Below are 72,089 nucleotides of genomic sequence, written 5' to 3'. Positions count from 1 at the left end.
TATGTTATGTACCATCATACATGTCAACACAATGGTATTGTCAGTGGCAGGTATGGAAGGATGTCAGCGCATAGACTAAACATTGGTGGAAGTGTGAGAGATAACTGTGGAAGTGGTAGAGCAATGTTTGACCTGGGGGTGGGTGAACTCTCTTGTGGCCGGCGGTACAGGCCCAGGGCCCCTCATGTTACAACAGTGTGTCTGACGTTGGGTGCGCACCACCACCGCCAGAGACACTTTATTGTACTATGAGGGACCCAGTACCAATGCCGTCGACCAAAAGCGAGCACACCCACCTCTTCAGGCAAACAGCTGTCTCACGGGTGCTTGCGCCAAGTCGCGATACCACGGCCCCGTGTGGGGAGTTTGGCCATTTAGGGAGGTGTAAACATGTCATATGCCGGACAATCAGCTGCAGAAAATTAGACATTAGAAAAGTAATTCACAGTAGTCCACAGGCAAGAGCTTTTCATAGGAAAGCTAGGTGTCGGCCGGGCAAGGTGGGGCAAAAGATTTTGAAATCCAGTTGTGGTTCATTTTAATGAATGTTAGATCGTCAACATTTTGGGTAGCCAGACGAGTCCTTTTTTCGGTTAATATTGAACCTGCAGCACTGAATACTCTTTCTGATAGGACACTTGCTGCCGGGCAAGCAAGCTCCTGCAATGCATATTCTGCCAATTCTGGCCAGGTGTCTAATTTTGAGGCCCAGTAATCAAATGGGAATGACGGTTGAGGGAGAACATCGATAAGGGATGAAAAATAGTTAGTAACCATACTGGACAAATGTTGTCTCCTGTCACTTTCAATTGATGCAGCAGTACCTGTCCTGTCTGCGGTCATAGCAAAATCACTCCACAACCTGGTCAGAAAACCCCTTTGTCCAACGCCACTTCTGATGTGTGCACCCCTAACACTACTAATCTGCTGCCCCCTGGAGCTCGTGTGATAACGATCACGTGCGCTGTGTGCTGGGAATGCCTGAAGCAAACGGTCAACAAGAGTTGATTGTTTGGTTGCTAATATTAGTTCCAAGTTCTCATGTGGCATAATATTTTGCAATTTGCCTTTATAGCGTGGATCAAGGAGGCAGGCCAACCAGTAATCGTCATCATTCATCATTTTCGTTATGCGTGTGTCCCTTTTTAGGATACGTAAGGCATAATCCGCCATGTGGGCCAAAGTTCCAGTTGTCAAATCTCCGGTTGTGATTGGTTGAGGGGCAGTTTCAGGCAAATCTACGTCACTTGTGTCCCTCAAAAAACCAGAACCCGGCCTTGCCACGCAACCAATTTCCAGTGCCCCCGGGAAAGCTTCCGCATTAAAAATATACTCATCCCCATCATCCTCCTCGTCCTCCACCTCCTCTTCGCCCGCTACCTCATCCTGTACACTGCCCTGACCAGACAATGGCTGACTGTCATCAAGGCTTTCCTCTTCCTCTGGTGCAGAGGCCTGCTCCTTTATGTGCGTCAAACTTTGCATCAGCAGACGCATTAGGGGGATGCTCATGCTTATTACGGCGTTGTCTGCACTAACCAGCCGTGTGCATTCCTCAAAACACTGAAGGACTTGACACATGTCTTGTATCTTGGACCACTGCACACCAGACAACTCCATGTCTGCCATCCTACTGCCTGCCCGTGTATGTGTATCCTCCCACAAAAACATAAGAGCCCGCCTCTGTTGGCACAGTCTCTGAAGCATGTGCAGTGTTGAGTTCCACCTTGTTGCAACGTCTATGATTAGGCGATGCTGGGGAAGGTTCAAAGACCACTGATAGGTCTGCATACGGCTGGAGTGTACAGGCGAATGTCGGATATGTGAGCAAAGTCCACGCACTTTGAGGAGCAGGTCGGAGAACCCAGGATAAGTTTTCAATAAGCACTGCACCACCAGGTTTAAGGTGTGAGCCAGGCAAGGAATGTGTTTCAGTTGGGAAAGGGAGATGGCAGCCATGAAATTCCTTCCGTTATCACTCACTACCTTGCCTGCCTCAAGATCTACTGTGCCCAGCCACGACTGCGTTTCTTGTTGCAAGAACTCGGACAGAACTTCCGCGGTGTGTCTGTTGTTGCCCAAACACTTCATAGCCAATACAGCCTGCTGACGCTTGGCAGTAGCTGGCCCATAATGGGACAACTGGTGTGCAACAGTGTCATCTGCCGATGGAGTGGTTGGCCGACTGTGGTCTGTGGAAGAGCTGTAGCTTCTGCAGGAGGACGAGGAGGAGGAGGAGGAGGTGGTGCGAACGCCTACAGCCAACTGTTTCCTAGACCGTGGGCTAGGCACAACTGTCCCAAAATTGATGTCCCCTGAGGACCCTGCATCCACCACATTCACCCAGTGTGCCGTGATGGACACATAACGTCCCTGGCCATGCCTACTGGTCCATGCATCTGTAGTCAGGTGCACCTTTGTACTCACAGATTGCCTGAGTGCATGGACGATGCGCTGTTTAACATGCTGGTGCAGGGCCGGGATGGCTTTTCTGGAAAAAAAGTGTCGACTGGGTAGCTCATATCGTGGTTCAGCGTACTCCATCAGGGCTTTGAAAGCTTCGCTTTCAACTAACCGGTAGGGCATCATCTCTAACGATATTAGTCTAGCTATGTGGGCGTTAAAACCCTGTGTACGCGGATGCGAGGATAAGTACTTCCTTTTTCTAACCAGAGTCTCATGTAGTGTGAGCTGAACTGGAGAGATGGAGATCGTGGAACTTGCGGGTGTGCCGGTGGACATGGCAGACTGCGAGACGGTTGGAGATGGTATTGTTTCCGCCGGTGACCTAGATGCAATATTTCCTCCTACAAAACTGGTGATTCCCTGACCCTGAGTCCTTTTGGCTGGCAAAGAAACCTGCACAGATACTGCCGGTGGTGCGGAAAATGGTGGCCTTACAGTGACGGAAGGGATGTTGCGTTGCTGACTAGCTTCATTGGCCGAGGGTGCTACAACCTTAAGGGACGTTTGGTAGTTAGTCCAGGCTTGAAAATGCATGGTGGTTAAGTGTCTATGCATGCAACTAGTATTTAGACTTTTCAGATTCTGACCTCTGCTTAAGCTAGTTGAACATTTTTGACAGATGACTTTGCGCTGATCAATTGGATGTTGTTTAAAAAAATGCCAGACTGCACTCTTCCTAGCATCGGATCCCTTTTCAGGGATTGCAGACTGAGCTTTAACCAGATGGCCACGCTGTCCTCCAACAGGTTTTGGCTTTGACACGCGTTTTGGGCCAGATACGGGCCCGGCAGATGGAACCTGTTGCGATGTTGATGCCTGCTGCGGCCCCTCCTCCACCTCCGCTTCTGAACTACTGCCGCCTGCACCCTGTTCCCCCAATGGCTGCCAATCGGGGTCAATAACTGGGTCATCTATTAACTCCTCTTCGAGCTCGTGTGCAACTTCGTCTGTGTCACTGTGTCGGTCGGTGGTATAGCGTTCGTGGCGGGGCAACATATTCTCATCAGGGTCTGATTGTGGATCAGTACCCTGAGAGGGCAATGTGGTGGTCTGAGTCAAAGGAGCAGCATAGTACTCTGGCTGTGGCTGTGCATCAGTGCACTCCATGTCAGAATCAACTTGTAATGGGCATGGCCTGTTAAGTGTTTCACTTTGTAAGCCAGGGACGGTATGTGTAAAGAGCTCCATGGAGTAACCCGTTGTGTCGCCTGCTGCATCCTTCTCTCTTGTTGTAGTTTTTGCTGAAGAGGACAAGGAAGCGACTTGTCCCTGACCGTGGACATCCACAAGCGACGCGCTGCTTTTACATTTACCAGTTTCAGAAGAGGAGGCAAAAGAGCTAGAGGCTGAGTCTGCAATGTAAGCCAAAACTTGCTGTTGCTGCTCCGCCTTTAAAAGCGGTTTTCCTACTCCCAGAAAAGAGAGCGTTCGAGGCCTTGTGTAGCCAGACGACGAAACTGGCTCCACAGCTCCAGACTTACGTGGAATATTTTTATCCCCACGACCACCTGATGCTCCACTACCACTACCATCATTACCAGCTGACAATGAACGCCCACGGCCACGACCTCTTGCACCAGACTTCCTCATTGTTTTAAAAACTTAACCAAAGTAACTTTATTTGTTGCTGTCAAACAACTTACACGGTAAGCTATAACTTCAGTATGATTTCAATATCCCTTAACAGGTTGGTGAGACCACAAGGAAAATCAGGCACAATGTTACACACTCTGTTTTCTGTGGCACAAAATCACAGAGATGCCACACACGCAGGACTGTCACTCAAGCACAAATGTCAATATTAATCTCCCACTTATTTTTTTTTTTTTTTTTTCCCTCAGGGGACTTTAGAAACCAAATAAGATAAATTGTTTTTTTCAGGGACAATTTAGAAACCAAATAATAATAATAATAAAAAAAGCTTTCTATGGCCCAGTGCCCACTGAGTGAGAGATGGCACACACAGGAGTCAGGATAAGGAGTGGCACACACGCCCTGAGGACAGTATTAATCTCCCACTGATGGATGTAGTGTTTTTTTTTTCAGGTAGATTTTAGAACCCAAATCAAGCAAAAAAATAAATAGGCTTTCTATGGCCCACTGAGTGAGAGATGGCGCTCACAGGAGTCAGGATCAGGAGTGGCACACAAGCCCTGAGGACAGTATTAATCTCCCACTGATCGATGTAGTGATTTTTTTTTCAGTTAGATTTTAGAACCCAAATCAAGCAAAAAAATAAATAGGCTTTCTATGGCCCACTGAGTGAGAGATGGCACACACAGGAGTCAGGAGTGGCACACAAGCCCTGAGGACAGTATTAATCTCCCACTGATGGATGTAGTGTTTTTTTTTTCAGGTAGATTTTAGAACCCAAATCAAGCAAAAAAATAAATAGGCTTTCTATGGCCCACTGAGTGAGAGATGGCGCGCACAGGAGTCAGGATCAGGAGTGGCACACAAGCCCTGAGGACAGTATTAATCTCCAACTGATGGATGTAGTGTTTTTTTTTTCAGGTAGATTTTAGAACCCAAATCAAGCAAAAAAATAAATAGGCTTTCTATGGCCCACTGAGTGAGAGATGGCGCTCACAGGAGTCAGGATCAGGAGTGGCACACAAGCCCTGAGGACAGTATTAATCTCCCACTGATGGATGTAGTGTTTTTTTTTTTCAGGTAGATTTTAGAACCCGAATCAAGCAAAAAAATAAATAGGCTTTCTATGGCCCACTGAGTGAGAGATGGCACACACAGGAGTCAGGAGTGGCACACAAGCCCTGAGGACAGTATTAATCTCCCACTGATGGATGTAGTGTTTTTTTTTTCAGGTAGATTTTAGAACCCAAATCAAGCAAAAAAATAAATAGGCTTTCTATGGCCCACAGAGTGAGAGATGGCGCTCACAGGAGTCAGGATCAGGAGTGGCACACAAGCCCTGAGGACAGTATTAATCTCCCACTGATGGATGTAGTGATTTTTTTTCAGTTAGATTTTAGAACCCAAATCAAGCAAAAAAATAAAAAGGCTTTCTATGGCCCACTGAGTGAGAGATGGCGCGCACAGGAGTCAGGATCAGGAGTGGCACACAAGCCCTGAGGACAGTATTAATCTCCTACTGATGGATGTAGTGTTTTTTTTTTCAGGTAGATTTTAGAACCCAAATCAAGCAAAAAAATAGATAGGCTTTCTATGGCCCACTGAGTGAGAGATGGCGCTCACAGGAGTCAGGATCAGGAGTGGCACACAAGCCCTGAGGACAGTATTAATCTCCCACTGATGGATGTAGTGTTTTTTTTTTCAGGTAGATTTTAGAACCCAAATCAAGCAAAAAAATAAATAGGCTTTCTATGGCCCATTGAGTGAGAGATGGCACACACAGGAGTCAGGAGTGGCACACAAGCCCTGAGGACAGTATTAATCTCCCACTGATGGATGTAGTGTTTTTTTTTTTCAGGTAGATTTTAGAACCCAAATCAAGCAAAAAAATAAATAGGCTTTCTATGGCCCACTGAGTGAGAGATGGCGCTCACAGGAGTCAGGATCAGGAGTGGCACACAAACCCTGAGGACAGTATTAATCTCCCACTGATGGATGTAGTGTTTTTTTTTTCAGGTAGATTTTAGAACCCAAATCAAGCAAAAAAATAAATAGGCTTTCTATGGCCCACAGAGTGAGAGATGGCGCTCACAGGAGTCAGGATCAGGAGTGGCACACAAGCCCTGAGGACAGTATTAATCTCCCACTGATGGATGTAGTGATTTTTTTTTCAGTTAGATTTTAGAACCCAAATCAAGCAAAAAAATAAATAGGCTTTCTATGGCCCACTGAGTGAGAGATGGCGCGCGCAGGAGTCAGGATCAGGAGTGGCACACAAGCCCTGAGGACAGTATTAATCTCCTACTGATGGATGTAGTGTTTTTTTTTTCAGGTAGATTTTAGAACCCAAATCAAGCAAAAAAATAGATAGGCTTTCTATGGCCCACTGAGTGAGAGATGGCGCTCACAGGAGTCAGGATCAGGAGTGGCACACAAGCCCTGAGGACAGTATTAATCTCCCACTGATGGATGTAGTGTTTTTTTTTTCAGGTAGATTTTAGAACCCAAATCAAGCAAAAAAATAAATAGGCTTTCTATGGCCCATTGAGTGAGAGATGGCACACACAGGAGTCAGGAGTGGCACACAAGCCCTGAGGACAGTATTAATCTCCCACTGATGGATGTAGTGTTTTTTTTTTTCAGGTAGATTTTAGAACCCAAATCAAGCAAAAAAATAAATAGGCTTTCTATGGCCCACTGAGTGAGAGATGGCGCTCACAGGAGTCAGGATCAGGAGTGGCACACAAACCCTGAGGACAATATTAATCTCCCACTGATGGATGTAGTGTTTTTTTTTCAGGTAGATTTTAGAACCCAAATCAAGCAAAAAAATAAATAGGCTTTCTATGGCCCACTGAGTGAGAGATGGCGCTCACAGGAGCCAGGATCAGGAGTGGCACACAAGCCCTGAGGACAATATTAATCTCCCACTGATGGATGTAGTGTTTTTTTTTCAGGTAGATTTTAGAACCCAAATCAAGCAAAAAATAAATAGGCTTTCTATGGCCCACAGAGTGAGAGATGGCGCTCACAGGAGTCAGGATCAGGAGTGGCACACAAGCCCTGAGGACAGTATTAATCTCCCACTGATGGATGTAGTGTTTTTTTTTTCAGGTAGATTTTAGAACCCAAATCAAGCAAAAAAATAAATAGGCTTTCTATGGCCCACTGAGTGAGAGATGGCGCTCACAGGAGTCAGGATCAGGAGTGGCACACAAGCCCTGAGGACAGTATTAATCTCCCACTGATCGATGTAGTGATTTTTTTTTCAGTTAGATTTTAGAACCCAAATCAAGCAAAAAAATAAATAGGCTTTCTATGGCCCACTGAGTGAGAGATGGCACACACAGGAGTCAGGAGTGGCACACAAGCCCTGAGGACAGTATTAATCTCCCACTGATGGATGTAGTGTTTTTTTTTTCAGGTAGATTTTAGAACCCAAATCAAGCAAAAAAATAAATAGGCTTTCTATGGCCCACTGAGTGAGAGATGGCGCGCACAGGAGTCAGGATCAGGAGTGGCACACAAGCCCTGAGGACAGTATTAATCTCCAACTGATGGATGTAGTGTTTTTTTTTTCAGGTAGATTTTAGAACCCAAATCAAGCAAAAAAATAAATAGGCTTTCTATGGCCCACTGAGTGAGAGATGGCGCTCACAGGAGTCAGGATCAGGAGTGGCACACAAGCCCTGAGGACAGTATTAATCTCCCACTGATGGATGTAGTGTTTTTTTTTTTCAGGTAGATTTTAGAACCCGAATCAAGCAAAAAAATAAATAGGCTTTCTATGGCCCACTGAGTGAGAGATGGCACACACAGGAGTCAGGAGTGGCACACAAGCCCTGAGGACAGTATTAATCTCCCACTGATGGATGTAGTGTTTTTTTTTTCAGGTAGATTTTAGAACCCAAATCAAGCAAAAAAATAAATAGGCTTTCTATGGCCCACAGAGTGAGAGATGGCGCTCACAGGAGTCAGGATCAGGAGTGGCACACAAGCCCTGAGGACAGTATTAATCTCCCACTGATGGATGTAGTGATTTTTTTTCAGTTAGATTTTAGAACCCAAATCAAGCAAAAAAATAAAAAGGCTTTCTATGGCCCACTGAGTGAGAGATGGCGCGCACAGGAGTCAGGATCAGGAGTGGCACACAAGCCCTGAGGACAGTATTAATCTCCTACTGATGGATGTAGTGTTTTTTTTTTCAGGTAGATTTTAGAACCCAAATCAAGCAAAAAAATAGATAGGCTTTCTATGGCCCACTGAGTGAGAGATGGCGCTCACAGGAGTCAGGATCAGGAGTGGCACACAAGCCCTGAGGACAGTATTAATCTCCCACTGATGGATGTAGTGTTTTTTTTTTCAGGTAGATTTTAGAACCCAAATCAAGCAAAAAAATAAATAGGCTTTCTATGGCCCATTGAGTGAGAGATGGCACACACAGGAGTCAGGAGTGGCACACAAGCCCTGAGGACAGTATTAATCTCCCACTGATGGATGTAGTGTTTTTTTTTTTCAGGTAGATTTTAGAACCCAAATCAAGCAAAAAAATAAATAGGCTTTCTATGGCCCACTGAGTGAGAGATGGCGCTCACAGGAGTCAGGATCAGGAGTGGCACACAAACCCTGAGGACAGTATTAATCTCCCACTGATGGATGTAGTGTTTTTTTTTTCAGGTAGATTTTAGAACCCAAATCAAGCAAAAAAATAAATAGGCTTTCTATGGCCCACAGAGTGAGAGATGGCGCTCACAGGAGTCAGGATCAGGAGTGGCACACAAGCCCTGAGGACAGTATTAATCTCCCACTGATGGATGTAGTGATTTTTTTTTCAGTTAGATTTTAGAACCCAAATCAAGCAAAAAAATAAATAGGCTTTCTATGGCCCACTGAGTGAGAGATGGCGCGCGCAGGAGTCAGGATCAGGAGTGGCACACAAGCCCTGAGGACAGTATTAATCTCCTACTGATGGATGTAGTGTTTTTTTTTTCAGGTAGATTTTAGAACCCAAATCAAGCAAAAAAATAGATAGGCTTTCTATGGCCCACTGAGTGAGAGATGGCGCTCACAGGAGTCAGGATCAGGAGTGGCACACAAGCCCTGAGGACAGTATTAATCTCCCACTGATGGATGTAGTGTTTTTTTTTTCAGGTAGATTTTAGAACCCAAATCAAGCAAAAAAATAAATAGGCTTTCTATGGCCCATTGAGTGAGAGATGGCACACACAGGAGTCAGGAGTGGCACACAAGCCCTGAGGACAGTATTAATCTCCCACTGATGGATGTAGTGTTTTTTTTTTTCAGGTAGATTTTAGAACCCAAATCAAGCAAAAAAATAAATAGGCTTTCTATGGCCCACTGAGTGAGAGATGGCGCTCACAGGAGTCAGGATCAGGAGTGGCACACAAACCCTGAGGACAATATTAATCTCCCACTGATGGATGTAGTGTTTTTTTTTCAGGTAGATTTTAGAACCCAAATCAAGCAAAAAAATAAATAGGCTTTCTATGGCCCACTGAGTGAGAGATGGCGCTCACAGGAGCCAGGATCAGGAGTGGCACACAAGCCCTGAGGACAATATTAATCTCCCACTGATGGATGTAGTGTTTTTTTTTCAGGTAGATTTTAGAACCCAAATCAAGCAAAAAATAAATAGGCTTTCTATGGCCCACAGAGTGAGAGATGGCGCTCACAGGAGTCAGGATCAGGAGTGGCACACAAGCCCTGAGGACAGTATTAATCTCCCACTGATGGATGTAGTGTTTTTTTTTTCAGGTAGATTTTAGAACCCAAATCAAGCAAAAAAATAAATAGGCTTTCTATGGCCCACTGAGTGAGAGATGGCGCTCACAGGAGTCAGGATCAGGAGTGGCACACAAGCCCTGAGGACAGTATTAATCTCCCACTGATGGATGTAGTGTTTTTTTTTTCAGGTAGATTTTAGAACCCAAATCAAGCAAAAAAATAAATAGGCTTTCTATGGCCCACTGAGTGAGAGATGGCGCACACAGGGATGGCACACACACGGATGGCACTGTAGCAGAAATGCAAATCTTAATCTCCCACAAAAAAAAAAAAACAGGGACTGTCCTACAATTACTATCACCCTGCAGTAATCTCAGCCAGGTATGGCAGGCAGCAATAGGAGTGGACTGATGCACAAATTAAATAAAAAGTGTGGACAAACAAAAAAGATAGCTGTGCAGAAAGGAAGAACAAGAGGATATGTGCTTTGAAAAAAGCAGTTGGTTTCCACAGTGGCGTACACACAGCAATACAGCTATCACGGAGCCTTCTAGGGCAGCCCAATGAGCTACAGCGCTGAGAGAAAAAAAAAATGTAGCTTCCACTGTCCCTGCACACCGAAGGTGGTGTTGGACAGTGGAAATCGCTACAGAACAAGCGGTTTGGTGGTTAGTGGACCCTGCCTAACGCTATCCCTGCTTCTGACGAAGCGGCAGCAACCTCTCCCTAAGCTCAGATCAGCAGCAGTGAGATGGCGGTCGGCGGGAACGCCCCTTTATAGCCCCTGTGACGCCGCAGACAGCAAGCCAATCACTGCAATGCCCTTCTCTAAGATGGTGGGGACCAGGACCTATGTCATCACGCTGCCCACACTCTGCGTTCACCTTCATTGGCTGAGAAATGGCGCTTTTCGCGTCATTGAAACGCGACTTTGGCGCGAAAGTCGCGTACCGCATGGCCGACAAGCACAGGGGTCGGATCGGGTTTCATGAGACGCCGACTTAGCCAAAAGTCGGCGACTTTTGAAAATGAACGACCCGTTTCGCTCAACCCTAGTGGCACTTAGTTACTATAGCATTGTTTTCTATATATATGTTCAAATTCCCAAAATTTATATCCAATGTACTCGTGGTAGGGGTAAAATCTAAACCATACGAGTTGTTATTCAAACCCCTTAGGAAAACATTAAGATCAGTCTGTGTCCCTTCCCATATAAATAGCACGTCATCAATAAAGCAATGCCACATAATTAGACCCTTCCGTAATTGGCCATTCTCAAAAATTCATGACTCCTCCCACTTGCCCACATATAAGTTGGCAGAACTTGGGGCAAATTTTGTACCCATAGCGGTACCCCAAGTTTGCAAATAGAACTGTTTGTAGTAAATAAAATAATTATGTTGGAAAATGAATTTTATGCTCTCCACAATATATGCAATTTGGGTGGGGTGACAGGAGTTTAATTGTAAAACATATTCAGCTGATTGGCAACCCATCTCCTGGTTGATGACAGTATATAAAGACTTAATTTCTAATGTACCCAGTATATAGTTGCTAGCCTACCTCGTAGTTTCTAAAATCCGTATTGTGTCCCCTGTATCTTTTAGATAGGCTGGAAGTCGTATAACACACTTCTGCAGGTGTACATCCACATACTCCGATAGATTTGCCATCAGGCAATTAATGCCTGATACAATAGGTGTACCCGGTGGGCATGTGGAATCCTTATGCAGTTTAAGAATGTGTCAAAATACTGCCATACTTGGTGTCTTATTATTAATAAATTGAAATTCTTTCTTATTCAGGACACCTAAAGATTTACCCTTCAGGGCTAGAAATTTGAGTTTTTTCATATACTGAGTGGTGGGGTCAACAAATAGTTTCTTATATGTGATATTATCATCTAAAAACCTCAATGCCTTCTTATGATAAATATTCCGATCCATAATAACTATACCACCTCCCTTATCAGCACCCCGGACGACAATATCATTATTATCTTGAAAATTAAGTAGAGCCTTTTTTCCTCTCTAGTAAGGTTGCTAGGGGCATACTTTGAATTCCTCCTTTTCATTTTTAATATCAGTGGTGACTAATGTTTCAAACGTTTGGAAAGCATTAGAATATTCACTGATGGGATTAAATGCAGATGGTTTCGCTAGTGTAGTATGTAATACTCCCCGGAACTATGACTCTGTACCATTGTGCCTGCCAGTTCTTTTTTCAAAAAATATTTTTTAACGGCTAAATTGCGGAGAAACTTTTTCATACATACATATAGTTGGAAGGGACTCGATTCCGATGTGGGGGCAAATTTTAAACCCTTTTGTAAGAGGGATTCTTCTTCCTTTGTTAGTGTATGAGAACTGAGATTGCAAATTTTTTGCATGGATATTTCCTTTCCTATTTTCGTTTTGGTGAGTTTCCTCCGCCCTCCCTTCCCACGTTTGGTTTTGAGCCACATACCTGAAAAATGTTTGATACATCTTTGAGGTACCCCCCTTTTTTGGGGCTAGCATTGCTTTGTTAGAAAATCTATGTGGCTGAGTTTTTGGGGGGCTCCTATTAAGAATACTGTTTGTACCGAAAACTCTTCCTCCTGCCCTTTTGACCGTTGTACCCTGTGTGATAGGCCTAGTTTTCCTTTTAAATTACTACTAGGCTGACTCACTGTATTGGATGTACATGGATCCTCAACTACTGGTAGAAGTCGAGAATATCTGTTATTGGTAGGAATGTTTAATTCTATCGGAGTATAAGTAACAGGGGGTCTACTGGATTATCTGTCATGTCCAAGGTCTCTACAGGTGCACCTGGTGTTTCCCCCAGTGCACATTGGTTCTTGTCATTAAACGACATAGGGGTATATTGCGCAGAATTCGAATTAGTGTAGGTTGAGAACCCTACTGATTTTAAGAGAGGTCTGTGGTGGAGTTCCCTTATATTCATCTAGAACTACAAATTGTGTTATTCTCCCTGATTGGTCCCTAGTTTGTTCATCTAATGAATTTTCAGACCACATAGGGTACCGGTATAGCACAAGAAATTGGTATAATATCATTCATCACACAGTATCATGTGAACCGAAAAGGATTCACTAAAATAATACACAAAAATTGGCCCATTTTTAAAAAGGATATGATTGTGGGAGAATTAATACCTGACAAACCGAAATTTGTCTACAGAAAGACTAGAAATATTGGGAATATTATAGCTCCAACAATAAGAAAGGGTATGACTAGTGTTGAGCATTCCGATACCGCAAGTATCGGGTATCGGCCGATATTTGCGGTATCGGAATTCCGATACCGAGTTCCGATATTTTTGTGATATCGGAAATCGGAATCGGAAGTTCCCAGTGTATGGTTCCCAGGGTCTGGAGGAGAGGAGACTCTCCTTCAGGCCCTGGGATCCATATTCATGTAAATATATATATATATATACTCACCCTCTGACACGCCCTGGTTGTAACCGCTGCAACCGGCAGCCTCCGTTCCTAAGAATGAGCGAGTGAAGGACCTTCGATGATGTCGCGGCTTGTGATTGGTCGCATGAGCGGTCATGTGACCGCTCACGCGACCAATCACAAGCCGCGACGTCATCCCAGGTCCTTCACTCCCTGCATTCTTATGAACAGAGGCAGGCGCTTGGACCGGTGAGAGTCGGGGCCGCCGGAGGGGTGAGTATATCAATATTTTTTATTTTTATTCTTTATTTTAAACATGAATATGGATCCCAGGGCCTGATGGAGAGTTTCCTCTCCTTCAGACCCTGGGAACCATCCAGGATACCTTCCGATACTTGTGTCCCATTGACTTGTATTGGTATCGGGTATCGGTATCGGCGATATCCGATATTTTTCGGATATCGACCGATACTATCCGATACCGATACTTTCAAGTATCGGAAGGTATCGCTCAACACTAGGTATAACTGATAGTTATGTAAAACCAATAAGTAATCAACAATCAAGTAATGGGGGATTCCCCTTTTGTGGGTCTTACCCATGTTGAGTATGTACAAAATGTAAAAGGTTGGTTCAAACAACATTCTGGAACACAAAGAGAGAAAAGTTGTTGATTATTAATGATAGCATATCCTGTTATTCGACAGGTGTTATATACACAATTAGATATCCCTGTGACAAACTGTATGTAGGCCGTACTATGACGACTGAGGGATAGAATAAAAGAACAGTTGAATAACATTGTAAAGGGATTCATGGGAAACCCTTTGTCACGCCATTATGCAGACAAACATAGTTGGATGTCTAGTGGAACTTCTTTCTGTGGGATCCAAATTGTACAAAAGAATCCCAGAGGTGGGGACTATTTGAGGAATATGTCGAAAGTGGAATCAAAATGGATTTTTACATTAGATAGGTTGGCCCCGAAGGGACTCAATTATGAAATTGAACTGTATGCCCTATGAGACGAGTAACATTGGGATGCATTATTTTATTTATTTTAGTGTGTTTTTTTTGTGTGTCAATGTTTTAAACATTTTGGATTATGAGTATAGAAATAATTAAATGAAGATGGTTTTATATTCATGTTCATATAATTTATTTTATAAATATTACACACTTTTATATTTTCGGGTACTAAATGGTAGTTTTATACATATAAGTATATTTATATATTTCTATTTCCAATTTTAATTTTAGTCTTATTTTTAATAAAATAGGAATAAAAAAGTTGTTTTTATCAGGTTATAGTTTTTTTGGGGGAGACAGGTAGGGTCACATCATTTGTGCTTCTCATTAGAGTAATAAGAAGGAGTGTTTCCAGTATTTGCATCAAACATTTTTTTATTGAGGAAAAGCCTGTTAGGGACTACAGAAGGAAATAGCCCATCAGATATAGTAAATGATGAAGATAAAAGTGATCATTCTCGGTTTTTCCTAAAACTGGAATATTAGTATAACAGATATAGGGGAGACAGCGGTAAGGCAGAATCTACTAAGAGGCAAGTTTTCCCATAAACAGTGTGCCCAACACAAGTAAATAGGGCGGACCGGCATAGCAGCAGGGAGATGTACGGGGGTATAAAGGGTTAGCGATAGTACAGGCACCATAACCTTGAGAAAGAGGGACGGTTCCCTCGAAACGCGTCTGGATTGGCCCTTGTACATGTCCGTCTTCTACAGACAGTGACGTCACCGCTAACCACGCCCCCTGCTCACCATGCTACTACACGGCGGCGCACTTATATGTGATCCGTGTGACGGACAAACCACACATGTTAAAAATAGTTACCTACAGGCCAGCTATTTAAAACTGTTGTTTGTCTGTCACATGGATCACATATAAGTGGCTCAAAATTCTGCCATTTCTGGCCTCCCTTTAATTTTTGTTGCAGTGTGTTAGCGAAGTTATTGACAACAGTTTGCTGTTAAAAGAACAATGCTTGAGCCTTGTGACTGTGATATCCAAGGCATATTAATTTAAACACTGCCTGTATGTGGTGAACTATGGCTGTGCACAACGGAGGTGGGGGAAATTCTATCTGCACTGTTGAAATGCTTCTCTGATTAAGAGAAAGGTTGAGGGCACAGGTGGAGGCCCTAGAGGTGGTGGAGGAGGCAGAAGCAGTGAAGGAAGTGTTAGATACAGAGGTTTGTCCCGCAAGCCTTGGGGGTTTAAAGACTTGTGCAGCAGCCCCTTGACTGCCTGCTCTCACAGCCACCAGAGTCACCCAGTGCCCAGTCATCGAGATGTAACACCACTGCCCATGTTCACTTATCCAGATGCATATGGTGAAATGCACCCTGACAGACAGAGATTTTTTCAGGGAACGGGTGATGTTGTCAGTGACATGCCAGTGTAGCACAGGCACAGCTTTGATTGAGAAGTAATGAATGAGCAACTAGTACTGGGGGACTGCGGCACCCATCAACTTTCGGAACCATCTGTATCCACCAGGCAGAACAGCAGCACTTCCATGACAAACAGATTGGAGAAAGTGGAGTTCACGCTCTCAGCTTTACCATTTGTAGGAGGAAACATTCTTTTACATGACCACAACTGCGGGACTGCGAGCTGGCTGCTGTGCTGAGAGAGGGCAGAGTACTGAGAACAGGACAAACTGCTAGACTGTGAGTGAGGTGCAGGTGGAGATGTTATGGTGGATTGAGAAAGATGTGTTGTGCTAGGTGACACAAAAGCAGCAGTCATGTTTACTTCCATAACAGCAGACCGTCTCTAACTGTCCTCGACTGTGATGGGTAAACAATTGTAGATACTGCAGCCGGAGACCTGGGTGAAAACACTTGGAATGATGACAGAGGAAGAAGACGCAGCATGTGGAGTTGATTGGACGGCTGGTGGTTGGCCAGGCCCGCTAGTCTGCATTTTAGCGTAGTGAAATTCCCACACTAAGTCATGTTGATAGCGCATGTCTCATCCTGGTTCATGCATGCAGTTGTCAAATTATTGCAATTTTTGCCTCTACAGAGTTTTTTGGAAAATTTGACAGGTAATGTGTTGGTCATCCTTTTGGTCTCAAAGAAAAAAACAGGCTAGGCAACCCTTGCCACTAGGGTTGAGCAACTTTTACATTTTTAGGATCGAGTCGGGTTTCGCGAAACCCGACTTTGTCAAAAGTCGAGTCGAGTGAAATCGTCCGATTATCGCGCAAAGTCGGGGATCGAACGAAACATTAAACCCAATGTAAGTTAATGGGGGAGCAAAGTCGGCAGTGAGTGGAAGACAGGAAAACACCTACAGTGCCCATTTTAATGTCAAAAACATCAATTCATGTCAATTAAGCTTGTGAATCTTAATTTACCTTATAATTAGTGTTGAGCATTTCGATACCGCAAGTATCGGGTATCGGCCGATATTTGCGGTATCGGAATTCCGATACCGAGTTCCGATATTTTTGCGGAATCGGAATCAGAAGCATATGGTTCCCAGTGTCTGGAGGAAAGGAGACTCTCTTTCAGGCCCTGGGATCCATATTTATGTATGAAATAAAGAATAAAAATAAAAAATATTGATATACTCACCCCTCCGGCGGCCCCTGCTCTTAGCGGTGCCTCCATTCCTAAGAATGCCGAGTTTAGGACCTGCGATGATGTCGCGTCTTATGATTGGTTGCGTGAGCGGTCACATGAGCGGTCACGCGACAAATCACAAGCCGCGACGTCATCGAAGGTCCTTCACTCGCTCATTCTTAGGAACGGAGTCTGCCGGTTAACACCGCTAAGGTCCAGGGGCCGCCGGACGGGTGAGTATATCAATATGTTTTATTTTTATTATTTATTTTTTACATTAATATGGATCCCAGGGCCTGAAGGAGAGTTTCCTCTCCTTCATACCCTGGGAACCATAAGGGATACCTTCCGATACTTGTGTCCCATTGACCTGCATTGGTATCGGGTATTGATATCGGCGATATCCGATATTTTTCGGATATCAGCCGATACAATCCGATACCGATACTTTCAAGTATCGGAAGGTATCGCTCAACACTACTTATAATAATAGTTAGGCATTGAAAATTGGGGGTCATTTGGCTAAAGTTGTGGGGGGTAGGGCTGGCTCAAGTTTTTTGTGGGCCCAGGAAACGCGGACTACGTCACAGCGGTGGAGCAGGGAGAGGTCAGTATTTCAACTGTGCAAGTGCTGTGATCCTGAGCAAGCAGGGGGGCCCACTCGGTCGCATTAGCACTGGCACAGGGCCCCTCAAAATATGGCGTTGTGTTTGACGGCAGGGGCGCCTCCCACCGGCAGAGACAGTTTTGCGTACTATGAGGGGCCCTGTGACAGTGATATTGCCAATGAGTATGCCCTCCCCACCTGATGAAGGAACCTGCACTTTCATCTGCGCCTTCCTCTTTGTCCCCGTGTAAGGTGGTATAGCATACGGGAAGGGGAACCTGAATTTCAGCAGGGTCAGATTCTGGCTGATCAAGGGGAATGTAGTGGTCTGGGTTAATGTACTAGCAGACTCATGTAGCACTGGCTGGGCAATGGGCAGGATGAGGAGAAAACACAGATATAGGCCCAAATAATAAAGTGGGCTAAATGCAGTTCAAAATTGGTAACAGGACTAACCAGACGGCATTGCTTTGTTCAGTGCAGGACAACTGTAATGAGAGGCAGACAGTTAGTAGGCCCAAATAATAAAGTGGGCCAAATAAAGTTCAAAATTGGTAACAGGAGTAAACAGGCTGCACTGCTTTGTTCAGTGGAGGAGAACACCAAAGAGCGGCATACACCGTTAGTAGGCCCCAACCAAACTATTAGGCCAAATGCAGTTTCATATTAAAAATATAGGCTGAAAGCCAGAAGATTGAAGCTCAGGAAAAAAACCAGGAGAACACCAAGGAGCGGCAGACACCATTTGTAGGCCCCAACCAACTAGTAGGCCAAATGCAGTTTTAAATTTGAAAATATGGGCCGAAAGCCTGAAGATTGAAGCTCAGCTTTGTTCAGTGGAGGAGAACACCAAGGAGCGGCAGACACCGTTCGTAGGCCCCAACCAAACTAGTAGCCCCAATGCAGTTAAATATCTGATATAGGCCGAAAGCCTGAAGATTGAAGCTCAGCTTTGTTCAGTGGAGGAGAACATCAAGGAGCGGCAGACACCGTTAGTAGGCCCAACCAAACTAGTAGCCCCAATGCAGTTAAATATCTGATATAGGCCGAAAGCCTGAAGATTGAAGCTCAGCTTTGTTCAGTGGAGGAGAACACCAAGGAGCGGCAGACACCGTTAGTAGGCCCCAACCAAACTAGTAGCCCCAATGCAGTTAAATATCTAATATAGGCCGAAAGCCTGAAGATTGAAGCTCAGCTTTGTTCAGTGGAGGAGAACATCAAGGAGTGGCAGACACCGTTAGTAGGCCCAACCAAACTAGTAGCCCCAATGCAGTTTTCAAATTCCTATAGGCTGAAAACCTGACAATTGAAGCTCAGCTTTTTTCAGAGAAGGAAAGCTGTATTGAGTGGTGCAGACAGACACAGGTAGTAGGCCTTAAACAAAAAATTTGGCTCAATGGAGTTTAAAAAAGTTTACAGGGGTGCACAGGCAGCATTGGTGTGGTCAGCGGAGGACGAATGGAAGGAGGTGCAGTGCCCCAGAGTCCTGGTCATTGCAGTATTGTCGCTCTTCCACCAGGGGGAGTGATGGTACATCTGATGACACTAAAGGAGTTCACCTGACCAGGTATCACAGTCACACACTACACTTCACACTCCGGCCACCAGAGGGAGTGGTTCTATCTATTACGCCACTCCTCACACTCTGGTAAAACTGGGGGTTGGACAGGAAGTTAGGGAGAAAGCAGCCCGGAAGAGTTCAGGAGAGGACCTGTCAGGGGTGGGATCCTGACAGCGGCCTAGCGAAAGGGCAGATCGTTACGGGGCCGTGCCTGTATGATATAGCGGCAGACTCCTTAGAAAGGACACGAAGCGAAGTATATTGTGGAGAAGTGAGAAACGAGATCACAGCACAAAGGGGATAGAACCAGAAGGAGTCGTGCCCCTAAGATCGTGGCAACATCCTTCTGAGGCGCGTAGCTGGTGGCCGCAGCACCGAGGAAGTAACAGACTCTACGCATTACTTTGAACTACAGCAGGGCAGTTAACTTTAGGTTGGCTGTCTCACCTTTTACACCTAACGAAGACAAAGGAGGCAATTGTGGGAGTGGGCATCTCTAGGGTCCCTATAAAATAACTCCAGGCCTACCCCGTCATACGGGTGCATCCTATGCATGTCATCTGGGGGACGGAGAGAGAAAGAACATCAGAAACAGACATGACAGTTGTGAGGACTATCCCGTGGTGCTCAGCAGGGAGGTACTATAACACACAGGCGCTAGTAGGAAGGCTACTGATTTCCACCTGTAAAGGGAACTCTGGATGTGCCTTCGGACTGGCCGGTCTCAGCCAGCCCTGTTAGCAGTGCTCTGGATTGCAGATCCCGAAGCCTTCAGTAAAGAGGTAAAGAGACTGCAACCCTGTGTCCTCGTTATTCATCGTGCCTTGCACCACGCACCATCACCTTTAATTGGACGCCCCTTAGCAGGGTCACGGACCGGGTCTAGCCACCATGATAACCCCAGGACTGAGACAGAGAGGCCCGGTACCGAGTACCCCGCAGCCCTGCATCTGGGGGTGCTCCAAACTTGGCATCACAAACAGGATCTACTTAAACCTGAGGAATCAGGTCATGTGTGCCTTGGAACTGTGACTGCATTGTGCTGAATCGTGATTCATTGCAAAGACTGCGCATTGCTATTTGCCGCTAAAATCCACCATCGCCGCGCCGTGTGGAGCACGAGGGGAGGAGCCATAGCTTCATGGGTGGAGCCGGCTGAAAAGAGTACGGAGCAAGAAGATGCGGTGAGGTGCCAATTCCGGAAGAAGAACTACGACTTCCGGCAGGTTAGCAGGGGGGGAGGAACGGCCATGTCTGATCCAGGAGGAGTGGAGGCGGCTGTCGCAGCCGCAGACTCGGGGGCACTTCCGGGCCCTGCAGTAGATGCAGCCGCGGGCCTTGTATCACCACCGGATGCCACAGAGCTTGCCGCCCCCATCAGCCAGCTGGATACTGCCACTGCTACGGCAGCCATAATGCCCTTCTCCATGCCGTACCTACCTAGAGCAGCCTGGCTCCTGCGATACTCTGGAGAATCCCATACATTAACTGATTTTAAAGAGGGGATCTGTAGCCTGCTTGAGTTTTATCCCTTGACAGAGCCTCAGAAAGTTCATATGAAAACAGGCCAACTCTTTGGAGCGGCTTTGAGAGAAGTGAAGTCCTGGCCTGCCACGGATAAGAGAACTGCGCAGCAGGTCTTTGCAAAGCTTAAAACCACCTTTGACGCCCGCACCGCTACAGAAATTTAATTGACGTTCTATGGGTGCAAGCAGAGGCCGCAGGATAGCTTACGGGACTATGCCCTTAATCTCCAGCAGGCACTGCGGGCCATCAAGCAGAGTGACCCAAACAGCATGCAAGATGAAGATAAACTCCTGAAAGAGCGGTTCATCGAGGGGCTCCTGTGCAGTCACCAAAGGGCCCAGCTGTTATGACCCCAGTGGACAGGGTCTCAGAGGAACGTGTAAGTCTGCAAGATACAAAAATCCAGCTCATAGGGCTGTGGTAACTGGGTTGACCAAATAGCTACTCCTAACGCCAACACTAGAAGTAGCCGGGGATCATGCCTACGGTGATCGCTAGATGACTCGCGCCAGCCGGAGAATCTAACTACCCCTAGGAGAAGAAAACAAAGACCTCTCTTGCCTCCAGAGAAAGGGACCCCAAAGCAAGATACAAGCCCCCCACAAATAATAACGGTGAGGTAAGAGGAAATGACAAACACAGAAATGAACCAGGTTCAGCAAAGAGAGGCCAGCTTACTAATAGCAGAATATAGCAAGATAACTTATCTGGTCAACAAAAACCCTATAAAAATCCACGCTGGAGATTCAAGAACCCCCGAACCGTCTAACGGTCCGGGGGGAGAACACCAGCCCCCTAGAGCTTCCAGCAAAGGTCAGGATACAGATAGGAACAAGCTGGACAAAAATACCAAACAAAACAAAAGCAAAAAGCAAAGAAGCAGACTTAGCTTGAAAAACAGGAACCAGGATCAGAGGACAAGAGCACAACAGATTAGCTCTGATTTCAACGATGCCAGGCATTGAACTGAAGGTCCAGGGAGCTTATATAGCAACGCCCCTGAACTAACGGCCCAGGTGAGGATATAGGAAAAGACAGACGCTCCAGAGTCAAATCACTAATGACCACTAGAGGGAGCAAAAAGCAAAATCACAACAGTACCCCCCCCCTTAGTGAGGGGTCACCGAACCCTCACCACGACCACCAGGGCGATCAGGATGAGCGGCATGAAAGGCACGAACTAAATCGGCCGCATGAACATCAGAGGCGACCACCCAGGAATTATCTTCCTGACCATAGCCCTTCCACTTGACCAGGTACTGAAGCCTCCGCCTGGAGAGACGAGAATCCAAGATCTTCTCCACCACGTACTCCAACTCGCCCTCAACCAACACCGGAGCAGGAGGCTCAGCAGAAGGAACCACAGGCACAACGTACCGCCGCAACAAGGACCTATGAAACACGTTGTGGATAGCAAACGACACAGGTAGATCCAGGCGAAAGGATACAGGATTAAGAATTTCCAATATCTTGTAAGGACCAATAAAACGAGGTTTAAATTTGGGAGCGGAAACCTTCATAGGAACAAAGCGGGAAGAATGCCACACCAAATCCCCAACACGTAGTCGGGGACCCACACCGCGGCGGCGGTTGGCAAAGCGCTGAGCCCTCTCCTGTGACAACTTCAAGTTGTCCACCACAAGATTCCAGATCCGCTGCAACCTATCCACCACAGAATCCACCCCAGGGCAGTCAGAAGGTTCCACATGACCCGAAGAAAAACGAGGGTTGAAACCAGAGTTGCAGAAAAACGGCGAAACCAAGGTGGCGGAACTAGCCCGATTATTAAGGGCAAACTCAGCTAACGGCAAGAAGGTCACCCAATCGTCCTGATCAGCAGAGACAAAACACCTCAAATAAGCCTCCAAAGTCTGATTAGTTCGCTCTGTCTGTCCATTAGTCTGAGGATGGAAAGCAGACGAAAACGACAAGTCAATGCCCATCCTACTACAAAAGGATCGCCAGAATCTGGAAACGAACTGGGATCCTCTGTCTGACACAATATTCTCAGGGATGCCGTGCAAACGAACCACGTTCTGGAAAAATACAGGAACCAGATCGGAAGAGGAAGGCAGTTTAGGCAAAGGAACCAAATGGACCATCTTGGAGAAGCGATCACATATCACCCAGATAACAGACATGCCCTGAGACACCGGAAGATCAGAAATGAAATCCATGGAGATATGTGTCCAAGGTCTCTTAGGGACAGGCAAGGGCAAGAGCAACCCGCTGGCACGAGAACAGCAAGGCTTAGCTCGAGCACAAGTCCCACAGGACTGTACAAATGACAGCACATCCCTAGACAAGGAAGGCCACCAAAAGGATCTGGCCACCAGATCTCTGGTGCCAAAAATTCCGGGGTGACCTGCCAACACCGAGGAATGAACCTCGGAAATGACTCTGCTGGTCCACTTATCAGGCACAAACAGTCTGTCAGGTGGACAAGAATCAGGCCTATCAGCCTGAAATCTCTGCAACACACGTCGCAGATCAGGAGAAATAGCTGACAAGATAATACCATCCTTAAGAATACCAACAGGTTCAGCGACTCCAGGAGCATCAGGCACAAAGCTCCTGGAAAGAGCATCGGCCTTCACATTCTTTGAACCTGGTAAATACGAGACAACAAAGTCAAAACGGGAGAAAAACAATGACCAGCGGGCCTGTCTAGGATTCAGGCATTTAGCAGACTCGAGATACATCAGATTTTTGTGATCAGTCAAGACCACCACACGATGCTTAGCACCCTCGAGCCAATGACGCCACTCCTCAAATGCCCATTTCATGGCCAACAACTCCCGATTGCCCACATCATAATTTCGCTCCGCAGGCGAAAACTTCCTAGAGAAAAAGGCGCAAGGTCTCATAACAGAGCAACCAGGGCCTCTCTGCGACAAAACGGCCCCTGCTCCAATCTCTGAAGCATCCACCTCAACTTGAAAGGGAAGCGAGACATCAGGCTGGCACAAAACAGGCGCCGAAGTAAACCGACGTTTCAACTCCTGGAAAGCCTCCACGGCAGCAGGAGCCCAATTAACCACATCGGAGCCCTTCTCGGTCATATCCGTCAAAGGTTTCACAATGCTAGAAAAGTTAGCGATAAAACGACGGTAGAAGTTAGCGAAACCCAAGAACTTCTGAAGACTCTTAACTGACGAGGGCTGAGTCCAATCAAGAATAGCTCGGACCTTGACTGGGTCCATCTCCACAGCAGAAGGGGAAAAAATGAACCCCAAAAAGGGAACCTTCTGTACACCAAAAAGACACTTTGAGCCCTTGACAAACAAAGAATTTTCACGCAAAATTTTAAAGACCATCCTGACCTGCTCCACATGCGAGTCCCAATTATCAGAAAAAAACAGAATATCATCCAGATAAACGATCAGAAATTTATCCAGATAGTTCCGGAAAATGTCATGCATAAAGGACTGAAAAACTGAAGGGGCATTAGAGAGCCCAAAAGGCATCACCAAGTACTCAAAATGACCTTCGGGCGTATTGAATGCGGTTTTCCATTCATCCCCTTGCTTAATGCGCACAAGGTTGTACACACCACGAAGGTCTATCTTGGTAAACCACTTGGCACCTTTAATCCGGGCAAACAAGTCAGACAACAGCGGCAAAGGATACTGAAATTTGACAGTGATCTTATTTAAAAGCCGATAGTCAATACAAGGCCTCAAAGATCCGTCCTTTTTAGCCACAAAAAAGAATCCCGCACCAAGAGGGGAAGAAGACGGACGGATGTGTCCTTTCTCCAGAGACTCCTTGATATATGAACGCATAGCAGTATGTTCAGGTATCGACAGATTAAACAGTCTTCCCTTAGGAAATTTACTGCCTGGAATCAAATCTATTGCACAGTCACATTCCCTATGAGGAGGCAATGCACTGGACCTGGACTCGCTAAAGACATCCTGATAATCAGACAAGTACTCCGGAACTTCCGAAGGCGTAGAAGAAGCAATAGACACAGGCAGGGAATCCTCATGAATACCACGACAGCCCCAACTAGACACTGACATAGCCTTCCAGTCAAGGACTGGATTATGGGTCTGTAACCATGGCAGCCCTAAAACAACCAAATCATGCATTTTATGTAAAACCAGGAAACGTATCACCTCGCGGTGTTCAGGAGTCATGCACATGGTAACCTGTGTCCAATACTGCAGCTTATTTTCTGCCAATGGCGTAGCATCAATACCCCTAAGAGGGATAGGATTTTCTAATGGTTCAAGAATAAAACCACAGCGCTTAGCAAATGAGAGATCCATAAGACTCAGGGCAGCACCTGAATCTACAAACGCCATGACAGGATAAGATGACAGTGAGCAAATCAAAGTTACAGACAGAATAAACTTAGGATGCAAATTACCAACGGTGACAGGACTAACAACCTTAGATATACGTTTAGAGCATGCTGAGATAACATGTGTAGAATCACCACAGTAGTAGCACAAGCCATTCCGGCGTCTATGAATTTTCCTCTCATTTCTAGTCTGGATTCTATCACATTGCATCAAATCAGGTGTCCGTTCAGACAACACCATGAGGGAATTTGCGGTTTTTCTATCACATTGCATCACATCAGGTGTCTGTTCAGACAACAACATGAGGGAATTTGCGGTTTTGCGCTCCCGCAACCGCCGGTCAATTTGAATAGCCAGGGACATGGTATCATTCAGACCTGTGGGAATGGGAAAACCCACCATAACATTCTTAATGGCCTCAGAAAGGCCATTTCTAAAATTAGCGGCCAGTGCACACTCGTTCCAATGTGTCAGCACGAACCATTTCCGAAATTTTTGGCAATACACCTCAGCCTCGTCCTGGCCCTGAGACATAGCCAGCAAGGCTTTCTCTGCCTGAATCTCAAGATTGGGTTCCTCATAAAGTAAACCGAGCGCCAGAAAAAACGCATCAATATCAGCCAATGCCGGATCTCCTGGCACCAACGAAAAAGCCCAATCCTGAGGGTCACCCCGTAAGAATGAAATAACAATTTTTACTTGTTGAGCAGAGTCTCCAGACGAACAAGGTTTCAGGGACAAAAATAATTTACAATTATTCCTGAAATTCCTAAACTTAAATCGGTCTCCTGAAAACAGTTCAGGAATCGGAATCTTGGGTTCAGACCTAGGATTTCTGGTAACATAATCTTGTATACCCTGCACACGAGCGGCAAGCTGGTCCACACTTGTAATCAAGGTCTGGACATTCATGTCTGCAGCAAGCTTAAGCCACTCTGAGGTAAAGGGGAAAAGAAAAAAAAAAATGAGAGAGGGAAAAAAAAAACTCAAAATTTTCTTTCTTATAATCCCACTTCTGCAATGCATTAAACATTTAATACTGGCCTGGCATACTGTTATGACCCCAGTGGACAGGGTCTCAGAGGAACGTGTAAGTCTGCAAGATACAAAAATCCAGCTCATAGGGCTGTGGTAACTGGGTTGACCAAATAGCTACTCCTAACGCCAACACTAGAAGTAGCCGGGGATCATGCCTACGGTGATCGCTAGATGACTCGCGCCAGCCGGAGAATCTAACTACCCCTAGGAGAAGAAAACAAAGACCTCTCTTGCCTCCAGAGAAAGGGACCCCAAAGCAAGATACAAGCCCCCCACAAATAATAACGGTGAGGTAAGAGGAAATGACAAACACAGAAATGAACCAGGTTCAGCAAAGAGAGGCCAGCTTACTAATAGCAGAATATAGCAAGATAACTTATCTGGTCAACAAAAACCCTATAAAAATCCACGCTGGAGATTCAAGAACCCCCGAACCGTCTAACGGTCCGGGGGGAGAACACCAGCCCCCTAGAGCTTCCAGCAAAGGTCAGGATACAGATAGGAACAAGCTGGACAAAAATACCAAACAAAACAAAAGCAAAAAGCAAAGAAGCAGACTTAGCTTGAAAAACAGGAACCAGGATCAGAGGACAAGAGCACAACAGATTAGCTCTGATTTCAACGATGCCAGGCATTGAACTGAAGGTCCAGGGAGCTTATATAGCAACGCCCCTGAACTAACGGCCCAGGTGAGGATATAGGAAAAGACAGACGCTCCAGAGTCAAATCACTAATGACCACTAGAGGGAGCAAAAAGCAAAATCACAACACCCAGCTACACTTCCTGGCCATGCAGAATCCAGACCTGACTTTTGCGCAATTCAAAGATAAAGCCATCCAGGCACTACCAGAGCGACAGCCCAGCCGTGCTTTACTTCCCAGGCATCAAGCCCTTATGTACCACCAGGAGGTGGCGCCAAATGTGCCCGTTTCCGCTGAGGCCGATGCCCAGATCCTGGAAGATGACTCCCCTGCAGGACTGCGCCACCAGATGCAGGAGCTGACCAAGAGCATTGCTGCCCTAGCCCTGACAGTCCAGTCCCTACAGGAGGCCCTCAAGGAGAAGATCCAGCTGGCTTCCAGACCGGAAGATGGCCCCTGGCAGCGACAGAGGAGGGTTCCGTCAACCAGAGGCAGAGACGACGATCGCTTTTATCGGGACTGACGACCTATCTGCCGCCGCTGCCGCCAGGTGGGCCATCTTGCAAGGTAGTGTGATTTAAACGATCAACCTCTGGGACAGAGGGCCAACCCCCAGGAGTAGGATGGTCAGGCCCGCAAAATTGGAGAGCCAAACACATCGGAGGGCGACCAGTTCTCCCCATCGTGACCGACATTACCCATGGCCCCGATGATGATTTCACCATAATAGCTAGTAATGGTCAGCCATTGCCACAAGTGGGGTATAAAGAGGTCACCATTAAGGTGGGGCGGGTAGAATTGGAGGCCCAAGGAATTGTCATTGTTGATATTGACCGATGTGAATGTAACCCCATGATGACCATCGGTACTAATGTCATAGAAAATTGTCTTGCAGAAGTTATTGTCTTGTTGCAGCAGGTAGCAGAAACAGCTGGTTACAGTGAACAACGTGCCTTGCAGAAAGAAATCAGAGCTCTGATGCAGAGACAGCAGGTGGAGTTGACTGGTGGTGAAATTGGCCGGGTCACAGTGAGTGATTCAAACCCCATTGCGATACCCCCAGGAGTGAAATGTTAATATGGTGCCGGGCAGCCATAGGCCTCAGGGGTAAAGACTATCAGGCCCTGGTAAAACCTGTGTATTCAGATAATAGGCCTACCCTCCTGACAGCCAGAGGGGTGGTTGACGTCCGCAAGGGGAGGGTGCCAGTACGTGTTCTTAACTGTGGGGAGGAAAAAGTCCACCTAACCAAATATGCCACACTTGCCAAACTGTTTACTGTTAATAATAGTGTGATACAGGCACCCGGGCCCTTGGTTCCATCCAATCCGGCGGAGAACAACGGCTCTGCAGGGCAATCGAAAGATTGGTGTCGGGAATTACACGTGGGCACTGACTCTACCCCATCTCACCAGAAACAGGGAGCCTACAGGGTGGTTCATGAGTATGAGCGGGTATTCAGCAAGCACTCCCTAGATTTCGGGCAGGTAAAAGGGATTCAACATCATATCCCCACAGGAGATCATCCACCCATAAAAGAGAGATACTGTCCTGTACCCCCAGCTCATTATCAGTGTGCCAAAGACATGTTGCAAGAGATGAAGGAGGCTGGGGTAATGAGAGACAGTTGTAGCCCCTGGGCAGCTCCATTAGTCCTCGTTAGGAAGAAAGATGGCACCATGAGGATGTGTGTTGATTATAGGCAACTAAACCGCATTACACATAAGGATGCATACCCACTGCCCAGGATAGAGGAGTCCTTGGCTGCTTTAAAATCTGCTAACTACTTCTCTACCTTGGATCTCACCAGTGGGTACTGGCAGGTTCCCATGGCAGAGGCGGACAAGGAAAAGAAGGCCTTCACGTCGCCGATGGGTCTCTGCGAATTCAACTACATGCCCTTCGGATTGTGTAATGCCCCGGGAACATTCCAGAGGATGATGGAGTGCTGTCTGGGACACAAGAACTTTGAAACCGTGCTGCTATATCTGGACGATGTCATTGTCTTCTCTAAGACCTATGAAGACCATTTGAAGCACCTGGCTGAGGTGTTTGAAGCCCTGTCCAACTTTGGCTTAAAGGTGAAACCGTCCAAATGCCATCTGCTAAAACCCAAAGTGCAGTACCTGGGCCATGTGGTGAGTGCTGAAGGAGTGGCCCCAGACCCCGACAAGGTCACTGTGATCAAGGACTGGCCGAAGCCCGGTAACCTCCATGAAGTCTGGCAGTTCCTCGGGTTGGTGGGCTACTAAAGGAGGTTTATCAAGGACTTCACCAAGAAGGCCGTGCCATTGCAAGACCTGTTGGTGGGCCAATCCAAGAAACCCAAGGGTAAGAATACCCCATTTGATTGGAACGATGGACTGGAAGGATTGTTCACCTGCTTAAAGTTGGCGCTGATGGGAGAAGAGGTACTGGCCTACCCTGAATATGACCAACCGTTTGTATTGTATATGGATGCCAGCAACATGGGACTGGGAGCCGTGCTGTCCCAGGTCCAGAAAGGCAAGGAGAGAGCAATCGCTTACGCCAACAGGAAACTTTGCCCCACTGAAAGGAACCCTGACAACTACAGTTCCTTTAAGCTGGAATTCCTCACCATCGTTTGGGCAGTGACGGAGAGGTTCAAGCTCTACCTGGCCTCAGCAAAATTCACCGTCTTCACGGATAATAATCCACTAACGCACTTGGACACAGCAAAACTTGGTGCCTTGGAGCAGCGGCAGATGGCCCGGTTGTCCAATTATGACTTCACCATCAAGTACCGAGCAGGGCACAAGAATGCGAATGCCGATGCATTGTCCCGGATGCCCAACTTGCCAGAAACGGGGGAAGACCCGGAAGCATTTGAAGAGGTAGAGCTGCCCGCTTTCCATCGCCCCAAGGCCACCCAGTGTTCCCTTCAGGTGGAGAACAGGCGCAAGAATAAGCAGGGCGCCCCGTTGAATCCCCTGCCCCATCACGGGTGGGCAGAGAACCAGGATGGTGACCCTGCGGTCCGTCGGGTGAAAGAGCTCCTGACGCAGGCAGGTTTGCATCCTGGCCCGGATGATCCTCAAGAGACACTACAGCTGTGGAAGGGGAGAGGCAAACTCTTTATTCACGATGGTAAGCTGTGCTGGAGAAGCATCGACCCACGCACTCATGAATTGGTATGGCAGATTGTGGTCCCAAGACAAGATGTGCCAATGGTTCTGGGAGCGTACCACGATGGGGCAGGACACTTTGGATGCAGGAAGCTGGAGAGGCTACTCCGTGGAAGGTTCTACTGGATTGGCATGAAGAAAGCCATCAAGAGGTGGTGTCGAGAGTGTGGCCCATGTAGCCTATGCAGGAAGGATCGTGACAGCCAATGGGCTCCCTTGCAGCCCATCATCAGCAAACGGCCACTCGAACTGGTCGCGCTAGATAACGTGAAGCTAACACCTAGCATGTCAGGCTATATCTACGCTCTCACCATCGTGGATCACTACTCCAGATTCCTGGTAGTCGTGCCGGTCAAAGATCTAAAGGTCAGGACGGCCGCCAAAACCTTCCAGCAGTACTTCTGTAGACCCCATGGGTACCCGAAGAAGGTACTGACCGATCAGGGGCCAGCATTTGAAGCGGAGGTGTTCCAGGAGTTCTGCAATTTGTACGGGTGTAAGAAGATCAGAACCACACCGTACCATCCACAAACCAACGGGATGTGTGAGAAGATGAAACAGGTGGTGATCAACTTACTGAAGACCTTACCTGTGGAGGAACGGAACTTATGGCCCACAAAGTTGCCGGACTTGGTAGATATGTACAACCACATCCCAGTGAATTCCACCAACTGCACTCCAGCATACCTGATGTGAGGAAGATCTAGCAAGCTACCTGTTGATCTGGACATGGGGGTCCTAACCCCCGAAGATATCTCGCCAGATGCGGATTGGGATACAGAGGGGCAGCAAAGGTACCGTAAAGTACAGGAATGTGTGGAAAGAAGTCTTGCCCAAGCCAGACAAAAACAAGAAAGGGACTACAACCAGCATGCTTCCGCGATTCCCTTGTCACCGTCAGTACTCAAATGGAAGAGGAGACTACACAAGCTTGATGACCAATGGGAAGCGGAACCATATACCATCCTGCCATCCGATTTCGACAATACGAAGGTCTGTCTCATCAGCAAAGATGGAGGGGAAACCTCAACGGCAATATCCAGAGACCACCTTAAAATATGCTCTGATAAGCTGAGAGATGGGGAAACAGACCCCGGGACGTCTCCACCCGTGGAAGAGGAGAAGATGATACACACTGTTCTTGGCGATTTTCCCCAGTCTTGGACTCAAATAAATCAGGCCATTGTGGTACCTGTCTTAAAGTTTCATCAACTGAAACCGCCAGAACTAAATGTGGTGCCAGGTCATCCGAGCCCGCAAGAACAGCAGACCCCACCGGAGGATGCCATGCCAACAGTTGAACCGGCAAGTCCTCCCTCTGCTATCAGTGAATCTGCCATGCCCACCATTAGTAGCAGCAGCCCTGAGAGCTCCAGCATGCCAGTGCTACCCAGACTTACTAGAAGTGTAGCTAGAAGACAGTGCACTACACAAGCAATAGCAAGCGCAGCGGGCCCTGTTAGGCCAGTAGCAACTCCTGCACTGCGGAGGTCTACACGTAGCACCAAGAATCAAACTCCACTTCGCTACAAAACTTGGATATATTAACGATAGCTGGTATTTGTTTGAAAATGTTTGTATAAATATCTTTGTTACAGGTTTAAAACAATGGACAATGGAGTAATGGACGGTGAATTGCTCCAAAACTTTCAAAAGGGATCCCTTTGTTTACCCGGGATCCCTGCTGTTTCAAGTTTGCACCCACTGAACTGGGAGTCATGAACTGTGCATGACCAAAATGTTCACAACGTTCAAGTGTCCTCACCTCACATAAAGGGAAGCACTGTTATATTTACTTGTTTATAGTGTTTACTTGTTCATAGCATTTAAAAAAATTTGTGTGTCTTTTACTAACATGTATTGTTGTTCTTCTTTTCCCAGTCCAGGAGTACTGGATTTAACCGGGGGGGGAGTGCAGTGCCCCAGGGTCCTGGTCATTGCAGTAATGTCGCTCTGCCACTAAGGGGAGTGATGTTACATCTGATTGCACTAAAGGAGTTCACCTGACCAGGTATCACAGTCACACACTACACTTCACACTCCGGCCACCAGGGGGAGTGGTTCTATCTATTAGGCCACTCCTCACGCTCTGGTAAAACTGGGGGTTGAACAGGAAGTTAGGGAGAAAGCAGCCTGGGAGAGTTCAGGAGAGGACCTGTCAGGGGTGGGATCCTGACAGCGGCCTAGCAAAAGGACAGATCGTTACGGGGCCGTGCTTGTATGATATAGCGGCAGACTCCTTAGAAAGGACATGAAGCAAAGTATATTGTGGAGAAGTAAGAAACAAGATAACAGCACAAAGGGGATAGAACCAGAAGGAGTCGTGCCCCTAATATCGTGGCAACATCCTTCTGAGGCGCGTAGCCGGCGGCCGGAGCACCAAGGAAGTAACAGACTCTACGCATTACTTTGAACTACAGCAGGGCAGTTAACTTTAGGTTGGCTGTCTCACTTTTTACACCTAATGAAGACAAAGGAGGCAATTGTGGGAGAGGGGCGTCTCTAGGGTCCCTATAAAATAACTCCAGGCCTACCCCGTCATACGGGTGCGTCCTATCCATGTCATCTGGGGGACGAAGAGAGAAAGAACATCAGAAACAGACACCACAGTTGTGAGGACTATCCCGTGGTGCTCAGCAGGGAGGTACTACAACACACAGGCGCTAGTAGGAAGGCTACTGATTTCCACCTGTAAAGGGAACTCTGGATGTGCCATCGGACTGGCCGGTCTCAGCCAGCCCTGTTAGCAGTGCTCTGGATTGCGGATCCCGAAGCCTTCAGTAAAGAGGTAAAGAGACTGCAACCCTGTGTCCTTGTTATTCATCGCGCCTTGCACCAAGCACCATCACCTTTAATTGGATGCCCCTTAGCAGGGTCACGGACCGGGTCTAGCCACTGTGACAACCCCCGGACCGAGACAGAGAGGCCCGGTACCGAGTACCATGCGGCCCTGTGTCTGGGGGCGCTCCAATTCCACAAATAAATCAAAGTTCGCCGCTTTCATCCGCACATGTGAGAAAAATTTCTCAGGGTTTCCTCGTAGCTCCATGTACAGTGTAGAAAACACCCCACGCGTCATTCTCTGTGCAGTGATGGGGTGGTTCCACAAAAATCGTCGGTGCTGACGCATGATGCTCTGTCTCTCTTGCTCCTTCTCCAGAACAATCATTTTCAAACGATTCACCTCAACAGTAAAATCCACATTAATCTTCAGAATGTTTGACATCACGCCTTCCATCTTTGCCACTTGCTCCTCTGCAACCTGTCAAAGATGGGCTGTAGGAACCCTGTATATGTAGATTTTCAGTAGTCAGTCACGTTTGGGAACCTCCCATGGGCGTTTTTAAAAACCGGATCCGTCGAAAAGCGGATAAAAAAACGGAAGAAACGGATGAAAAACTGATGAAACGGAACCGGTTTTTGCCGGTTCCACTAGTCGGATCTGGCAAAAAAAACTCATCCGTTTCATCTGTTTTCCACAATTTACGCCGAATGCCGGAAACTGCATGGCGGCAAAAACCTGATGTGTGAAAGTAGCCTTAAATGTAAGCCAGACACTGTGCCAGATACTGTGCACTGCACATATGTTTATGACTGATGCCCTATACAAGCCTTATCTGAGTACATTTGTAATACTAGTCAGCTACTTCCTCTATGAATGCTAGGTGTATAAGTGGTCGTTTGATTAGAAATTTGCTGTGCATGCACAGCCCCCTGAGGAACCCCACGCAAAACGCGCGTTGGGCCTGTGTCTGTCTGACCTTTTGCCTGGACAAAATTGGGTGAGATGACATTTTGATATAAAGTTCTGCTCTGTCTACACCTTTGTTATAGGTATATATATATATATATATAGGGACATAGCCACATTGGCATTATGCTTGTGTTATTTTGACTTATGGTGGTTAGACAGCGGTATAATATGCCATATATACTATGATCTCACATTTCCCAGTCCTGTGATATATGCAATTGTGTCGGACCTTTCTGTTATGTGTCCTTCACATTATACATTTCTTTGTCCTTGGAAATTTTTTTTTTAATAATTATGTATGTGGTGATTTTATTGATAATTAATAAATAATATTATTATTATACTTTTTAGATATGGGCATTTTTGTACTCCTTTTTTCTCCTTGTATATTACTAAAATTAATGAACATGCTGCTTTTTTTTACCGCGATGCGGAAAAAAAACACATCATGTGCACAAAAATTACAGAATGCATTCTAAATGATAGGGAGCATATGTCTGTGTTTTTTATGCGCTTTTATCACGTTTTTATAGTGAAAAAACGTGAAAAAACCTGAACGTGTGCACATAGCCTAAGGGTTATACTAGAGATTATTACAATGATAAAGGATTGTATATACAGAGCACATGGGCTGGTAAACACCTAATGATGGTAATGAGAATGCTCCTGTGGATTACATTATATTATATATTATAAACAAAGTCCTGAGTGCCTGAGATGTAATCCTGATGCTGGAGATGCTGGAACGTCCCAGGGGTGTGGTGCAGAGCAGATGGCTTGGGTGTCAGAGATAAGCCTGGAATAGCACGATTGACAGACCCGGGGCAGTGAGAGAAATACAATTCACAATATCCTAACAACACTGAATATTAGGTTACAGACAGGTGTAACTACCCCCTTTATATGCAGCCGAAATGCACGTAAAAGGAGTCCGCTGTTGCAAGTCAGAGCTTGGGTAGTAACAGTCTGCCTGTCTGTAATCGTATATTGGGTATTGTTAGAATATTGGTCTATAAATCGTATTTGGTCTGTCTGCTGCAGATGGTCTGCAATCGTGCTATTCCAGGCTTATCTCTGACACCGAAGCCATCTGCTCTGCACCACACACCTGGGACGTTCCAGCATCTTCAGCATCAGGATTACATCTCAGGCACTCAGGACTTTGTTCTCAGCACACCTTTTTCTCGCATATTAACCCTTACCTTCTGAAGTGCTCATTATGATGTGTATGGTATTATCATTAGAATTAGGATTACAGGAGCATTCTCATTACCAGCCCAGATGCTCTGTACATACAATCTTTTATCATTGTAATAATTTCTAGTATAACTCTTGCACAGTGTTTTTCCTTCTCTGTTTAGTATGTGTCGCCTTCTCCTTTTTATAACATGTCTTTTTAAATTTTTTGCCGAATAAAAATCTACACTTTTTATGCATTTTATTGTTTATGGAGGATTTTTTTCTATATTGGTTTTCTGCTTTTCTCGGTCCTCCGTGTTACTGTTTAGGGCACAATATTCTCCGTCTCCCCCTGGTCCGCATGCAAAGTTTCATGTTTCATTGTCAGCAGCATCTGTTTATGTAGGCACAGCAGTGAAATTGCTGCGCTGATGATGGCATCATTGCTGCTCATCATCTTTGTGGAATCATCAAAGTCTTGGAGAACTTCACAAATGTCAGCCTTCCACGCCCGCTCTTCAGTTGTTAGGTATGGAGCTGACTAGAATACCAATGGGCGTCTTGGAGCTGGTATTCCACAACTGGCCTCTGCTACTCACAAAGCCTTGCCAGCATGGTCAGTGTGTAATAGAAAGCATACAGCCTGCAATAACCATTCTGCTGCCTCACCATTGCCAGAGCTGCCACCTCACCAGAGCGGCCGCCTCACCATTGCCAGAGCCGCTGCCTCGCCATCGCCAGAGCCGCCGCCTCGCCATCGCCAGAGTCGCCGCCTCGCCATCGCCAGAGCCGCCGCCTCACCTTCACCAGACCAGAGCCGCCGCCTCGCCATCGCCAGAGCCGCCGCCTCACCCCCTACCTTCTGTCTCTTCCCTACTATCCCATAGAATGTAAGTCCGCAAGGACAGGGTCCTCTCCCCTCTGTACCAGTCTGTCATTGTAAACGTGTTTACTGTAAATTATATCTAGAACTCTGTATGTAACCCCCCTTTACACGTACAGCACCATGGAATTAATGGTGCTATATAAATGAATAATAATAATAATAATAATAATAATAATAATAATTTAAGCCTGTGTTCAAGTCAAACACACCAGTCGGTGAGCTGGCACTGGCATGCGACTTGCTATTGACTTGGGTAAATGGGCACTGACATGGTGTTCCTTGGCAAATCTGGGTAGACTTTCACAAACCACTGAGCTAACAAGTTGAGCACATGAGCCAAGCATTGTACATGAGTGAGCTTGCCATCAAGTTACGCCCATTATCACACATGACCATATCTTTCTGTAGGTTCAGCAGCGAGAACCACAGATCCTTCTGGTCTATTTTTCTTTCAATAATTCTGCCACAGTGTGCGTTTTGTATCCTAGGCAAATTAGCTTCAGCAGAGGCTGTTGTTGCTTCGCTGGGGCAGTACTGCAGAGCTTCCAGCTTCTGGCTGATGCTGATGACATGCTCTAAGATAGCACATCGGAGATGGAGTATGAGCAGGAACAGGAGAGGCTGCAGAAACTGCTGTATGAGGTGGAAAAAACCCTGAAAGAAGTAGGTCCAGCAATCCTCAGCATCGTGAGCTAATTTACCATACCAGGGCGGGACTCGGTCCTGGCCTCTACAATGTTCACCTAGTGTGCCATCAAGGAAATGTAGTTTCTCTGGCCACAAGTGCTTGTCCACATGCCATTCGTTAAGTTGAAAATCCCTGTAATCGCATTGGTAAGGGCACAGCTGCTGTTTCTGGAGACATGCTGGGACAAGGCGGGGACACCACAATGGGAGAAACAGTGGCGGCTGGGGACCGAGTACCGAGAGACCAAATTTGTACACCTGTAGCAGGATCATTTTTGTTTTTTTGTTTCAAAGCAATGAAATAACACACTAATTAAGTTTTACAGTATATATGACAATAGTCTATTTTTGAAAAAATGTCTACACCTGTAGAAGGCCATTTTGGGTTTATATTTCAAACCAACATTATTTCACGCTAAACAGGTTCTACAGTATATATGATAATAGTCAAGTTTTGGAACAAAATATTTTGTGAATTGTACCAGAACAAGCAGTTTTTAAAAATGTTAACCTGCCAAAATTTTACACAAAGCACGTTAAATTGTATGGATGTATAATTGAATCCAGAAAAAAAATTGGAACTTTTTTAAAAGTTTCGGATAGCACCGTAATGTGACAATAACAACGTTAAACTATATGGATGACTAATTGAATCCAGAAAAATTATTTGAATGTAAATGTTTTGAAAGTGTATTTGATGTACTCCTACACTCATAAACTCTTTGCTAAAAGTGCAAGGCCAGGAAAAATTTATAAGGAAGGTAATACAGTAATCCTCTTCAGGTGTCCGCTTCTTCTTCTCCTTCCCTGGAGACTTCCTGGAGCCTGTATTGCATGTGTCTAGGCTGCAAATAACCCAGCTTTGAGTATTGCTGGAGCCACCAACATGTAGAAATGAATGACAGCCCTCTGTGCTACCTTCACCATCACCTGCTTCAGCATAGAAGGGGGGGAAACCCAAGGACAGTACGATCTCTTGGGGGCAGTAGTAGCCCCATTTTCAGCCAGGTGGCTTCTGCCAGGCCTGTTCAATCCTCAAGAAGAGTTCATCCTGCTCCTTTCCTTCTTGGATCAAACCCACTGCAAAGTGGCGATGTTGCCCCTCCATTTTGAGGAACGTGACGCTGGTTCCAGCCATCACCTCTTGCCACAGTCGATTCACATGTTCCGTCTCTACTGCCCGCTGGTTGAATGAGATGGGATGATGGATCCAAACTTTTCTATGGACCCCATCTCAGATGCTGGTTGTACATAATGACCTCACAATGGAATTTCAACCGTTGTTACCTTACAGCTAGCTGGCCCGATAGCGTTTCTCCTACCCTGGTCCTGGCTCACCTCCTTGTCTCTTCCAACTAGTATAGGCCCTGCAGTTTCCCCACCAGTTCCTGAATCCAAGCTCTCCCATCTGCAGTCTTTTTTGGAGTCTTAAATAAAACCAAAATATAATAGAAATCACCTAATACTGTATGGATGACGAATTTATTCGAGAAACATTTTTCAATGCTTTTTTAAGTCAGACATACCAATGAAATGTCACAGCAAGTGCCAAATACTATAAGGATGAATAATTGAATCCATACAAATTTTTATGTGCTTTTTTTGAGTCTTATATGCCTTCAAAATGTCACAGAAAGGTCCAAATACTACATAGATGACTAAATAAGCCCAGAGAAAATTTTCAACTCTTTTTTAGAATCTTATACACTACCTAAATGTCAGAGAAAGCACCTAATACTGTATGAATGACTAATTATGTACTACCAAAATGTACCCCAGATTATGTAATACTGTATGGATGAGCAATATAATAACAAAACATTTTTACTGCTTTTTTGTAGGGTTATTTGACACCGAAATGTAGCAAAAAACACATAATACTCTGTGAATCCAGAAATATTTTCCAATGCTTTTTTGAAGTTTTACATACCACCAAAATGTAACAATAACCATGTTCAACTGTATGGATAACTAATTAAATTCAGAAAAACATTTTGAACATAATATTAAGAAAATGTAATTGATGTAATTCTACTCTCATAAAGGCTTTGCAGGAAGTGTTAAGCAAGGAAAAAATGATAAGGAGGGTCAAATATGAAAGGCGACAACTGGCGGGTCTCATTCAAATGTCTTTATATTGTAGTTGCTGTTGTCCTACACTTATAAAGGCTTTGCAGAAAGTGCAAGGCCAGGAAAGAATTATAAGGAACGTAAAATAATAATCCTCTTCAGTTGTCTGCTTCCTCAATACCTTCTTCGGGAGGCTGGAGGAACTGCCTCCACCTGATTCCCAGGTGCCTGGGCTGTAAGAGACCTGGTTTTGGGTAGTGCCAAAGCCACCGACATATAGAAATGGACAACAGCCCCCCTGTGTCACTTGCACCATCGCCTACTGCCGCATAGGAGATGGGGAACCCCAAGGACAGAACGATATCTCGGGGTGGTAGTATCCCCATCTCGAGCCACCTCAGGGAACCTTCCAAGGCACGTTTATTTCTCAAGAAGGGTTCATCCTACTCAAATTCTTCTTGGATCATATCCACCACATACCAGGAATGTTCCCCTCCATTTTGATGAGCATAACCTTGGTTCCAGCCGTCAGCTCTTGCAGCCTTCAATCCAAATGTTCTGTCTCTACTGCCTGCTGGTTGAACGATATGTGATGACGGGTCCCAAACATTTTGATGGACCCCATCTCCCCTGCCAGTCGTAAGTAACAACCTCCCCATGGGATGCCAACTGTCAGTATCTTGTGGCTAGAAGGCCCAATACAAAACAGCAGAGCAGCACATAAAGCAAAACAAGAGAAGAGTCCGGGTGCAAATAGCTCCCACAGGCAAATACCAAATCTTGAATGTAGAAATCTAAAAAATAGGAGCAGCACACTGTTGTATGTCAAAATAGAGCTGCTTTACTTAGCCCATAGTAGCAACGTTTCAGTCCAAAAAGTTAACCTTTTTCAAGCCAATAGCTTTTCTCCAGCTCTTGTCCTTCTGACCAGCCTAGACCTAGTCTGCTCACCAGTGATAGGGCTGGTGGAACGCACCGAGTAAATAGAGATGTTATTTGGTGCGTTCGCAGCCTGAAGTCCACCGTGCAGGAGAGAACCTGCTGCTCGCAAATGGCGGACCTATATGGCTGTAGAAGCGAACTCTGTTACTCACAGAGTCACCTAAAGAATGCACTGTGTCCTGTTACACTCACAGGAGAACACAGCAACTGCCGAGTAGATAGCAGTTTGTGGTTACGCAATCACACAATCTCCTCACCGGAGGAGCCAGTATTCTAGGGGCTTATTTCAGCCAGGGCCCTGAATCCATACACATAATCTCCTCACTGGAGGTGCCGGTATTCTAAGGGCTTATTTCAGCCAGGTCCTTGAACACATACATACGTAACCACACTGGCACAAAGCACATAACTTAGATTTGTTACTAGCGCATGGCCATGCGGCCATGCAAACCTTTTATAGCTGCAGCAAGCACAAGACCTTCCTAGAAAGACCAATGAGAGGCTGCCACAGAGCCTGAGCACCTTCAGGACCTTTCGGGAGAACCAATGGGCTTTACTGCAGTATCCAAGCATGTGATCCTCGATCTCCAATGAGATTACCCTGGGCATGCTCAGAAGGGGAAAAGCAGGACTTAGGACAAAAGTGTCTGCTTGCCGCTGCCCAGCACTGGCTTCAATGGCAGAAGCAGAAGCTGGAAAAGCAGCAGTAACCCTTTGCACCCTTTGTCAGACTGAGCGAGATGCTGGGACCGACATCTCCACTGAGCAGGCTCCACTGCGGCAGGAGAAGAATGGGAGACCACAGCGGAGATGGCCCGACATTCCCCCTGTACAGAGGCGGGAACTCGACCCCTAACAACCAGTTCCTGGATCCTGACTCTCCCATGCACAGCTGCAAAACCCGCTATGGTGAAAGCTGCAGCCTGGATTCAGACCTAGGTGTTTCTGGGAAATTGGCCAGTGCCAGTTCACAGGTTCCTGCCACCTCTGCTGTAATGCCAGCTTTCTCTGGCCCCAACATTTCTCCAGTCACTCCCTCTAGAGTCTCTTGAGCTTCTGCCACCCTTATTGCTCTCTAAGCACTTTATGGATGACTAGCCGAATCCAGAAAAAAAGTTTTAATGCTTTTTTGGAGTGTTATATGTAATAGAAATATATCCCAGAGCATGTAATGGATGGATGAGTAAGTGAATTAAGAAAGCAATTTCAACACTGTTTTGGAGTGTTATATGCCACAGAAATGACCCCCAGAGCAAGGAATACTTTATGGATGAGTATGTGAGTACAGAAGAATTTTGGAACTCTGTTTTGAAGTGTTACATGCCACAAAAATGTACCCCAGAGCACAGAATGCTCTATGGATGAGTAAGTGAATCTCAAAACATTTTTGAACACTTTTTTGAGTGTTATGTGTCACAGATATGTACCCCAAAAGCACGGAATACTTTATAGATGAATAAGTTAATACAGAAAAAAAATCCACTCTTTTTTGGAGTATTATATGCCACAAAAATGTTATCCAGAGCATGGAATACACTATGTGTGAGTAATTGAATCCAGAAAAATGTTTCAACACTTTTTTTGATTGTTATATAACACCAAAATGTACTATAAAGCACGCAATAGCACCATAAAGCACGTAATACTCAATAGAGCACAATATATTCATCTTTTGTCACACAAAAAAAAGTGGTCAACTGTCACAGCTGTATATTTAACAACAGAAGTCAAAGACATAACCACTGCCTAGAGATTGTTTTCAGCCACTATCCCTGCTCCTGCAATTCTCTCTTCTATGCTAAATGCAGAAGGTATCTGATACAAACAGCAAAGCACAAGAGTAGCCCTTAGAAAAACTGTTAGCATGTTGATTCAGCATCAGGACCAGTATCATCACTACAGGCCACTGATTTGTTATACTGTGTGCACAGGCCTAGACAAGCACTTTATCCCACCAATAGCAACTGTCAAGGACAGGTACGGACTGGGGCTGAAATTCAGCCCTGGCAATTGAAATCACCCAGGTCCATGGTGTCCCCGTCCCCAAGCATCAGATGGGATATGTTAATAATATTACCCTGGATGAAGGAAAGCAAGATTTACTACAAGACCAATATTTCTATTGATACCCGTGGCCTGCTGGGGTAAGTGATGGAGTCAGCAACTTTGTGCTCTGTCACAACTTTTAACAGTATGGGTGTTTTGAGATCACTGATTCAGTTAAGAATGTAGCAGTCAAGGTGGCCCATGACCAGACAGGCCCTTCTGACATTTGCCAGAATTGCCCGATGGCCAGTCGGGCTCTTGTCAAAGAGTTGTGCAATGGTGTCAGTGTGCCGAGCATCTTGGTGCCTGTCTTTTTATAACCCCTGGTTATGTCATATGGCCAGCCAATCATAGCAATGCCACTACCAAGATGGCTACGGCATTACAGTGACTCTCATGCAATCTCTGCATGCTTATTGGCTAATGTAATAGGCGTCAAACAAGAGGGATGGGGATTAGAGTTTGAAATCAAGCACTGGCTAATGCTGGCTGACTAATGAGCAGATCCGAGCACCCAGAACTCCAGTGATATCAGAGAATCCCTGAGCACACATTGGTCAGGCAATAGATATGTCTACACATTGATCTGCCACCGAATTGCTCAGGCAATTGTTTGCTTTAACACATCTCTAATTAAATTAAATTAATTAAATTATAAAAATTCTAAAGGCCCCGTCACACTAAGCGACGCTGCAGCGATAGCGACAGCAATGCCGATCGCTGCAGCGTCGCTGTTTGGTCGCTGGAGAGCTGTCACACAGACCACTCTCCAGCGACCAACGATGCCGAGGCCCCGGGTAACCAGGGTAAACATCGGGTTGCTAAGCGCAGGGCCGCGCTTAGTAACCCGATGTTTACCCTGGTTACCAGCGTAAAATGTAAAAAAAACAAACAGTACATACTTACATGCGTCCCCCGGCGTCCGCTTCCTGCAATGACTGAGCGCCGGCAGTAGCAGGGCACAGCGGTGACGTGTGCTTTAACTTTCACTTTACTGCGCTCAGTCAGTGTCAGGAAGCAGACGCCGGGGGACGCATGTGAGTATGTACTGTTTGTTTTTTTTACATTTTACGCTGGTAACCAGGGTAAACATCGGGTTACTAAGCGCGGCCCTGCGCTTAGTAACCCGATGTTTACCCTGGTTACCAGTGTAAAATATCGCTGGTATCATTGCTTTTGCTGTCAAACACGGCGATACACGGCGACCTAGCGACCAAATAAAGTTCAGACCTTCTAGCAGCGACCAGCAATTTCACAGCGGGATCCAGATCGCTGCTGCGTGTCAAATACAGCGATATCGCTACCTAGGACGCTGCAACGTCACAGATCGCTGGCTATATCGCTGCGACGTTGCTTAGTGTGACGGTACCTTTACTGTTATGCTCAGGAGACCAAGAGATTACGGTTTAAACTTGAGAAAATCACAAAAAATAATTTTAACATCCTACTGTTCTTGCTTTTTTTCACTAAAAATGCAGCAAAAACTGATGTCAACATGTTTCGCTTTTTTTTGCACTTACTCATTGCTTTGTATGGAAGAAAAGTGCTGCAAAAATGCGGAAAGAATTAATATGCTGCAGATTTCAGTCTCGGAAACAAACAATATGTGTGCATGAGATTTCTGAAATCTCATAGCTTTTGCTGGTACTGTAAAAAACAGCTTTTAGTTTGCATTAAAAAAATGCAGCAAAAAGGCAAAGCGTGAACATAGCCTTACTCTGAAATACTTCACTAAAACTTACAGTGTAGCAGCAATAAAATAGCCAGTGCCTAATTCACGCAGCAAGAATGAAATAAGAGCCTCCTTCTAAGATTTATTTGGACATAAATAGCCTGATAGAGCATAGTAATGGGACACTATTATTATATCTTCAGTACAAATTGTTTAATTAACATGACTGATCCCTCTACTAACAGTTAATAAAGCTGCTTGTGGCAAAGGACACGATAAAGAAACAAGATGGAAGAAGAATTGGCACCTTCGAAATGTGGTTCTGGAGAATGATGATATCAATACCATGGATGACAAAAAGAACCAGCAAATCAATTTTGGAACGAATCATGTGAGACATGTCACTTAAAGAAAAGATCACCAAACCTTGACTTGCCTGCTGTGCACACATCATATGAAGAGATCAATGACTAGAGAAGGACATCATGGTCAGAAGAATAGAAGGAACAAGGCAATGAGGAAGACTAGCAACCAGATGGCTTTATAGTATCAAGATAATTATAGTGAAGACCCTGGTGGGCCTATGTAGGCTGGACCAAGATTGATCTCTCTACAGATCGTTCATGTGTCAAGTCGCAATACTTTAATATCAAGCCGAAGGCCATTAAAAAAAGAAGGAAAAAAATAAAGGATAATAGAAACACCGGAACATACGAATCTAAAACCTATTTTGCCATTAATTTCAAACAATTTAATATCTAGGATTATTTGTCCTTTACAGTCATTTTGGGAAACTGCCAATCTACCAGAAGAGTGGTAGACATTTTACTCAGAAGTTTTTTAAAAGCCTGGCCGATTTCTCTATTAGTAAGACTGTATATTATAGGATTAAGAAGGGGTGTAACTACCGTGTACAAAAGGGAGAGAATCTTACTTGCTTTAACCGTATTTGGAAATAAATAAATAGTAATTGTTGATCCATAATATATAGAAACAACAGCCAGGTGAGAGCTGCAGGTGGAGAAGGTCTTCTGCCTCCCCGTTGTAGATGGGATCTTCAGTATAGTGAAGATAATGTAGATATATGAGACAATAATCACTGTAAATGGACAGATTGCTAGAGGTATAATAAAGACTATACTTTCTACCACTATTATGAAAGTATCTGAGCAGGAAAGCTGAAGAATCGGGTCTCTATCACAGAAGAAATGGTCAATGACTTTTGGTCCACAAAACCACAAATAACTCATGGTTACTGAAAGAACCAAGATTTCTACCAGAATGATCAACCAAAACAGCAAAATGGACTTCAGACAAAATGAGAGGTCCATGACTGAGGTGTAATGTAGAGGGTTACAGATGGCCTGATACCGGTCATAGGACATCACGGTCAAGATGAGAGTTTCTAATGTCTCTGAGATTGAAAAAAAGTAATATTGTGTCAAACATCCTATAAGAGACACAGAACTCCCCTCATACAGCACAATGTGGAGCATGTTGGGTACGATGGTGGTGGAGAGAAGAATATCGGAGAAGGAGAGTTGTGTGAGGAAGAAGTACATGGGAGAGTGGAGCAATCGGCTGCAGGACACCACCAGAATGATCAGGAAGTTTCCACATATTGTCACACAGAAGATGACCAGAAAAATAAGAAACAGGAAAATTCTTAAATTATAAAAATCCTGAAATCCTGAAAGAAATATTACAGTCACCGAGTCGGTTTTATTTTTCTTATAATTTTCATCTTCCATAAGAACTAATTGCACATTTTCAGTCGAATCAAATTGATGTTCTATGGTGGATTTTTCCTACATAATTAGAACAGAAAACATATATTACTTTTATTTATTTAAGTATTTACATCAATAATCCAGAAAAACCTTCGATGAGGTAGATGCCAGCGCTTCATATTAAAAGACAACAATTACTAGTAACCCCAAGTATGAGAATCAGAGAAATCCCTGGATCAATAATTCATCTTCAAAAGTATAATACAGGAAAATGTTTAAATATTTCTAAACATCATACAGCCTCTTCCTAACTTGTTGACTAAATCAGCCATCAAAGCATGAACAGGTGAAGGAGTGAGGATTAGAACATCTCTGGAACCCTCTAAGTTGGGTAGCCTTCATCACAACTGGCAGTAGAAGCTCAGGTTTTGAGTTGGCAGTTGCCATAACAGTAGCCATTTGTAATCTGCACTTCTTAACATTGAAAATACAGAACCAATAAGGAAACACATGGAATTGTTGAAACAACAAAATGGATAGTTATATTACTGATATGCAAATGAGAAAAACATAGAATCAGCATTTTCAAAACATCTTGATTTAGTCAGTATTAAGTACGCACCACACACAAAAATCCTGGTATAAATTAGGTCATTAGTGGTTGTTTGAGGAATGTTCTGCCATGCTGAATGCAATTGGCCATGCAAGTCATCAAGATCCACAGATGGCAGCATCCTTTGCAATTGTTGACCTATTATGTCCAAAATATGCTTATGGGAGACAAGTCCGGAGATGCAGTGGCCGTGGAAGCACATTTATGCCATTGAGACTGCTCACAGTAGCATGAACTGTTAACAAGTGGCCAGGCAAAGTCCTGTTGAAAAATGGTTCCTGGGACACCATGCAGAAATCAATGAGCTTTTAATGTACCTGGAGTGAAGATTTGAGGGTTCAGACTATTGTATATTGCGTCACTCTATAACATAGTACTGGTAATAGAACTGGTGTGATATTTTCTTGTTTTGGAATCTTCATGTAGTTGCCCCATGGTCTTGTGAGTTTGAAGAGAGGCCTTTGGGGAAATTATATGTCACAAAATGAGTTTCAGACACACACAGTGTGTACTAAAACTATCAGCAAGCTTTTACATGACATTGGGCTATGAGACAGATGTTTAGGTACAGGTGTTCCATTGATTTCGCGCCACCACTCTCAAAGGCTATTATTGTGCAGTGCAAGATGGCAATGGAGGCTGTTGTAATGCAAGACTATCCTCTTCAGCATCTAGTCCCGTTTTTGTATTGGATGCATTGATAATTAGAGATTGGCCTGGAGTCCTTCATGAGAGAATGTGAACGTTTTTCAAAACAACAGCTTATGAGAGCTGAAGCTACAGTTCCATGGACCGAAACCACACCAATCCAACTACCTATTATTGTGTGGGGCTATAGAATGTTCGACAGCCAAAAGCCATTTTGAGCTTCAGTAAAGGAACACTAAAAGTTCGGCTTTACATTGATTCGGTGATGGATCTAGTGGTAAGGCCACTTCTCCAGTGTGGCCCAAAAGCCAGTTTTTAACACCTAATGCCGGACTCCATGTTACTCCAGATATTGAGAGCAGCCTGCATATCTGAAATGTGCCCACATTTCATCGAGTGTCTACAGACTTGTCTCCCATCAAACAGATTTTGATGATTTGCCTAAGTACACTAAATATGGCAGGACTTTAATAACCTAATTGATAACATTTCAAGGTGTCTAAGTGCACATATTTTTAATTTATAAGTTAGAAATGAGTATTGTATTGACATACACGTAAATAATTGGTGGTGGTTTAAACTCGTCATCTTCTAGATGGATAGAACAATTAATTTTTCCTCTTTGCGAAATGTTGGGAATATTGGAATATTTTTTTTGCTATCATTTGTGCTCAAGCCCAGCTAAAAATATGACAATGTTAAATTTCTAAAGGTTTACCTCATAAAATCTTCCAAACATATTCCGGGAAAAAAATATAGCCAACGACAAGTGTTATTATTTTCTGTCAAGAGATGTATTGCAGACCTTGTGTGATCTTATTATGTGACTGATCTCCCTCTTATAGATAAACATTCGGTGAATTGTCTACTTAGTGGCATCATGGGGAATCCAACAATGAAACCAACTGGGAAATCTAGAGGTGTATATAATTGGTCTTTGTGGAATTATAGTAACTGGCAATAAAATGTAAAATAATTCTTGAATAGATATTAACATGACATGCTAAATAAAAAGCAATCGTCTAACATGCAAGAAAAACATACAAATCACATGACCTGGCCGGATTTATGTCCCAACTCTCCTAGCTCATCCTTATTGAGCGTTTGGCTTGTGAATATTCCTCCAACCATGATAAACCTTTCCTATTTAGCTTTAACTCCAACTTTTCTCATTCGACTTGATCCCCTTTTGCTAGACTTTGCCATGGAATGATCCACAACACTTTCTAAGTGGGGACAATGCCATAGCAGAAGTTGTATGGAAGGGGCAGCTGTGGGTGAAATTCTGTTGTCTGGCTGGTTCTGGTTCTTTTCTTTTTGAAGAATGCTAGATTGGATCAATATATACAGTGTACATACCTAATAAGTAAGTAGCGTAGCTGCAGGTAGGGCAGAGGAGGCACAGGTGGCGTTTGCCTTGGGTCCCACATTCAAAGGGGTCCACCTGTAGTTACTGCTGTCCTTATCTGTATCAGCATACAACGATCACTCTGCAATAGAGCTGTCCATTCTGTGGATCACAGGTCTCTTTAAGTCTGCGGCCTACAGAATGGCAGAATGATGCAGTGGCAAAGGCGCCGATGCACACACAGAACATCAGAGTCCAGACACGATAATGTCAAGGCGCCGCACCAGGAATCTGATATCCTGTAGTTGTGTCGGCACTATGAAAGCAAGTTGGTACGCCCGGGTCTTGCAAGTGGGACTCACCAGGATCATGGATTAGGTCAGTATGTGATGTTTTTTATTTTAATTAAAACTGGTGGAGTGACTGTGGGGGCATCATAAAATATAGGGGAACCTGAAGCAGTGTGGGAGCATTCATACATTCTAAGGACTACTGTAAGTGGCCCTTGTAAAGCATGGGAGCAATTATGCAGCATGGAAACAAATGCAGGGGCCATTATACAGTGTGAAAACAAATGCAAGACCATTATACAGTTTGCAGGCTAATGGGGGGACATTACACAGTGTGGGAGCTAATGCAGGTGCCGTTATTCAGCATAGATAATAATGCGGGGGCAATTATACAGCATGGGAGCAAATATCGGGTGCATTATCCAGTGTAGAGGGCTCTGCGAGGACCTTTATACACTGTGGTAGCTAATGCAGGGGCCATTATATGGTGTGTGAGCTATTGTGGGGGTAATTATACAGTGTGAAGGGCCCTGTGGGGCCATTATACAGTTTGGAAGCTAATGTATATAATAATAATATTTTTTTTTATATAGTGCCACATATTCCGCAGCGCTTTACAACTTATAGAGGGGACTTGTACAGACAATAGACATTACAGCATAACAGAAATCACAGTTCAAAACAGATACCAGGAGGAATGAGGGCCCTGCTGCTCGCAAGCTTACAAACTATGAGGAAAAGGGGAGACACGAGAGGTGGATGTTAACAATTGCTTTAGTTATTTGGACCAGCCATAGTGTAATGCTCGGGTGTTCATGTAAAGCTGCATTAACCAGTTAACTGCCTAAGTATGTAACAGTACAGACACAGAGGCTATTAACTGCATAAAGTGTATGAGAACATGATGCGAGGAACCTGATTATGTGTTTGTTTTTGTTTGTTTGTTTTTTAATGGGCCACACAGGGATGGTTAGGTTAATGCATTGAGGCGGTAGGCCAGTCTGAACAAATGAGTTTTTAGGGCACGCTTAAAATTGTGCATTCCAAAGAGTCGGCGCAGCACGTGTAAAGTCTTGGAGAAGGGAATGTATGGTCCATTATACAGAGTGGAGGGTTTTTACAGGGCAATTATACAGTGTGGGAGTTAATGTAGAGGTCATTATACAGCATAAAGCTAATTGTGGGGGTCATTATACAGTATAGGATGCCGTGTGGGGCCATTAAGTAGCATGGAGGGCTGTGCGGGGCACAGTATACAGTTTAGGAGCTAATGTCAGGCCATTATATAGTATGGGGGATAATATGAAGGCCATTATACAGTTTTGAGGACTAATGGGAGGGCCATTATACAATTTGGGGGATAATGTTGGAGTCATTACATAGTGTGGAGGCCATTATATTGTGTTGGAGATAATGTGGGAGCCATTATACAGTGTACAAGCTAATGTGTTGGAATTATTTTGTTGGCCATTTTACAATTTGGGGCCTATCTTGGGGAACTCATGCAGCATGGGACTACAGTGTGTGAGCTAATTATACAATTTGAGGGCTACTGTGGGACAATCATATAGTATGGGGACTACTCTGAAGGCTATTATGTAGAGTGGGGGGAACCATACAGTATTGGTTCTGCTGTGAGGGACATTAGACAGTGTGAGGGCTACTGTGGGGTTCAGTATACTGGGTTTTGGACGAGCAGTAGGGACATTATAGTATGCATAGGGAAGCTGTGTAGATATCCTACTGTTCTACACTTGTGCTCTACGTATTTTACACTTGTGCAATACTTCATGGGGTTACTTGGGAATAGAAAAAAATTAATTACTGTCATGAGTTTGCCATGACAGAGAGGAGTCAGAAGACAGCACCACCTGATTTCTCCTACTCTTGCACTGACTAGAAGCCCTTCGCCTTCATATTAAATGGCGTAGGTTTCTTTTAGCAGTGCAGAGGTTAATCTACTCATTTGAGAGCTCCTGGAAGCTTACCTGCCTTTAGGCTCTCATCTGTTCACTGCTGGCCACTCTCCTATATAAACTGAATTCTGGCAAGTAGGCATAGCCAGAGTTAGCTTCATTGCTGCATGGTTCTGGAGTTGGTGGTGTGTTGTTTGAGAAGGCATTTGGTGGATTTATCTAAGACTGTTGCTAGGTTTTGGCTGTATGAAAATCGTCTCATTTTCCTACTTTGTTTTTTCCCATCCTTCTCTCCCCTTTGTCTCACTCTTTTGTTTGTGAGTGCATTTTTGTATGATTGGTATTTTCCTTTACCCTGTTTGTATTACCTTGTTAGTCTGGTTGGTGTATAGCCATACACTACCCTAGGTGAGAAAGGACAGACGGAGGTCGGATTCAGGAAGGTACGTGGCCTCGGCGTCATCACCATTAGAAGTTTACGGGGAACATGTATCGCTATGTCGCCCCTAGTGCTAGGGACAAGGAAGGAGCCCTCACTCCATGATACCCAACAACAGAGTTGTGACAATAACTATAGGAAATGTTATTATGAGCAAATTCCTAAATACATTTAATTAGCAGATCAGAGTCAATTTGTCTCGGGAAGCAATCATTATTGATCTAATATGGCTGCTGCCTTTCTTCCTGAGAGAATCCTGTCATATGAAGTTCTGCCCTCCTTCATATGTATTAAGATGTGGTTCACTAATAATACTGGACAAACAGAGGTGCTGAGATAAAAGTAGGCCATCCACACTTCTTTGCACCGAGTGTTTTGAATATCACCCTATCTGTCATCAGCAATGGAGCTTCCTACTGAACATGATCACAAGCGCTTGTCCTAACATTGTAAAACACCTTTCTGTGAGTGTAACAAGATGATGATCATTTTACTTCTCTAAAGAATACCCCTCTGTTATGACCCCAGTGGACAGGGTCTCAGAGGAACGTGTAAGTCTGCAAAATACAAAAATCCAGCTCATAGGGCTGTGGTAACTGGGTTGACCAAATAGCTACTCCTAACGCCAACACTAGAAGTAGCCGGGGATCATGCCTACGGTGATCGCTAGATGACTCGCGCCAGCCGGAGAATCTAACTACCCCTAGGAGAAGAAAACAAAGACCTCTCTTGCCTCCAGAGAAAGGGACCCCAAAGCAAGATACAAGCCCCCCACAAATAATAACGGTGAGGTAAGAGGAAATGACAAACACAGAAATGAACCAGGTTCAGCAAAGAGAGGCCAGCTTACTAATAGCAGAATATAGCAAGATAACTTATCTGGTCAACAAAAACCCTATAAAAATCCACGCTGGAGATTCAAGAACTCCCGAACCGTCTAACGGTCCGGGGGGAGAACACCAGCCCCCTAGAGCTTCCAGCAAAGGTCAGGATACAGATAGGAACAAGCTGGACAAAAATACCAAACAAAACAAAAGCAAAAAGCAAAGAAGCAGACTTAGCTAGAAAAACAGGAACCAGGATCCGAGGACAAGAGCACAACAGATTAGCTCTGATTTCAACGATGCCAGGCATTGAACTGAAGGTCCAGGGAGCTTATATAGCAACGCCCCTGAACTAACGGCCCAGGTGAGGATAAAGGAAAAGACAGACGCTCCAGAGTCAAATCACTAATGACCACTAGAGGGAGCAAAAAGCAAAATCACAACAGTACCCCCCCCTTAGTGAGGGGTCACCGAACCCTCACCACGACCACCAGGGCGATCAGGATGAGCGGCATGAAAGGCACGAACTAAATCGGCCGCATGAACATCAGAGGCGACCACCCAGGAATTATCTTCCTGACCATAGCCCTTCCACTTGACCAGGTACTGAAGCCTCCGCCTGGAGAGACGAGAATCCAAGATCTTCTCCACCACGTACTCCAACTCGCCCTCAACCAACACCGGAGCAGGAGGCTCAGCAGAAGGAACCACAGGCACAACGTACCGCCGCAACAAGGACCTATGAAACACGTTGTGGATAGCAAACGACACAGGAAGATCCAGGCGAAAGGATACAGGATTAAGGATTTCCAATATCTTGTAAGGACCAATAAAACGAGGTTTAAATTTGAGAGAGGAAACCTTCATAGGAACAAAGCGGGAAGAAAGCCACACCAAATCCCCAACACGTAGTCGGGGACCCACACCGCGGCGACGGTTGGCAAAGCGCTGAGCCCTCTCCTGTGACAACTTCAAGTTGTCCACCACAAGATTCCAGATCCGCTGCAACCTATCCACCACAGAATCCACCCCAGGGCAGTCAGAAGGTTCCACATGACCCGAAGAAAAACGAGGGTGGAAACCAGAGTTGCAGAAAAACGGTGAAACCAAGGTGGCGGAACTAGCCCGATTATTAAGGGCAAACTCAGCTAACGGCAAGAAGGTCACCCAATCGTCCTGATCAGCAGAGACAAAACACCTCAAATAAGCCTCCAAAGTCTGATTAGTTCGCTCCGTCTGTCCATTAGTCTGAGGATGGAAAGCAGACGAAAACGACAGGTCAATGCCCATCCTACTACAAAAGGATCGCCAGAATCTGGAAACGAACTGGGATCCTCTGTCTGACACAATATTCTCAGGGATGCCGTGCAAACGAACCACGTTCTGGAAAAACACAGGAACCAGATCGGAAGAGGAAGGCAGTTTAGGCAAAGGAACCAAATGGACCATCTTGGAGAAGCGATCACATATCACCCAGATAACAGACATGCCCTGAGACACCGGAAGATCAGAAATGAAATCCATGGAGATATGTATCCAAGGTCTCTTAGGGACAGGCAAGGGCAAGAGCAACCCGCTGGCACGAGAACAGCAAGGCTTAGCTCGAGCACAAGTCCCACAGGACTGTACAAATGACCGCACATCCCTAGACAAGGAAGGCCACCAAAAGGATCTGGCCACCAGATCTCTGGTGCCAAAAATTCCTGGGTGACCTGCCAACACCGAGGAATGAACCTCGGAAATGACTCTGCTGGTCCACTTATCAGGCACAAACAGTCTGTCAGGTGGACAAGAATCAGGCCTATCAGCCTGAAATCTCTGCAACACACGTCGCAGATCAGGAGAAATAGCTGACAAGATAATACCATCCTTAAGAATACCAACAGGTTCAGCGACTCCAGGAGCATCAGGCACAAAGCTCCTGGAAAGAGCATCGGCCTTCACATTCTTTGAACCTGGTAAATACGAGACAACAAAGTCAAAACGGGAGAAAAACAATGACCAGCGGGCCTGTCTAGGATTCAGGCGTTTAGCAGACTCGAGATACATCAGATTTTTGTGATCAGTCAAGACCACCACACGATGCTTAGCACCCTCGAGCCAATGACGCCACTCCTCAAATGCCCATTTCATGGCCAACAACTCCCGATTGCCCACATCATAATTTCGCTCCGCAGGCGAAAACTTCCTAGAGAAAAAGGCGCAAGGTCTCATAACAGAGCAACCAGGGCCTCTCTGCGACAAAACGGCCCCTGCTCCAATCTCTGAAGCATCCACCTCAACTTGAAAGGGAAGCGAGACATCAGGCTGGCACAAAACAGGCGCCGAAGTAAACCGACGTTTCAACTCCTGGAAAGCCTCCACGGCAGCAGGAGCCCAATTAACCACATCGGAGCCCTTCTTGGTCATATCCGTCAAAGGTTTCACAATGCTAGAAAAGTTAGCGATAAAACGACGGTAGAAGTTAGCGAAACCCAAGAACTTCTGAAGACTCTTAACTGACGAGGGCTGAGTCCAATCAAGAATAGCTCGGACCTTGACTGGGTCCATCTCCACAGCAGAAGGGGAAAAAATGAACCCCAAAAAGGGAACCTTCTGTACACCAAAAAGACACTTTGAGCCCTTGACAAACAAAGAATTTTCACGCAAAATTTTAAAGACCATCCTGACCTGCTCCACATGCGAGTCCCAATTATCAGAAAAAACCAGAATATCATCCAGATAAACGATCAGAAATTTATCCAGATAGTTCCGGAAAATGTCATGCATAAAGGACTGAAAAACTGAAGGGGCATTAGAGAGCCCAAAAGGCATCACCAAGTACTCAAAATGACCTTCGGGCGTATTGAATGCGGTTTTCCATTCATCCCCTTGCTTAATGCGCACAAGGTTGTACGCACCACGAAGGTCTATCTTGGTAAACCACTTGGCACCTTTAATCCGGGCAAACAAGTCAGACAACAGCGGCAAAGGATACTGAAATTTGACAGTGATCTTATTTAAAAGCCGATAGTCAATACAAGGCCTCAAAGATCCGTCCTTTTTAGCCACAAAAAAGAATCCCGCACCAAGAGGGGAAGAAGACGGACGGATGTGTCCTTTCTCCAGAGACTCCTTGATATATGAACGCATAGCGGTATGTTCAGGTATCGACAGATTAAACAGTCTTCCCTTAGGAAATTTACTGCCTGGAATCAAATCTATTGCACAGTCACATTCCCTATGAGGAGGCAATGCACTGGACCTGGACTCGCTAAAGACATCCTGATAATCAGACAAGTACTCCGGAACTTCCGAAGGCGTAGAAGAAGCAATAGACACAGGCAGGGAATCCTCATGAATACCACGACAGCCCCAACTAGACACTGACATAGCCTTCCAGTCAAGGACTGGATTATGGGTCTGTAACCATGGCAGCCCCAAAACAACCAAATCATGCATTTTATGTAGAACGAGAAAACGTATCACCTCGCGGTGTTCAGGAGTCATGCACATGGTAACCTGTGTCCAATACTGCGGCTTATTTTCTGCCAATGGCGTAGCATCAATACCCCTAAGAGGGATAGGATTTTCTAATGGTTCAAGAATAAAACCACAGCGCTTAGCAAATGAGAGATCCATAAGACTCAGGGCAGCACCTGAATCTACAAACGCCATGACAGGATAAGATGACAGTGAGCAAATCAAAGTTACAGACAGAATAAACTTAGGATGCAAATTACCAACGGTGACAGGACTAACAACCTTAGCTATACGTTTAGAGCATGCTGAGATAACATGTGTAGAATCACCACAGTAGTAGCACAAGCCATTCCGGCGTCTATGAATTTTCCTCTCATTTCTAGTCAGGATTCTATCACATTGCATCAAATCAGGTGTCCGTTCAGACAACACCATGAGGGAATTTGCGGTTTTTCTATCACATTGCATCACATCAGGTGTCTGTTCAGACAACAACATGAGGGAATTTGCGGTTTTGCGCTCCCGCAACCGCCGGTCAATTTGAATAGCCAGGGACATGGTATCATTCAGACCTGTGGGAATGGGAAAACCCACCATAACATTCTTAATGGCCTCAGAAAGGCCATTTCTAAAATTAGCGGCCAGTGCACACTCGTTCCAATGTGTCAGCACGGACCATTTCCGAAATTTTTGGCAATACACCTCAGCCTCATCCTGGCCCTGAGACATAGCCAGCAAGGCTTTCTCTGCCTGAATCTCAAGATTGGGTTCCTCATAAAGTAAACCGAGCGCCAGAAAAAACGCATCAATATCAGCCAATGCCGGATCTCCTGGCGCCAACGAAAAAGCCCAATCCTGAGGGTCACCCCGTAAGAATGAAATAACAATTTTTACTTGTTGAGCAGAGTCTCCAGACGAACAAGGTTTCAGGGACAAAAATAATTTACAATTATTCCTGAAATTCCTAAACTTAAATCGGTCTCCTGAAAACAGTTCAGGAATCGGAATCTTGGGTTCAGACCTAGGATTTCTGGTAACATAATCTTGTATACCCTGCACACGAGCGGCAAGCTGGTCCACACTTGTAATCAAGGTCTGGACATTCATGTCTGCAGCAAGCTTAAGCCACTCTGAGGTAAAGGGGAAAAGAAAAAAAAAAATGAGAGAGGGAAAAAAAAAACTCAAAATTTTCTTTCTTATAATCCCACTTCTGCAATGCATTAAACATTTAATACTGGCCTGGCATACTGTTATGACCCCAGTGGACAGGGTCTCAGAGGAACGTGTAAGTCTGCAAAATACAAAAATCCAGCTCATAGGGCTGTGGTAACTGGGTTGACCAAATAGCTACTCCTAACGCCAACACTAGAAGTAGCCGGGGATCATGCCTACGGTGATCGCTAGATGACTCGCGCCAGCCGGAGAATCTAACTACCCCTAGGAGAAGAAAACAAAGACCTCTCTTGCCTCCAGAGAAAGGGACCCCAAAGCAAGATACAAGCCCCCCACAAATAATAACGGTGAGGTAAGAGGAAATGACAAACACAGAAATGAACCAGGTTCAGCAAAGAGAGGCCAGCTTACTAATAGCAGAATATAGCAAGATAACTTATCTGGTCAACAAAAACCCTATAAAAATCCACGCTGGAGATTCAAGAACTCCCGAACCGTCTAACGGTCCGGGGGGAGAACACCAGCCCCCTAGAGCTTCCAGCAAAGGTCAGGATACAGATAGGAACAAGCTGGACAAAAATACCAAACAAAACAAAAGCAAAAAGCAAAGAAGCAGACTTAGCTAGAAAAACAGGAACCAGGATCCGAGGACAAGAGCACAACAGATTAGCTCTGATTTCAACGATGCCAGGCATTGAACTGAAGGTCCAGGGAGCTTATATAGCAACGCCCCTGAACTAACGGCCCAGGTGAGGATAAAGGAAAAGACAGACGCTCCAGAGTCAAATCACTAATGACCACTAGAGGGAGCAAAAAGCAAAATCACAACACCCCTCTAGACAAAGCAGATGTGATTGCTAAATAAATACATTTTGTAATTTATTGATCCCCTTAGTGACCGAGCTAATTTTGATCTTAATCACCAGGCCAAATATTTGAAATCTGACCAGTGTCCCTTTATGAGGTAATAACTGTGGAACGCTTCAGCGTGTCCCATTGATACTGAGACTCAATTCTAGTGACATATTGTACTACACAATAGTGATAACATTTGTTCAATGTTACTTGAGTTTATTTGTGAAAATATAAATGTGAAAATTTCAAACATTTCTCAATTTTCATTTTTTTAATTCTTATACCCTTAAATCAGAAAGTTGTGTTACACAAAATAGTAAATTAATAACATTTCTCAAATGTCTACTTGACCTCAGCATCATTTTTGAAACATATATCTATATATTTTTCATTAAGAAGTTAGAAGGGTTAAAAGTTTATCAGCAATTTCTCATTTTTCCAATAACATTTACAAAACCTTTTTTTCACATTTGAAGAGACTTTGGGGGGGCTTATATGACTGATAATACCCAAAAGTGACACCATTCTAAAAACTGCACCCCTCAAAGTACTCAAAACGACATTCATCAAGTTTATTAACTCTTCCGGTACTTCACAGGAACTAAAGCAATGTGGAAGGAAAAAGTGAACTTTTATCTTCTTTTCATAAAAAATTTACTTTAGCTCCAAAGTTATTTTCACAAGGGTAACATCAGAAAATGGACCCTAAAATTTGTTATGCTATTTCTCCTGAGTATGCTGAATGAATCAAGAGCATACGCCATGTCGCGTTTGGAGAGCCCTCATTTACTGTATCCTCACCCATCCCTTGTAGATTGCGAGCCCTCGTGGGCAGAGTCCTCTCTCCTTCTGTACCAGTCATTACTTGTATTGTTTAACCCCTTTCTGTCATTGGACGTACTATTCCGTCCATGTGGGGTGGGCCCTACTTCCCAAGGATGGATTAGTACGTTCAGCACGATCGGCCGCGCTCACGGGGGGAGCGCGGCCGATCGCGGCCGGGTGTCAGCTGACTATCGCAGCTGACATCCGGCACTATGTGCCAGGAGCGGTCACCGACCACCCCCGGCACATTAACCCCCGGCACACCGCGATCAAACATGATCGCGGTGTGCCGGCGGTATAGGGAAGCATCGCGCAGGGAGGGGGCTCCCTGCGTGCTTCCCTGAGACCCCCGCAGCAACGCGATGTGATCGTGTTGCTCCGAGGGTCTCCTACCTCCCTCCTCGCCGCAGGTCCTGGATCCAAGATGGCCGCAGCATCCGGGTCCTGCAGGGAGGGAGGTGGCTTACCGAGTGCCTGCTCAGAGCAGACGCTGGTAAGCCTGCAGCACTATAAGTGAGATCGGTGAGTTGACAGAGTGCTGTGCACACTGTCAAATCACCGATCTGTAATGTCCCCCCCTGGGACAAAGTAAAAAAGTAAAAAAAAAATGTCCACATGTGTAAAAAAAAATTAAAAAAAATTCCTAAATAAATAAATAATAAAAAAAAATATTCCCATAAATACATTTCTTTATCTAAATAAAAAAAAAATCAAACAATAAAAGTACACATATTTAGTATCGCCGCGTCCATAATGACCCCACCTATAAAACTATATCACTAGTTAACCCCTTCAGTGAACACTGTAAAAAAAAAAAAAAACGAGGCAAAAAACAACGCTTTATTCTCATACCGCCAAACAAAAAGTGGAATAACACGCGATCAAAAAGACGGATATAAATAACCATGGTACCGCTGAAAATGTCATCTTGTCCCGCAAAAAACGAGCTGCCATACACCACCATCAGCGAAAAAATAAAAAAGTTATAGTTCTCAGAATAAAGCGATGCCAAAATAATTATTTTTTCTATAAAATAGCTTTTATCGTATAAAAGCGCCAAAACATAAAAAAATGATATAAATGAGATATCGCTGTAATCGTACTGACCCGAAGAATAAAACTGCTTTATCAATTTTACCAAACGCGGAACGGTATAAACGCCTCCCCCAAAATAAATTAATGAATAGCTGGTTTTTGATCATTCGGCCTCACAAAAATCGGAATAAAAAGCGATCAAAAAATCTCCCGTGCCCGAACATGTTACCAATAAAAACGTCAACTCGTCCCGCAAAAAACAAGACCTCACATGATTCTGTGGACTCAAATATGGAAAAATTATAGCTCTCAAAATGTGGTAACGCAAAAAATATTTTTTGCAATACAAAGCGTCTTTCAGTCTGTGACGGCTGCCAATCATAAAAATCAGCTAAAAAACCCACTATAAAAGTAAATCAAACCCCCCTTCATCACCCCCTTAGTTAGGGAAAAATAAAAAAATTTAAAAAATGCATTTATTTCCATTTTCCCATTCGGGTTAGGGCTAGGGTTAGGGCTAGGGTTAGGGCTAGGGCTAGGGTTAGGGCTAGGGTTAGGGTTAGGGCTAGGGTTAGGGCTATAGTTAGGGTTAGGGTTGGGGCTAGGGTTGGGGCTAGGGTTTAGGCTACATTTAGGGTTGGGGCTAAAGTTAGAATTAGGGTTGGGGCTAAAGTTAAGGTTAGGGTTTGGAATACATTTACGGTTGGGAATAGGGTTGGGATTAGGGTTAGGGGTGTGTCTGGGTTAGAGGTGTGGTTAGGGTTAACATTGGGATTAGGGTTAGGGGTGTGTTTGGATTAGGGTTTCAGTTATAATTGGGGGGTTTCCACTGTTTAGGCACATCAGGGTCTCTCCAAACGTGACATGGCGTCCGATTTCAATTCCAGCCAATTCTGCGTTGAAAAAGTAAAACAGTGCTCCTTCCCTTCCAAGATCTCCCGTGTGCCCAAATGGGTTTACCCCAACATATGGGGTATCAGCGTACTCAGAACACATTGGAGAACAACTTTTGGGGTCCAATTTCTCCTGTTACCCTTTCGAAAATACAAAACTAGGGGCTAAAAAATAATTTTTGTGGAAAAAAAAAATATTTTTTATTTGCATGGCTCTGCGTTATAAACTGTAGTGATGAGTTCCTTAGGGGGTCTACTTTCCAAAATGGTGTCACTTGTGGGGGGGTTCTACTGTTTAGGTACATTAGGGGCTCTGCAAACGCAATGTGACGCCTGCAGACCATTCCATCTAAGTCTGCCTTCCAAATGGCGCTCCTTACCTTCCGAGCCCTCCCATGCGCCCAAACGGTGGTTCCCCCCCACATATGGGGTATCAGCATACTCAAGACAAATTGGACAACAACTTTTGGGGTCCAATTTCTCCTGTTACCATTGGGAAAATACAAAACTGGGGGCTAAAAAATAATTTTTGGGGGGAAATTTTTTTTTTATTTTTTTTTTCACGGCTCTGCGTTATAAACTGTAGTGAAACACTTTGGGGTTCAAAGTTCTCACAACACAACTAGATAAGTTCCTTAGGGGGTCTAGTTTCCAATATTGGGTCACTTGTTGGGGGTTTCTACTGTTTAGGTACATTAGGCGCTCTGCAAACGCAATGTGACGCCTGCAGACCAATCCATCTAAGTCTGCATTGCAAATGATGCTCCTTCCTTTCCGAGCTCTGCCATGCGCTCAAAAGGTGGTTCCCCCCCAGATATCAGGTATCAGCATACTCAGGACAAATTGAACAACAATATATAGGGTCCAATTTCTCCAGTGACCCTTGGAAAAATACAAAACTGGGGGCTAAAAATAATTTTTGTGGAAAAAAAAATATTTTTTATTTGCACGGCTCTGCGTTATAAACTGTAGTGAAACACTTTGTAGGTTCAAAGCTCTCACAACACATCTAGGTGAGTTCCTTAGGGGGTCTACTTTCCAAAATGGTGTCACTTGTGGTTTTTTTTACTGTTTAGGTACATTAGGGGCTCTGCAAACGCAATGTGATGGCTGCAGACCATTCCATCTAAGTCTGCATTCCAAATGGCGCTCCATCCCTTCCGAGCCCTCCCATGCGCCCAAACTGTGGTTCCCCCCCACATATGGGGTATCAGCGTACTCAGGACAAATTGGACAACAACTTTTGGGGTCCAATTTCTCCTGTTACCGTCGGGAAAATACAAAACTGGGGGCTAAAATATAATTTTTGTGGGAAAAAATTTTTGTTTTATTTTTACGGCTCTGCATTATAAACTTCTGTGAAGCACTTGGTGGGTCAAAGTGCTCACCACACCTCTAGATAAGTTCCTTAGGGGGTCTACTTTCCAAAATGGTGTCATTTGTGGGGGGTTTCAATGTTTAGGCACATCAGTGGCTCTCCAAACGCAACATGGCGTCCCATCTCAATTCCTGTCAATTTTGCAGTGAAAAGTCAAACGGCGCTCCTTCCCTTCCGAGCTCTCCCATGTGCCCAAACAGTGGTTTACCCCCACATATGGGGTATCAGCGTACTCAGGACAAATTGTACAACAACATTTGGGGTCCAAATTCTTCTCTTACCCTTTGGAAAATAAAAAATTGGGGGCGAAAAAATCATTTTTGTGAAAAAATATGATTTTTTATTTTTATGGTTCTGCATTATAAACTTCTGTGAAGCACTTGGTGGGTCAACCTGCTCACCACAAATCTAGATAAGTTCCTTAGGGGGTCTACTTTCCAAAATGGTGTCACTTGTGGGGGGTTTCAATGTTTAGGCACATCAGTGGCTCTCCAAACGCATCATGGCGTCCCATCTCAATTTCTGTCAATTTTGCAGTGAAAAGTCAAACGGCGCTCCTTCCCTTCCGAGCTCTCCGATGCACCCAAACAGTGGTTTACCCCCACATATGGGGTATCAGCGTACTCAGGACAAATTGTACAACAACATTTGAGGTCCAATTTCTTCTCCTACCCTTTGGAAAATAAAAAATTGGGGGCGAAATGATCATTTTTGTGAAAAATATGATTTTTTATTTTTACGGTTCTGCATTATAAACTTCTGTGAAGCACTTGGTGGGTCAAAGTGCTGACCACACATCTAGATAAGTTCCTTAGGGGGTCTACTTTCCAAAATGGTGTCACTTGTGGGGGGTTTCAATGTTTAGGCACATCAGTGGCTCTCCAAACGCAACATGGCGTCCCATCTCAATTCCAGTCAATTTTGCATTGAAAAGTCAAATGGCGCTCCTTCGCTTCCGAGCTCTGTCATGCGCCCAAACAGTGGTTTACCCCCACATATGGGGTATCGGCATACTCAGGACAAATTGTATAACATCTTTTGGGGTCCATTTTCTCCTGCTACCCTTGGTAAAATAAAACAAATTGGAGCTGAAATAAATTTTGTGTGAAAAAAAGTTAAATGTTCATTTTTATTTAAACATTCCAAAAATTCCTGTGAAACACCTGAAGGGTTAATAAACTTTTTGAATGTGGTTTTGAGCACCTTGAGGGGTGCAGTTTTTAGAATGGTGTCACACTTGGGTATTTTCTATCATATAGACCCCTCAAAATGACTTCAAATGAGATGTGGTCCCTAAAAAAAATGGTGTTGTAAAAATGAGAAATTGCTGGTCAACTTTTAACCCTTATAACTCCCTAACAAAAAAAAATTTTGGTTCCAAAATGGTGCTGATGTAAAGTAGACATGTGGGAAATGTTACTTATTAAGTATTTTGTGTGACATATCACTGTGATTTAATTGCATAAAAATTCAAATTTGGAAAATTGTGAAATTTTCAAAATTTTCGCCAAATTTCCATTTTTTTCACAAATAAACACAGGTAATATCAAAGAAATTTTACCACTATCATGATGTAAAATATGTCACGAGAAAACAATGTCAGAATCACCAGGATCCGTTGAAGCGTTCCAGAGTTATAACCTCATAAAGGGACAGTGGTCAGAATTGTAAAAATTGGCCCGGTCCATAACGTGCAAACCACCCTTGGGGGTGAAGGAGTTAAGATTATTGTACTTGTTTTTAATATGTAAACCCGTTCTCACATGCAAAGTGCCATAAATGGTGCTATAATAATAATAAATAATAATAATAATGTGCCTAAACACTGGAAACCCCCACAAGTAACACCATTTTGGAAACTATACCCTCAAGGAATGTATCTAGATATGTAGGGATCATCTTGAACCCCCAGGTAGTTCACAGAAGTTTATATCGTAGAACTGTGAAAAAATAACATTTTACCCACAAAAATTTACTTTTAGCCCCATTTTTTTATTTTCACAAAGGTAACAGGAGAAAATGAACCATAAAATTTGATGTACAATCTCTCCTGAGTACGTTGATGCCCCATATTTGGGAGAATACCACTATGTGGGCACACGGCAGGTCTCGGAAGGGAAGAAGCACCATTTGATTTTTTTAAAGCAAAAATAGCTGGAATCGAGAACAGATGCCATGTTGTGTTTGAAGAGCTCCTGATGTGCCTAAACAGTGGAAACCCCCAACAAGTGACTCGCTTTTGGAAAGTAGACCACTCAAAGAATGTATGTAGATGTGTGGTGAGCACCTTGAAACCCCAGTTGCTATAAACCACAGTTTATAACGTAGAGCTGTGAAAATTAAAAAAATCACATATTTCCCTCAATAATGTACTTTTAGCCCCAATTATTTTCCTTTATCACAATAGTAACAGAAAAAAATGGACCCCAAAATGTATTGTGCAATGTCTCATGAGTATGCTGAAACCCTATTTCTTGAGGAAAACTACAATTTGGGAGCATGGCAAGGCTCGGAAAGGAAGAATTGATGTTTTAGATCGCAGATTTTGATGGAATGGCCTGCTGGCTTCATGCTGTGTTTAGAGAGCCCTTAATATGCCTAAACAGTGATAACACCCCACAAATTACCCCATTTTGGAAGCTACACCCCCTCAAGGATTTTAATCTGGAGTATAGTGAGCATTTTAAACCCACAGGTACTGCACATAATTTGATAACATTAGATTGTCATATTGAACATTTTCATTATTTTCACAAAAATGTTGTTTTCACCCTAAATTTGTAATTTTTACAATGGAAAATAGAAGAAAACAGACTCCATAGTTTGTTGCCCTATTTGTCCAAAATGTGAATATACCCCAAATGTGGTAAAAAAAAAACCTTCTGCTTGGGAACATGGCAGGGCTAGGAAAGAAAAAAGCTCAATTTGCCTGGGAAAGATTGTGAATACCATGTCACATTTGAAGACCCCCTGACATGAGAGAATAGCAGAAGCCCCCATAAGTGACCCCATTTTGGAAACTAGATCGCTCAAGGAATTCATCTAGGGGTGTAGTGAGTATTTCAAACCCATAGGTATCTCAAAGAAGGCAGCCACATGTTTGCGCTTTCCATCTTGACATTCTGTATTAAGTCTATCATTCCATCTACGCGTTGTGCAATCAATGTTGTATCATCTGTGTATTTAAGACTATGGATGATTCATCCAGCAATTTTGTTCCCTTCTTCTTTTTCTGGCAAATCCAACATTCAGCATATAAATTAAAGAGAAATGGTGACAAGATGCAGCCTTGTCTGACTCCGTACTCTACTTTTATCCATGTCGTGTCACCGTGTTCCATTAGGACTGTTGCTTCTCGGTCGATGTAAAGGTTCCTAAAAAGGCAGATCAGATGGTTCGGCACTCCCATATTCTTCATGGTATTAAAAACTTTCTGGTGATAAACATGTTTGCAAGGATTGAAGTAGGCAATGAAGCAAAAATATATCTCTTTGTTGTATTCTTTGGCTTTTTCCATTTTCCATTCAATTTTGGCAATCACATCTCTTGTTCTTCTGCCTTTTCGGAATTTTGTTTGTTACTTGGTCAGATCTTTGTCAAATAAAGGCTGTGACCGTCTGTGTAGGATCTTCAGTAGTATGCTGCTGGCATGAGGTATGAGTTCCATACTTCAAAAGCTTCCACAATCGATAGCATCTCCATTCTTTGGAATAGGAATAAAAACTGATCTTGTCCTGTCCTTAGGTCATTCACCCGTAATTTGAAGGTGTTGTCTATGCGTTTGGTTTTGCCTCCCATTGAATTCAATGGGGTACGGATAAGTTTGGCGAACATTTGGACATTCACCGAGCTGAACTAAACTTTAAAAGGTTTGCTCATCTCTACTGAAGACCTCTTTGTAGGGTCTATAGGAAAAAAAAATTGGGCTTCTCATTGGCTCCGATTATACTCTTTACTCAATACGAGCATGCAAGATTTGCTCAGTTTGAGCAACGAGCACCTGAGCATTTTAGTGCTCGCTCATGTGTAGTATCTACAGTGGGTACGGAAAGTATTCAGACCTCTTTACATTTTTCCCTCTTTGTTTCATTGCAGCCATTTGGTAAATTCAAAAACGTTCATTTTTTTCTCCTTAATGTACACTCTGCACCCCATCTTGACTAAAAAAAACAGAAATGTAAAATTTTTTGCAAATTTATTAAAAAAGAAAAACTGAAATTTCACATGGACATAAGTCTTCAGACCCTTTGCTCAGTATTGAGGAGAAGCACCCTTTTGAGCTAGTACAGCCAAGTTTTACAGACCTGGTTTTGGGGATCCTCTCCAGTACTGTCAGGTTGGATGGTGAATGTTGGTGGACGTCATTTTCAGGTCTTTCCAGAGATGCGCCATTGGTTTAGGTCAGGGCTCTGGCTGGGCCAGTCAAGAATGGTCACAGAGTTGTTCTGAAGCCACTCCTCTGTTACTTTAGCTTTATGCTTTGGGTCATTGTATTTTTGGAAAGTGAACCTTCAACCAAGTCTGAGGCCCAAAGCAACTGGATATCTCTGTACTTGGCCGCATTCCTGTTTCATTCAATGACAACCAGTCATCCTGTCCCTGCAGCTGAAAAACACCCCGATAGCATGAAGCTGCCACTATTATGTTTCACTGTTGGGATTATTTTATATTGGGCAGGTGATGAGCAGTGCCTGGTTTTCTCCACACATACCTATTAGAATTATCACCAAAAAGGTCTATTTTCATCTCAGTAGACCAGAGAATCTTATTCCATAGTCTTTAAGTCCATCATGTGTATTTTAGCAAACTCTATGTGGGATTTCATATGTCTTGCACTGAGGAGAGGCTTCCATCGGGCCACTCTGCCATAAAGGCCTGACTGGTAGAGGGCTGCAGTGATAGTTGACTTTGTGGAACTTTCTCTCATCTTCCTACTGCATCTCTGGAGCTCAGCCACAGTGATCTTGGGGTTCTTCTTTATCTCTATCACCAAGGCTCTCCTCACATTATTGCTCAGTTTGGTGGGACGGCCAGGTCTAGAAAGATTTCTGGTGGTCCCAAGCTTCTTCCACTTAAGAATTATGGAGGCCACTGTGCTCTTAGGAATCTTGAGTACTACATCAATTCATTTGTAGCCTTGGCCAGATCTGTGCCTTGCCACAATTCTGTCACTGAGCTCCTTGGCCAGTTCCTTAGACCTCTTGATTCTCATTTGGTCTGACATGCACTGTGAGCTGTGAGGTCTTATATAGACAGGTGTGCACCTTTCCAAATCCAGACCTATCAGTTTTATTAATCACAGCTGGACTCCAATGTAAGAGTAGCACCATCTCAAGGAGGAACACAAGGAAATGGACAGCATGTGACTTAAATATGAGTGTCTGAGCTAAGGGTCTGAATACTTATGACCATGTGATATTTCAATTTTTCTTTTTTATTAAATTTGCAAACAATTCTACATTTCTGTTTTTTTCAGTCAAGATGGGGTGCAGAGTGTACATTAATGTGAAAAAAATGAACTTGATTGAATTTACAAAATGGCTACAATGAAACAGAGTGAAAAATTTAAAGGGGTCTGAATACTTTCCGTACCCACTGTACACTGTGTATTATGTACATTGGACAATATTGTATTGCCTGTACACTATGTGCCATATACAGAGCTCCTGTTCATTATGGCACTTATGGTAATATTAATATTAATATTGTGTTGTTGTTTTTTATTAATGATCAGTATTGTAATATTCAGTCACTATATGGTGGTATGTGGTCTGATCATGGCGTGATAGTGTTTGTCCCTTGTATGTGGTATTATTGGTCACTATGTGGCAGTAATATGTGGTCCAGCCATAATGTGGTGGAATTTGTCCCTTGTATGTAGTATTATTCTGTCACTATGTGGTGGTAATATGTGGTCTGGTCACCGTGTGATGGTATTTGTCCCTTGTAAATGGCATTATTGTTTATTTAAAAAAATGTAAGTGACACATTCTCTTAAAGAAACATAAAAAGCTGTAAAAACAATGCAGGATATTTAAGCAAATGTTTAATAGGTCTGAGAATAATAGGAAACTGCCAAATTGTCTACCTTGTGATGGATGCTTGAAAAATCTTTTGGCCAAAATAAAAGCTGATGGCTATGTATGTGATCTTTTTGGAGTGGAGTGGAGTTTTTCCAGGAGTGGGTGGTGGGACTGTGGAAAGTTCAAGGTTTGGAGGCACAGCTGAAGTGGAGCCTGGGCAGAATCACAAGGGGGCCCAAAAATGTTGCCAGTATAGGGCCTGGAAATTCCCGGTGGCAGCCCTGCCAGTCTGTATAGTAGCTGTACCAGACTGCACCTACAATGCCAGTCTGTATACCAGCCAAACTCACTTGCACCTGGGGTGTCTTCCAGCATACCTACTGTACATGACTGTATTACCAAGTCTACCCACTACTGACCATTCCAACTTCCTGTCTCTTTGGGAGCCAGCTGCCATGTGTTTGAGGTCTATCCTGGAGTATCACTGGGCATTCATCTGGAGCCACCCCTTCAGGGGCTCTAGCAAATAATTAGGTGCTTGCCTAGTTGCACCCCTCCAGGCTCTCCTTTGTCCATGGCACAATTGTTTTACCACTGTAGCCATTACAGTTTGCTCAGGCCACGGAACCCGCTGGCTTTCCTTCCTCACAAGTCTCTGACATTTATTAAGAGGTCTCCCATCAAGAGGAACAATCTGCGGATTGTGATTGTTGACTTCTGTGGCCACAACCACTGCTGTTCAAGCTGCGGTAAACGCAGCCATGCCCCTCCAGTCTGCCAGCTATGCTTCTGATTCCAGACTCTATGTGTCAGCCACTCCACTTCATGATGGTGATCTTAAATTATGCTGTGGGGTCATCAACCGATGCATGCTGCACTTTGAGCTCTTGGCACATCTGTTATTTTCAGACCAAAAATAAGATATTTGTAGAGGGAAATAATGTTAGGTAGTAACTAGAGATGAATGAATATTTCAATATTCTGTTGGGATTATGATCGCCGAGTTTGCAATATTCGCCTATTAATTTGACGAATATTCACCGAATATAACCGAACTCCATTCATGTCAATGAGAGGCAAAAAGAAACGAATGCACAACACCTTATAGCGGCCCCAAATGCTGCCAAAACACATCAAATATGGGACAGACACCAGGAAAGTGGCCTCATTTCACCCACAGTACAAATTGTAGCATGGAACTGCAGCAATCAGCCAGGCATGAGGTATTGGGGTCTGGGACGGCATTTTCAGCTCTCAATTGAATGTCACAGTAAGATGAGGTGGGTGAGGGATCGCATTAGGCCCCCTGTGCTGGCAGCCATGATATCACATGTAACACCTCTACCAGTTTTCGTGCTGAGCCACACTCAGGTGGCACAGATATCAGTTTCGTAGACTATGATTGTCAGAAAAATTTAAGTATAGTAACATGGGTAGTTGAGTCCAAGGAGTGAGAGTCTTACTGCTACAGGTAACACGCATGAAGAAGACTCAACCAAGAGTCCACACATTTTCAAAAATTTGTTGTAGATACTACCAAAGTGGCATCAATTTCACCACAGTAGAAATAGTATAATAGGGTCAACAGGTCTCCCACTATTCACAATCCAGCAGATGGACATCCAACCAGGAGAGTTCACATTTCCAAAAACTATTTGCAAACACTACCAAAGTGGCATCAATTTCACCACAGTAGAAATAGTATAATTGCGACCGCCATGTCTCCCACTAAGCCCAATCAACCAGATGGATACCCAATCAAGAGTGGTCACATTACCAAAAATTATTGGCAGAAAATACCAAAGTAGCATCATTTTTGCCACAATAGAAATAGTATAATAGTGACCAATAGGTCTTCCACTACATCCAATTCAGCAGATGGACACAGAATCGGGAGTGTTCACGTTTCCAAGAATTTTTTGTCATACACCACCATAGTGGCATCAATTTCACCACAGTAGAAATAGTATAATATGGACCGACAGGTCTTTCACTATGCCCATTCAACCACATGGATACCTAACCAGGAGTGCTCACATTTCCAAAATTTGTTAGCAGACAATACCAAAGTGGCATCAATTTCACCCCAATAGAAATAGTATAATATGGACCGACAGGTCTTCCACTACACCTAATCCAGCAAATGGACACAAAACCAGGAATGCTGACATTTCTAAAAATTATTGGCAGACAATACCAAAGTGACATCAATTTCACCATAGTAGAAATAGCATAATAAGAAATGACAGGTCTTCCACCACACCGAATACAGCAGATTGTCATCCAACCAGGAGTGTTCACATTTAAACAAATGAGGGCCTTACACTACAGAAGTGGCATCAATTTCATGACAGTAGAAATAGTATAATAAGGACTTCAACACTATTTCATAATTTATAGAAATCTTTGCACATTGTGCAATGGTGAAACTTGTACTCCTTATTAGTGTTGAGCGATACTTTCCGATATCGGAAAGTATCGGTATCGGAAAGTATCGGCCGATACCGTCACAGTATCGGAATCCAATCCGATACCGATACCCGATCCCAATGCAAGTCAATGGGACGAAAATATCGGAATTAAAATAAACCCTTTCTTTCCTTGTAGGTTAATTCTACATGAAGGAAAACAACTAAGAATAATGTAGGATGTATTGGGGGAGGTGGCGGAGACATTAAAGGCACAGGGGTTTATCCCAATCAAATAGAATAGCAGTATTTTTAATTTTTTTATGACGTTCGGCGTTAGAAAGAATTTGACTATGTTAATTTTTTATTTATTTTGTCAGATATTGATGTTTCACTACTTCCACGCCCTTCACCCTATTTTTTACTTCTCCCACACTTTCTTCTTCATTATCCTCATCATCAGCTTCTGTGACATCAACTTCTTCACCTTATTCATCTTCTTCTTTTCTACGTATATATATATATTTTTTTTTACATTGTTCATATTCTTTTTATTTAACTATTATCTTTTTTATATTCAACTTCTTCATCATATTCTTATTTGTGACAGGCATTCCCGTAGTTGTTATCTATAAAAGTTTGAAGATTACACCTTCCGTTCTGCCTGTCACAAAACAGTTACATTTGTCCGCGTTCAGTTTGGCCTGCAGCATCAGGCTTTATCCAGGGGCACCACGAGGAGGAACGGACTCACCCCCATACACTGCTTAGTCTTCTTCTGCTTATAATTTAGATAATATCTTTTGCTCTGATATTTAGTCTTATGCTTAATGTTCTTCTGCTCTTTGTTCTGCAGCCTCTTGTTCTTCTGCTTCTCGGTCTTCCAGGTTGTCGTCGTCATCTCCAGGGTCGTCATCTCCAGGGTCGTCATCTCCAGGGTCGTCGTCATCGGGGTCGTCGTCATCGGGGTCGTCGTCATCGGGGTCGTCTTCAGGGTCATCGTCTCCAGGGTCGTCGTCATCTCGGTGGTTGTCGTCTCTGGTGTCGTCATCATCTTAGGGGTGGTCTTCCGGGTCATCGTCTTTCGGGTCTTGAACTTGGAAATGTAGCAGAAGGTACAAGAAGGCTGAGAAAATGCCGAGAAACAGCTGATGGAACTGGAACTCGGATGGCTACCCGAAGGTCCAAGAGCCAATGGAACTACCGAGGACCAGCTGACGTTACTGGAACCCGGTTACTAAGCAGGAGGTACCCGTGCCTGAAAGCACTACCAAGGACCACCTGACGTTGGTGGAACTCGGATACCCAGAGGGAGGCACCTAAGCCAAAGGCTCTGCCCGGAACCAGCTGACGGTACTGGAACCAGGATGGGGAGCAGAAGGTACAAGAGCAAAAGACACTGCCGAGAACCAGCTGACGGTACTGGAACCCGGATGGGTAGCCGAAGGTCCAAGAGCCAATGGAACTACCGAGGACCAGCTGACGTTACTGGAACCCGGTTACTAAGCAGGAGGTACCCGTGCCTGAAAGCACTACCAAGGACCACCTGACGTTGGTGGAACTCGGATACCCAGAGGGAGGCACCTAAGCCAAAGGCTCTGCCCGGAACCAGCTGACGGTACTGGAACCAGGATGGGGAGCAGAAGGTACAAGAGCAAAAGACACTGCCGAGAACCAGCTGACGGTACTGGAACCCGGATGGGGACCTATTCAAGCTTGTCTTCCTAGGGCCCCAACTGGTGGTGTGTTAGAGCCCAGGGACAGCAGGAGGAGGAGCAGGGGGAGGGGAGTGTAGGCCGAAGCCTGCACTGGCGGCAGCTTTGGGTGTGTTGTGTCTGCGTGGCTTTTGCAGGACACGTTGCCGGCTACACAGCAGGGGAACAGCTGGCGGTGCTGGACCCCACTGACACATTGGCGAGGTGTTTGGCTCTGTGCAGCCAGCACTTCCGGACAGCAACTAGCGTTGTTGGAGCCCGGGCTCTGCAGGTGGAGCAGAGTGTAGGCCGAAGCCTAATTGAACCGATTTCAAAAGTCACCTTTAACCCCCCCTCAGGGGTTACAAAGTAGAAGAGCCACAGCTTATGCAGCAGCAGTGCTGCGCAAGTCAAAGGTTGCTCTTGTAATTTTTCTCCTTGCACACGCTGAATGGAACACGTATAACATTTAGCCCTTTATACAGTCAAACTGTGTAATGGAGGCGAGAGTTCCCTTTGTAATGAGACGCAGCACAGGTGTCAAGAATCCCACCTTGGTGCTGGGTGCAGCCTCCCGAGCGTTGTTATTTGCTGTACAGGAGTCTGCGCTGTCGTGTTATCCCCTGGCCTAGCGCCGTTAGCGCTGCCCATCTTCTGGCATCATGTAATGTCGGCCGGTGCGGTTCGCGATGCCCATGAATCCCAGCCCCGCAGTGTCTTAACATTGTTAAAACACTGCGGGGCTGGGATTCAGGGCCTGGCGCAGCACATATGTTCGCCTCTCACACTCGGGTCCTTACACCCGCTTCAGACTGTGCGGCGTCATCTGATCCCTTATCGCATGCCACGGCCATGAAGCCGCACAGTCCGAAGAAGGCGGAAGGAGAGGAGGGACAGGCGAACTGATGCACTGATCCTGCCCATGAATCACACCCTCGCAGTCCAAATAAATAAGACACCGAGGGGCGTTGTGTGGGTCAGGGCGGCCGCAGAGGCGCAGCCAGCCAAACAATGATGCCAGAAGACGGGCAGCGCTACCAAGGGGGTTGCAGCGTGTCATTACAAAGGAAAGTCACACCACCGGGACGGTTAAATGGTCACACAGAGGACACATTTCAGACGTGTTTTCACTTCCACATGTGCGAGGAGAATACGTTTCTGAGCCACCTTGCACACATGCAGCATTACCGCTGTACAAGGTGGCTGGATAACGTAAAAACGCCTGGGGGAGGGGGGACAGGTTCCCTTCAATTTCAGTTCTTGTGTCTGCGTGGCTTTTGCAGGACACGTTGCCGGCTGCACAGCAGGGGAACAGCTGGCGGTGCTGGACCCCACTGACACATTGGCTGGTGTTTTTCTCTGTGCAGCTAGCACATCTGGGCCCCAACTGGCGGTGTGTTAGAGCCCAGGGACAGCAGGAGGAGGAGCAGGAGGAGGAGGAGCAGGGGGAGGGGAGTGTAGGCCGAAGCCTGCACAGGCGGCAGCTTTGGGTGTGTTGTGTCTGCGTGGCTTTTGCAGGACACGTTGCCGGCTACACAGCAGGGGAACAGCTGGCGGTGCTGGACCCCACTGACACATTGGCGAGGTGTTTGGCTCTGTGCAGCCAGCACTTCCGGACAGCAACTAGCGTTGTTGGAGCCCGGGCTCTGCAGGTGGAGCAGAGTGTA

At 44.8% G+C, this 72,089-nt stretch overlaps 1 protein-coding gene across 1 annotated transcript; it reads right to left on the bottom strand.

The window, feature by feature from the left end:
- Positions 1 to 43,632: 43,632 nt before the first annotated feature.
- On the bottom strand, positions 43,633 to 44,619 carry LOC143774619 (olfactory receptor 10A7-like). The gene has a single exon (XM_077262371.1). It carries the CDS (start codon positions 44,617 to 44,619, stop codon positions 43,633 to 43,635), a length of 987 nt encoding a protein of 328 aa, XP_077118486.1.
- Between the last annotated feature and the right edge of the window lie 27,470 nt (positions 44,620 to 72,089).

The sequence above is a fragment of the Ranitomeya variabilis genome, chromosome 5 (assembly GCF_051348905.1).
Source record: "Ranitomeya variabilis isolate aRanVar5 chromosome 5, aRanVar5.hap1, whole genome shotgun sequence".
In the NCBI taxonomy this organism is placed as follows: Eukaryota; Metazoa; Chordata; class Amphibia; order Anura; family Dendrobatidae; genus Ranitomeya; species Ranitomeya variabilis.
This window is presented reverse-complemented; position numbering and strand designations above follow the sequence as displayed.

Bases quoted from the DNA above. Each gene is read 5' to 3' on its own strand.
- LOC143774619 (XM_077262371.1), bottom strand. From the start codon at position 44,619: ATGGAAGATGAAAATTATAAGAAAAATAAAACCGACTCGGTGACTGTA.